Source organism: Dendrobates tinctorius, unplaced genomic scaffold, assembly GCF_039654945.1.
Source record: "Dendrobates tinctorius isolate UK_male_01 unplaced genomic scaffold, ASM3965494v1 ptg000214l, whole genome shotgun sequence".
NCBI lineage: Eukaryota > Metazoa > Chordata > Amphibia > Anura > Dendrobatidae > Dendrobates > Dendrobates tinctorius.
In genome coordinates this window covers 10,364,015-10,424,962 of record NW_027361881.1, presented here as the reverse complement: position 1 = coordinate 10,424,962, position 60,948 = coordinate 10,364,015, and the positions used below count along the sequence as shown (strand labels likewise).

Sequence of the window (60,948 nt, the reverse complement as noted above, 5' to 3'; positions counted from 1 at the left end):
GATGCACATGTGCTTCATGGTTCCCCTGAATAGTCACGTGTTTTATGGTCCTCAGAGAGTCACATGCTCTTTATGGTACTCACAGAGGGGCATATGCGCTTTCTGGTACTTACAGAGAGGCACATGTACTTTATGGTACTCAGAGGGGCACATGTGGTTTATGGTACTCACAGAGCGGAGCACACGCTTTCTGGTACTCACAGAGGGGCACATGTGCTTTATGGTACTCAGAGAGGCACATGCGCTTTATGGTCCTCACAGAGGGGCACATGTGCTTTATGGTCCTCAGAGAGGCTCATGCGCTTTATGGTACTCACAGAGAGGCACATGCGCTTTATGGTCCTCACAGAGATGCACATGTGCTTTATGGTTCTCCTGAATAGTCACATGTGTTTTATGGTCCTCAGAGAGTCACATGCGCTTTATGGTACTCACAGAGGGGCATATGCGCTTTCTGGTACTTACAGAGAGGCACATGTACTTTATGGTACTCAGAGGGGCACATGTGGTTTATGGTACTCACAGAGCGGAGCACACGCTTTCTGGTACTCACAGAGGGGCACATGTGCTTTATGGTCCTCAGAGAGGCACATGCGCTTTGTGTTCCTCACAGAGAGGCTCATGCGCTTTATGGTACTTACAGAAAGGCACATGCGCTTTATAGTCCTCACAGAGATGCACATGTGCTTTATGTTCCTCAGAGAGGGGCACATGCCCTTTATGGTCCTCACAGAGCGGAGCACACGCTTTCCGGTACCTGTACTGATGGAGAGGTCCACACTGGTGCTTGAGGAGAGGCACAATACTTCCTTAGTTGTACTATTGCAAGTTCTGGGCTGGTGGTTTCCACTGTAGGTCTGTCATGGTGCCCTACAAAACAACTCTTTGGGGTACCCACCGTAAGCCTCACTTTCTCCAGATGCGAGGAGCCTGCATTGTCCATGGAGCCCACCCACAGCACCCAGCAGTGCCCCGTCTCTGTACGGTGTGATCAGCATTACTATCCCGGACTGTGCTGACCCGCGCGGTGGCGAGAACGCCTTCGGGTACAATCCTGGTCACTCCCCAGACCTGTAACGTTCTCGGGGGGTGAATAGTGTTGTCTCGGGGCTTGTTTCCAGCGGTTCAGGCTCCAGTCTTATTCTTCACCATTTTGGGGTCTCGATGACTTTCTGATATCTTTACCTTCAAGTTTTTTGTGGGGGAAATTACCGGAAATCAGCATTTCGCCATTTTAATGTATGTTTTCCTTTCAGTGCTCTTCAGATGGGATAAACACTCAGAGTTTTAATAACAAATGTAATTTTTTCATTTATTTTATCTTTTATTAGTTTCTGCAGGGACTTCACCCGTCTCCGGAGAGGCGCACACGCGTGATGGACACGGGGTCTGAGCGTGCGAGCTCTAGGCCATAACCTGTATAAAACCAGGATGACGGGGTGCAGGGTGTCCCGCAGAGAGCGGTGGGCTGCAGTCCCTGGATTATACTTTATTTTGCAGGTTTTTCCATCAGTTGCCCATAGCAACCAGGAATTGTCTAGTTTTCATTCAGTTGCTATGGGCAACAGCTGCTGCTCCACTTCCTGTAGCCGAGAATCCCGGAAGTCACATGACGGCTGAGGAATCACATGGTGTGATTGGTGTTGCCATGGCGATACTGACACCCCCCCACTTCCGTGTGAGAGTTCAGACCTTTCTCCGAGATCGTGACGTCAGCTGTCGCTCTCCACAGACCAATGAGAAGAGCAGGGGCGTGGTCATTGATCCGTAGCATGGACGGGCTGCAGGATGGGGGGCGGCAGCGGCTCCGCGCCCGGGAGGTGACCCGACTGCAGGCGGAGCAGAGCGAGGTAACCACGCGAGAGAGAGGGGTGACGTCACCGGGGGAGGGGGAGCGAGCAACGGGGCAAAGCCTGGAAGCGGCCGCTCCGGTTGTCACGTGCGCTCCCTCCGACAGACATGTGTCACCCCAGTATACCGCGGGGGTCACATGTCCCCGTCACCCCGGTATCCCGCGGCGGTCACATGTCCCCGTCACCCCAGTATACCGCGGGGGTCACATGTCCCCGTCACCCCAGTATACCGCGGGGGTCACATGTCCCCGTCACCCCAGTATACCGCGGGGGTCACATGTCCCCGTCACCCCGGTATACCGCGGGGGTCACATGTCCCCGTCACCCCGGTATACCGCGGGGGTCACATGTCCCCGTCACCCCAGTATACCGCGGGTGTCACATGTCCCCGTCACCCCAGTATCCCGCGGGGGTCACATGTCCCCGTCACCCCGGTATCCCGCGGGGGTCACATGTCCCCGTCACCCCAGTATACCGCGGGTGTCACATGTCCCCGTCACCCCAGTATCCCGCGGGGGTCACATGTCCCCGTCACCCCAGTATCCCGCGGGGGTCACATGTCCCCGTCACCCCAGTATCCCGCGGGGGTCACATGTCCCCGTCACCCCAGTATCCCGCGGGGGTCACATGTCCCCGTCACCCCAGTATCCCGCGGGGGTCACACGTCCCCGTCACCCCAGTATACCGCGGAGGTCGCACCTCCCCGTCACCCCAGTATACCGCGGAGGTCGCACCTCCCCGTCACCCCAGTATACCGCGGAGGTCGCACCTCCCCGTCACCCCAGTATACCGCGGAGGTCGCACGTCCCCGTCACCCCAGTATACAGCAGAGGTCGCATCTCCCCGTCACCCCGGCGTCCCGCGGAGTTCACATCTCCCCGTCACCCCAGTATACAGCAGAGGTCACATCTCCCCGGCGTCCCGCGGAGGTCGCATCTCCCCGGCGTCCCGCGGAGGTCGCATCTCCCCATCTCCCCGGCGTCCCGCGGAGGTCGCATCTCCCCATCTCCCCGGCGTCCCGCGGAGGTCGCATCTCCCCATCTCCCCGGCGTCCCGCGGAGGTCGCATCTCCCCGGCGTCCCGCGGAGGTCGCATCTCCCCGGCGTCCCGCGGAGGTCGCATCTCCCCGGCGTCCCGCGGAGGTCGCATCTCCCCGGCGTCCCGCGGAGGTCGCATCTCCCCGGCGTCCCGCGGAGGTCGCATCTCCCCGGCGTCCCTCGTAGGTCGCATCTCCCCGTCACCCCGGCGTCCCGCGGAGGTCACATCTCCCCGGCTTCCCTCGTAGGTCGCATCTCCCCGTCACCCCGGTATCCCGCGGAGGTCACATCTCCCCGCTGTGATTTCTCACCTTGTTACATTAGGATCTATCACTTTTCTCTCCTGTTTTGCTACAATGTGTCAGTGCAGGATGAAGCAAACCCTCAGCTGTGAGAAGTGTCGGCTCTGTACAGCTTGGGGATGTGAACACTTAGCTTTTTATTCAATGATGGCAAGCAGAGATGTTGGTGGGGAGTCGGAGCATAAAAGCCATTAGGAGATTCCAGTCTGTGCTGGGGTTATTCCCAGTCATCTGGTCTTACTGGTTGCACGTCCTTCTCGGGGGCTGACAAGCGTCCGTGCCCCTATGATAACACTTATTGCCGCTCTGACGTGGCAGTGTCAGATCTGTGATGATGATATGTCTTGGATTTGTATCTATGAGCAGTCGGGTCTCTGGGGCAGTAGGGGTTGTCATAGGGGCACGGCCTATTCTTACAGCTTCACCCTCTGATCACTCTGCACACTGTATCAGGTTTATTTATGAGCACGAGCGCGGAGATCGCAGCTGTCCTCCGGAGCAGTGCCAGCCACACTTAGTATAGCTGCTCGTAAAGGGACGGCAGCGGGCTATGACAACTCTTACTGTCAGTAGGGGAATGGTCTCATGTTTATAGCCAGAGGTGGCATTCATTCACTGGCTCTTGTGATATCGGGGGACCCCCTTCCTTTATTAAAGTGGTTGTACACCTCACACAGTTCCTTTATGGTAGGAAGGTTCTCCTGTAATTGACGGATTTCTGCTGCTGGAAACTGGATTGATCACCTGTGATCTGGCAGCAAGTATTCGGTGTCCTTGCTTGCAGCGCCACCACTGTAGAGATCAGAAGCTCTGCAACTATCTCTAATGCACTGTCTGTCCGTTCCTCTCCACTTCAGATCCGCTTGCTGTCGGTGCGTTCGGGATCCGCTTGCTGTCGGTGCGTTCGGGATCCGCTTGCTGTCGGTGCGTTCGGGATCCGCTTGCTGTCGGTGAGCTCGGGATCCGCTTGCTGTCGGTGAGCTCGGGATCCGCTTGCTGTCGGTGAGCTCGGGATCCGCTTGCTGTCGGTGAGCTCGGGATCCGCTTGCTGTCGGTGAGCTCGGGATCCGCTTGCTGTCGGTGAATAGAAATAGCGGATTTGGATTTAGCAATGGTCTCTTATACACGGGAGCAGCGCAGGGATCGCCGCTTCCCCCTGGTGGCCATCTGTGGTAATACATCTGGCAGGTGTCGGGAGATTTTTCACACTCAGACCCAGGAAACAGTTGATAATTGTGGCTTTAGTCGTCGGCCGCGATGAATGATCACATTATAGACTGCCGCGTTTTAAAGCCTTTTTTGTTTTTCCGCCAGCTTTGTCCAGCTTCATTCTCCGGGGCCACTGACCTGCCAATGCTTCCTAATTCTTCTAATTAACAGGCAATCAATAATCTTTTGCCGCACTTATTGCTCGGGAGTAAGTTTCGTCCTGGAACAAAAATAGACGGTCTCGTCGGGGTCCTTCAGGATCAGATTCGGGCTTCAGGATTAAATTAACCCCTGGCGGCTTGTCCCTTTAATGCAGGGGCTTGCAACCTGTAGCACTGCAGCCGTTGTGGAACTACAACTCCCAGCATTACCGTCTTTTGACTCCAGGGGCCACATATCGCATAGAATTGTTTGCTGGGGCCCTATGTAATATCTGGAGCCAGGGAATGAGAATAAGGGGTGGCGGCGGGCGTCCTCCTCCGCCAGCAGTGGCTTTTAGAGGGAACATATGAACCGGTGGCATTGGCTCTATCTGTCAAAAAATACGCTTCATTTGCATATTTGCTAATTAAAGTAGCTTCTTGGAAACATTAAGTAAAATATCTTCTGTAACCTTTATCACCGCAGTTAATGGATATAGTCGAGCAAATCTCATCGACGGCCCTTTAAATAATGTAAATGATTATGAATATGTAACTAGTTAATATGCAGCCGTGAAAGGATTATCATGTCGGGGTTAATGAATGTGCTGCTCTTAGAGGATGCCAGACGGGAGAGAGCGGCGGCTCCATGCCTGAGCCGACAGACGCTCATTACCGCCGTGTGCAGTGTATGCACTTAATGTGCAACGCATGGCAATGAGGCTCGGACCCGCCCCTAGATCTCACCATGATCTCACCCTGTGCACGTCCGGCCGAGAAGTGAGGGACATGCCGGATCATTGAGGAACTCTCTATTGTGGCCATTTACTAAAGAAATGTTCTTGTAGGGTAAAACACGACCGCCCCCCCCCCCCCACGGTCTCACGTTCCCATCTTTTTTCTTTCTTTCTGTTGTAACTCTCTTCCAGTTCACCTGCAGTCTTTGACCTTCTGCCTGGCCACCACCTCCTGCATGTTCTCTCCTCACACCCCTCCGACCTCCTGCATGTTCTCTCCTCACCCCCCCTCCGACCTCCTGCATGTTCTCTCCTCACCCCCCCCTCCGACCCCCTGCATGTTCTCTCCTCACACCCCTCCGACCTCCTGCATGTTCTCTCCTCACCCCCCCTCCGACCCCCTGCATGTTCTCTCACACCCCTCCGACCTCCTGCATGTTCTCTCCTCACACCCCTCCGACCTCCTGCATGTTCTCTCCTCACACCCCTCCGACCTCCTGCATGTTCTCTCCTCACACCCCTCCGACCTCCTGCATGTTCTCTCCTCACATCTCTCTGACCTCCTGCATGTTCTCTCCTCACACCCCTCCGACCTCCTGCATGTTCTCTCCTCACACCCCTCCGACCGCCTGCATGTTTGTTCCTCACACCCCTCCGACCTCCTGCATGTTTGTTCCTCACACCCCTCCGACCTCCTGCATGTTTGTTCCTCATACCCCTCCGACCTCCTGCATGTTTGTTCCTCACACCCCTCCGACCTCCTGCATGTTTGTTCCTCACACCCCTCCGACCTCCTGCATGTTTGTTCCTTACACCCCTCCGACCTCCTGCATGTTCGTTCCTCACACCCCTCCGACCTCCTGCATGTTCGTTCCTCACACCCCTCCGACCTCCTGCATGTTCGTTCCTCACACCCCTCCGACCTCCTGCATGTTCGTTCCTCACACCCCTGCGACCTCCTGCATGTTCGTTCCTCACACCCCTCCGACCTCCTGCATGTTCGTTCCTCACACCCCTCCGACCTCCTGCATGTTCGTTCCTCACACCCCTCCGACCTCCTGCATGTTCGTTCCTCACACCCCTCCGACCTCCTGCATGTTCGTTCCTCACACCCCTCCGACCTCCTGCATGTTCGTTCCTCACACCCCTCCGACCTCCTGCATGTTCGTTCCTCACACCCCTCCGACCTCCTGCATGTTCGTTCCTCACACCCCTCCGACCTCCTGCATGTTCTCTTCTCACACACCCCTCCGACCTCCTGCATGTTCTCTCCTCACACCCCTCCGACCTCCTGCATGTTCTCTCCTCACCCCCCTCCGACCTCCTGCATGTTCTCTCCTCACCCCCCTCCGACCTCCTGCATGTTCTCTCCTCACCCCCCTCCGACCTCCTGCATGTTCTCTTCTCACACACCCCTCCGAACTCCTGCATATTCTCTCCTCACACCCCTCCGACCTCCTGCATGTTCTCTTCTCACACCCCCCTCCGACCTCCTGCATGTTCTCTCCTCACACCCCTCCGACCTCCTGCATGTTCTCTCCTCACACCCCTCCGACCTCCTGCATGTTCTCTTCTCACACCCCTCCGACCTCCTGCATGTTCTCTCCTCACACCCCTCCGACCTCCTTAATGTTCTCTCCTCACACCCCTCCGACCTCCTGCATGTTCTCTTCTCACACACCCCTCCGACCCCCTGCATGTTCTCTCCTCACACCCCTCCGACCCCCTGCATGTTCTCTCCTCACACCCCTCCGACCCCCTGCATGTTCTCTCCTCACACCCCTCCGACCTCCTGCATGTTCTCTCCTCACACCCCTTCGACCTCCTGCATGTTCTCTCCTCACACCTCTCCGACCTCCTGCATGTTCTCTCCTCACACCCCTCCGACCTCCTGCATGTTCTCTCCTCACACCCCTCCGACCTCCTGCATGTTCTCTCCTCACACCCCTCCGACCTCCTGCATGTTCTCTCCTCACACCCCTCCGACCTCCTGCATGTTCTCTCCTCACACCCCTCCGACCTCCTGCATGTTCTCTCCTCACCCCCCTCCGACCTCCTGCATGTTCTCTCCTCACCCCCCTCCGACCTCCTGCATGTTCTCTCCTCACCCCCCTCCGACCTCCTGCATGTTCTCTTCTCACACCCCCCTCCGCCCTCCTGCATGTTCTCTTCTCACACCCCCCTCCGCCCTCCTGCATGTTCTCTTCTCACACCCCCCTCCGACCTCCTGCATGTTCTCTTCTCACACCCCCCTCCGACCTCCTGCATGTTCTCTTCTCACACCCCCCTCCGACCTCCTGCATGTTCTCTTCTCACACCCCTCTCCGACCTCCTGCATGTTCTCTTCTCACACCCCTCTCCGACCTCCTGCATGTTCTCTCCTCACACCCCCCTCCGACCTCCTGCATGTTCTCTTCTCACACCCCCCTCCGACCTCCTGCATGTTCTCTTCTCACCCCCCCTCCGACCTCCTGCATGTTCTCTTTTCACACCCCCCGCCGACCTCCTGCATGTTCTCTTCTCACACCCCCCTCCGACCTCCTGCATGTTCTCTTCTCACACCCCCCTCCGACCTCCTGCATGTTCTCTCCTCACACCCCGCTCCGACCTCCTGCATGTTCTCTCCTCACACCCCCCTCCGACCTCCTGCATGTTCTCTTCTCACACCCCCCTCCGACCTCCTGCATGTTCTCTTCTCACACCCCCCTCCGACCTCCTGCATGTTCTCTTCTCACACCCCCCTCCGACCTCCTGCATGTTCTCTTCTCACACCCCCCTCCGACCTCCTGCATGTTCTCTTCTCACACCCCCCTCCGACCTCCTGCATGTTCTCTTCTCACACCCCCCTCCGACCTCCTGCATGTTCTCTACACCCTTTCTCTGTATCGCTATCACACCTCATCATTCTCCAACTGTTTCCTCTTTTACCACCTCCTACCACCCATCCCTCTTTTTCATACATCGTGCTTTGCTTTTTGACTTTTCCACTCTATTCTGATGCTCTCTTCTCCCCCTTCCATCTCACTTTCTTTTCCCTTCTCTTCCCTGCCCTCAATCCCTTTCTCTGGCTCTCTTCTCCCTCAATCCCTCCCTCTCTCCGGCTCCCTTTCTCCCTCAATCCCTCCCTCTCTCCGGCTCCCTTTCTCCCTCAATCCCTCCCTCTCTCCGGCTCCCTTTCTCCCTCAATCCCTCCCTCTCTCCGGCTCCCTTTCTCCCTCAATCCCTCCCTCTCTCCGGCTCCCTTTTTCCCTCAATCCCTCCCTCTTTCCGGCTCCCTTTCTCCCTCAATCCCTCCCTCTCTCCGGCTCCCTTTCTCCCTCAATCCCTCCCTCTCTCCGGCTCCCTTTTTCCCTCAATCCCTCCCTCTCTCCGGCTCCCTTACTCCCTCAGTCTCTCCCTCTCTGGCTCTCTTCTCCCTCAATCTCTCTCTCTCTCTCTCTCTCTCTCTCCCTCTGGCTCTCTCCTCCCTCAATCCCTCCCTCCCTCTGGCTCTCTCCTCCCTCAATCCCTCCCTCCCTCTGGCTCTCTCCTCCCTCAATCCCTCCCTCCCTCTGGCTCTCTCCTCCCTCAATCCTTCCCTCCCTCTATCCTTCCCTCCCTCTGGCTCTCTCCTCCCTCAATCTCTCTCTCTCTCCCTCTGGCTCTCTCCTCCCACAATCCCTCCCTCCCTCTGGCTCTCTCCTCCCTCAATCTCTCTCTCCCTCTGGCTCTCTCCTCCCTCAATCTCTCCCTCTGGCTCTCTCCTCCCTCAATCTCTCTCTCTCCCTCTGGCTCTCTCCTCCCTCTGGCTCTCTCCTCCCTCTCTCTGGCTCTCTTCTCCCTCAATCCCTCCCTCTCTCTGGCTCTCTTCTCCCTCAATCCCTCCCTCCCTCTGGCTCTCTCCTCCCTCAATCCCTCCCTCCCTCTGGCTCTCTCCTCCCTCAATCCCTCCCTCCCTCTGGCTCTCTCCTCCCTCTGGCTCTCTCCTCCCTCTCTCTGGCTCTCTTCTCCCTCAATCCCTCCCTCTCTCTGGCTCTCTTCTCCCTCAATCCCTCCCTCTCTCTGGCTCTCTTCTCCCTCAATCCCTCCCTCTCTCTGGCTCTCTCCTCCCTCAATCCCTCCCTCTCTCTGGCTCTCTCCTCCCTCAATCCCTCCCTCTCTCTGGCTCTCTTCTCCCTCAATCCCTCCCTCTCTCTGGCTCTCTTCTCCCTCAATCCCTCCCTCTCTCTGGCTCTCTTCTCCCTCAATCCCTCCCTCTCTCTGGCTCTCTTCTCCCTCAATCCCTCCCTCTCTCTGGCTCTCTTCTCCCTCAATCCCTCCCTCTCTCTGGCTCTCTTCTCCCTCAATCCCTCCCTCTCTCTGGCTCTCTTCTCCCTCAATCCCTCCCTCTCTCTGGCTCTCTTCTCCCTCAATCCCTCCCTCTCTCTGGCTCTCTTCTCCCTCAATCCCTCCCTCTCTCTGGCTCTCTCCTCCCTCAATCCCTCCCTCTCTCTGGCTCTCTCCTCCCTCAATCCCTCCCTCTCTCTGGCTCTCTTCTCCCTCAATCCCTCCCTCTCTTCTCTCTTATGATTATTGTATTTCTCTCTTGCTGCCATGTTCACATTGGAGTTAGCAGCTGATCAATACTTGGCAGGACGCACTGATCTCTGCCGGCCGCCGTCATATGATGGATGAATACGCGGCTGCGCACACAGGTGACCACCCAAGGTTGCATTACCATATCCCCTCATCAGAGCGGAGTGCGCCATATTTCACCACGGGGTGACTCCTAATCATCCTGAAAGAGAGTGACGCCCTATCGCCCCTTACCGCCGCCACCTCGCAGTATTCAGGGAAGCGGGAAAGTGTTTGTTTAGCTGTGGAAGCGTTGTGTACCTTCTCGATTGCAAGTACAAATGTGTCGGCAGATGTTGCGCCAGCCGCCCATAATTCTCTGCTCTGCGACGTGAAATGGGCACCGGAGCATCGTTCTGCGCTGGAGGAAAATGGCAGCTTCAAAGATCAATGCAGATTTATGGCGTGAGTAAGGCACGGCACGCCACTGTCACATATGGATCATTCCCCTGAAGAACGGCGGCTCCCCTCCTCCACCCTGCAGAGGAGAACTTGCAAAGTTTCTGATCTGTTCAGACTTCACTAAAAAGAAGAAATACCAAAAACTTTGTTGGGGAGAAGAAGTGGTGGGACCAGAGGCCGAGACCTCCTGCACCGGGAAGGACGTGTCCATGGTGCTGTCAATAGAAGTGTATGGATCCAGTGTGATGAGCACCTCCGCTCATCAGTAAGTGCTACCTGAGCCTTTAATTTTCATTTGGTTTTCCCTAAATTTAATATTGATGACTTATCCTTAGGTTTCGGTGGGAGTCGGACTCCCAGGACCCCCCATTGATCGGATGATTGAGGCTGTGTCTCGTGATCGTGTCACAGCGCCATTCTTTGTGTAGTGGCTATGAGTGGTACTGCAAGCTCTCTCCCTGTCCCCTAGACAGTGTGTGGATGAGCACCGTGGCCCTTTCATTTTTAAGAGGTTGAGCCCCCATCACAGATTTTGTGCCGCCATAATCATTTCAGAGTAGCCGAGCTGCAATACCACATGTGACCTGAACACAAATGCGGCGCCGTTCTGCCTAAGAGCTGCCATCGGTTCCTGTAACATTTGGAGTCACCCTGGAGTCGCAGCCGGCGGCGGATATTCCGTTCACTTGTGTGGAAGTGTTTATCCGCGATCTCCTCTATAAAGATGTAATTAGGCCGTATGTCACTCTTAATAGTTCAGCGCCGCTCCGTATTTATAGGGTCCCTTTATTTTATATTTTAATAACCGAATTAACCTTTTATGATATTTTACTTCTCCCGATTTTATTTACAAGATCATTAAAAAATCTATTATTATTATTATTCCGGTTGCGTCAGAGAACCGTGAGGCTGCGCTATTTTTACCGTCAAAACAAGTTTCACCCCTGTGGGACCCGGCGGACCCCACTGTTAGTCGGTAGGGGGCTGTCGAGCGCCGCTGGTGTCCGTCCATAACAGCGTTTGTCATAAACGGAAATCTCGATGAAGCAGAGTAAAACGCGACAAATATGTACCGGAATCTACGCCGACTTCTGGGAGACGCAGATTTGCCTTTTAGTTTGTGCCACGTTCCAGGGTTCCGGTGTAAAATTGTTAAATTTATCACCTTGCAAGAGGCCACACCGCCTCCTGAAGAGCCCCACCCATATGTAGAAAATTATGTAAGTGCTAAAGTCAGGAATCTTCGCCAAGAACAAATTTTCTCCAAAAATTTGCATTTTTTTCCCCTCTTAAAGGGACGATTCCCATTTTTTATAGATGCATATTATTGGATAGCTCTTGTCAAAACAAGCACTTTTGTAATTTACCGCTTGTTAAATTTGTCAGCCGTTCTTGAGTTATTAACACTTTTTGTTAACGACCACACAGCAGCGGTGGTCGGTCTCCAAGGCGACGAACGGTAAACGAAAGAAAAATGTTAATATCTCTAGAACGGCTGGAAATGTTAGTAAGCAGTAAATTGGAAAAGTGCTCGTTTCTACAAGCTCTGTCCAACAGTATCCATACATGAAGCTGTAAATGGCCCCTTTAAATTGGAAAATTAGTGCCCCCCTTCCCCTCTTTGTGTACCATTCTTGTTCATACCTACATTTGATTGGCTGGCTAATAATCTGCTGCTGAGTAGCTGTAATAACTTTAGTTTCCTCTATAATATATAGATTTTGAGCCTGTTACTATTTGTGCTGCCGTTCCCTTCTCCTGGCGTTGGACCGCTCTGCAGTGAGGTGGTTGAGTCTGCGCTGCCGCTGGGGAATCGATATCTCTGTCTTCTTGCCTCTTATTTATGTTCCTGTTTTTTCTCACAGGTGATCAGCGGCTGCCAGGAGAAAATCCAGCACTGGTAAGTGTCGTCTCTGTGCCTTATATTTCTCCGGCTTGTGATATTTTTATTTTAAAGGGTTTTTTCCACCTCTGATTTTATATATATATATATATATATATATATATGTGTATCCATATATAAAGCATGCAGGAAACCCATTTCCACAGACTGCACATGCCCCTCACCGACCTCGGCAGCTTTTCTTTTGCTCTCCGGTCAGTGTGGTCGCTCTTCTGCAGGGGGCTGTGCAGCCGCCATTACTGCAGATCAGGAGGAGGCTCCGGACCACTGTGGAGTGACGGGGTCGGGGGGTGAAGATGACGCTCGCTCCTCTTTATTTGGCTTTCTTTGTTTTTACACTTTGCACATTTTCCTAATGCACAAAACCCCCTTGGCTGCCGAGCCTCGTCTAACAACCGCCCCATGAGAAACCGACGGCTGCCGAGACCTGTCTGTCACTGACCCTTTCACTATTACAGGCGAGTGTAGTTCAGAGGGGGCCGGCCTGGGAGAGCCTTGCCCAGAGGGGGACGGGTTAGGGGAGATTTTGTCCAGAGGGTGTCGGTTGGTGGAAGGGGCATGTCCGAAGGGGGTTAGCTAGGTGAAGTGACAGGGGGCCTTTGTCCAGAGGGGGCCGTGCTGGGGGGGCCTTTGTCCAGAGCAGGTCAGACTGGGAGAGGGACCTTGTCCAGAGGGGATCGGCCTGGGGGGGCTTTGTCTAGAGGGGGGCCGGGCTGGGGTGGGGCCTTTGTCCAGAGGGGGGCTGGGCTGGGGAGGGGTCTTTGTCTAGAGGGGGCCAGGGCGAGGGGGGGCTGGGCTGAGGAGGGGCCTTGTCCAGAGAGGGGCCTTTTTCAGAGGGGGACAGGCTGGGGCTTGGGGGGGGCTTTGTCCAGAGGGGGCTGGGAGAGTGCCTATTTCAGAGGGGGACTGGCTGGGGGGGGCCTTTGTCCAGTGGGGGTCCGGGCTGGGGGGGGCCTTTGTCCAGAGGGGTCCGGGCTGGGGGGGGGCCTTTGTCCAGAGGGGATTCGGGCTGGGGGGGGGGCGTTTGTCCAGAGGGGGGCTGGTCGGGGGGGCCTTTGTCTAGAGGGAGCCTGGGTGGGAGGTACCTTTGTCCAGAGGGGGGCTGGACTGGGGAGGAGCCTTGTCCAGAGGGGGCTGGGAGAGTGCCTGTTTCAGAGGGGGACTGGCTGGGGGGGCCTTAGTCAAAAGGGGGTCCGGGCTGGGGGGGGGGCTTTGTCTAGAGGGGGCCTGGACGGGGGGGTACCTTTGTCTAGGGGGGGGCTGGGCTGGGGAGGAGCCTTGTCCAGAGGGGGCTGGGAGAGTGCCTTTTTCAGAGGGGGACAGGCTGGGGCTTGGGGGGAGCTTTGTTCAGAGGGGGCTGGGAGAGTGCCTTTTTCAGAGGGGGACTGGCTGGGGGGCCTTTGTCCAGAGGGGTTCCGGGCTGGGGGGGGGCCTTTGTCCAGTGGAGGTCTGGGCTGGGGGGGGCCTTTGTCCAGTGGAGGTCCGGGCTGGGGGGGGCCTTTGTCCAGAGGAGGTCCGGGCTGGGGGGGGCCTTTGTCCAGAGGGGGTCCGGGCTGGGGGGGGGCCTTTGTCCAGAGGGGGTCCGGGCTGGGGGGGCCTTTGTCCAGAGGGGGTCCGGGCTGGGGGGGGCCTTTGTCCAGAGGGGGTCTGGGCTGGGGGGGGCCTTTGTCTAGAGGGGGTCTGGGCTGGGGGGGGCCTTTGTCTAGAGGGGGTCTGGGCTGGGGGTGGCCTTTGTCTAGAGGGGGTCTGGGCTGGGGGTGGCCTTTGTCTAGAGGGGGTCTGGGCTGGGGGTGGCCTTTGTCCAGATGGGGGTCTGGGCTGGGGAGGAGCCTTGTCCAGAGAGGGGCCTTTTTCAGAAGGGGACAGGCTTGGGCTTGGGGGGGCTTTGTCCAGAGGGGGCTGGGAGAGTGCCTATTTCAGAGGGGGACTGGCTGGGGGGCCTTTGTCCAGTGGGGGTCCGGGCTGGGGGGGGCCTTTGTCCAGAGGGGACTGGGAGAGTGCCTTTTTCAGAGGGGGACTGGCTGGGGGGCCTTGTCCATAGGAGGACTGGCTGGGGAGGTGGGGAGCTTGTCCAGAGCTGGCCTGGCTGGGGTGGGGGGCCATGTTCAGGGGGGCCTGGGTTTGGAAAGGAAATGGGCTTGTCCAGAGGAAAGAGAGGTTCGGTTGGGGGGTTGTTGAGGGGTCTGCACTGGAGAGGCTTGTCCAGAGAGGGTTGCAGGCTTTTTTCGTCGGGAGTCAGGGGTCCTTATCTGAGGGGTGTTGGCCCGGGCCCCCCCCCGTGGTGCAGTTTCTGCAGATTGATGCTTCATGGTCACGGCAGAATACTAATAGAAATTATAGCAATAATAGTAAACTGAGAACAACCTAATAAGATAACGGCAGGCTGTGATGTGTCAGTATAATACCTATCGGAGAAAGCCGGAGTGATGATACAACCGCAGAAGGATAACCAGCGCAAAACAAGGGGAAGAGCAATCCTAAAATAATGAGAGTAAAAATAGCAACAAAAACAAGAGGCGGATTCCACGAACGACGAGAAAATAACAAAGTGTGTAATAATCCCCATAGAGGACGGCGCTAATAGTGACAGCACAGTGGCAGCGCCAATAACCACAAAACGGGCCGTAAACAGAGGGAGAGCCTAATAAAGAGAGCAGCGGCAGACGAGGGGGAAGGTTATCGTAAATCCTCGTGACGACAAGAACGGTGATAATAATGGAAATGATCAGATCGTCACATTCTGATGGAGGGCGGGGGTCTTGGGGGTGAAGGATTTTGGGGAGGCGGCAGCGTCTCGTACGTCATGTGCCGGTCTGTTCTCATCTAGGAAGAAGGTAGACGAGGACTACGATGCTCTTCAGGAACGGCTGGGAACCCTCCCCGACAAGCTGTCCTATGAAATAATGGTGAGCGCTCCAACATACTGTGCAAAGAGCCTGGAAACCGTCAGCAAGCAGGAACATCCCATTATAGGGTTTTCAGTGTGTTCAGGATCTTTAACCCTTCACTTCCCCCCCTTATCCAGAATACCCAAATTAATGTATTTTTTTTGCTGCATGCTGATGGTTTCCACTAATGTTTTTAATTTAATGAAATGGGTAACGTGATATTAGAACTTTTCCTCCTCTTCTGTTTCTCCAAGGTACCTTTTGGCCCTTTGGCTTTTATGCCCGGGTGCCTCGTCCACACCAATGAAGTTACCGTTCTCCTCGGGGACAACTGGTTCGCCAAATGTTCCATCAAACAGGCGATGAGTTTAGTGGATCACAGGAAAAAACGTGAGTGCAAAAAATACAAGAGCCCGTGTTATATAGCGCCACCTCTGTCCACAGGCTGTGCCTGGTATTGCAGCCTGGATCTGTAAGACCACATTGGCCAGGCTCAATGGATCGCTGGAAAGGGTGCGTAAAGTTTTGCAGCTTTTTTTTTTTTGTAATCAGACCCATTTCAATAAAAAAACTAAATTTGGATAGTGTTGGCTGCTCCTATGCAGAATTGTGTGTCTCCATGGTAACAGACAACAAGCCAAGTCCACGCAGTCTGACTTTGAAGTCTTGTGCTACACCTTGATTCTAAGGTCAGCGAGTACCGGTGACTTAACATAATCGACAGGCAATGATTATGGCACAGTCTAATGCATGTGGGGGTCCGACGCGCTCCCTTGGGGGCAGGTCGGATTTTCTATCTTTTGTGGTCACAGGAGATTTGTGATTAAATAGAGATATATATCTATCTATCTATTACACTTTATAGATGAATTGAAGAAGTAAAAAAAAGTTTGCAAAAGTATTAACACTAGAGTTGAGCGATACCGTCCGATACTTCAAAGTATCGTATCGGATGGTATCGGCCGATCTTTAAAAAAAGTATCGGTATCGCCGATTCCGATACCGGAAGTCCCATTCAAGTCTATGGGACTTCCGGTATCGGAATAAGAAAAACCCTTTCCTGCCCTTGTACAGCCTCTCTGGGGTCTGTACGGGCCTTTCGGGGGGCTGTGCCGGCCTGCCAGGGGGTCTGTGCAGGCTCCGGTGGTCTGTGCAGGCTCCGGTGGTCTGTGCCGGCCTGCCGGGGGGCTGTGCCGGCCTGCCGGTGGTCTGTGCAGGCTCCGGTGGGCTGTGCCGGCCTGCCGGGGGGCTGTGCCGGCCTGCCGGGGGGCTGTGCAGGCTCCGGGGGGCTGTGCCGGCCTGCCGGGGGGCTGTGCAGGCTCCGGGGGGCTGTGCCGGCCTGCCGGTGGTCTGTGCAGGCTTCGGGGGTCTGTGCAGGCATCGTCCGATGGGACTACAAGTCCCATCGGGCGATGCCTGCTACCATGACAGTGATTGACACATTAGCCAATGATGGGACAGTAATAGTCCTATCATCCGGCTAATGTGTTGAATGTAAAAAAAAAAAATTACGTGCTACATACATACAACATGCATACTACATACATGCTACATTCATACTACATACTACATACATGCTACATACATGCTACATTCATACTACATAAATACTACATGCAACATACATACTACATATATACTACATACATACTACATATATACTACATGCATGCTACATACATACTGCATGCTACATACATACTACATGCTACATACATACTACATGCTACATACATACCACATATATACTACATACATACTACATACATGCTACATGCATGCTACATACATGCTACATACATAACACATATATACTACATGCATGCTACATACATAGTACATGCTACATGCATGCTACATACATGCTACATATATACTACATGCATGCTACATACATACTACATGCTACATACTACATATATACTACATGCATGCTACATACATACTACATGCTACATACATACTACATATATACTACATGCATGCTACATACATACTACATGCTACATACATACTACATATATACTACATGCATGCTACATACATACTACATGCTACATACATACTACGTATATACTACATGCATGCTACATACATACTACATGCTACATACATACCACATACATACTACATACATGCTACATGCTACATATATACTACATATATACTACATGCATGCTACATACATACTACATGCTACATACATACTACATATATACTACATACATACTACATACATACTACATGCTACATACATACTACATATATACTACATGCATGCTACATACATACTACATGCTACATACATACCACATACATACTACATACATGCTACATGCTACATATATACTACATATATACTACATGCATGCTACATACATACTACATGCTACATACATACTACATATATACTACATACATACTACATACATACTACATGCATGCTACATACATACTACATACATACTACATGCTACATACATACCACATACATACTACATACATGCTACATACATTCATACATATATACTACATGCATGCTACATACATACTACATATATACTACATGCATGCTACATACATACTGCATGCTACATACATACTACATGCTACATACATACCACATATATACTACATACATACAATACATTCATACAATACATACATAGACATACAGTACATATAACATAGAGTAACATACTTACCAATACTTGTCACATTGTTCCCCGAAGCCATTGTCTTTTCCGGAATAAATATTAACATAACAAACCACAAAAATACTCACCCACGATCCGAAGCAGTCCACGAGTGTGTCCCACGACGATCTTGGGTAGAGAACTGCAGCATCAGCTGATGCTGCCGTTCTCTACGGGCTGCAGGAATCCAATGACGGAAGGTAGGTATCCTTCCGCACTGTATTCCTCCGCCACTTAAAAAAAAAAAAAAAGTCCCTAGTCTCACTTTATGCCATTGCTGTGTGGGAAATTCCCACACAGCAATGGCATAAAGTGAGACTAGGGACTTTTTTTTTTTTAAGTGGCGGAGGAATACAGTGCGGAAGGATACCTACCTTCCGTCATTGGATTCCTGCAGCCCGTAGAGAACGGCAGCATCATCTGATGCTGCAGTTCTCTACCCAAGATCGTCGTGGGACACACTCGTGGACTGCTTCGGATCGTGGGTGAGTATTTTTGTGGTTTGTTATGTTAATATTTATTCCGGAAAAGACAATGGCTTCGGGGAACAATGTGACAAGTATTGGTAAGTATGTTACTCTATGTTATATGTACTGTATGTCTATGTATGTATTGTATGAATGTATTGTATGTATGTAGTATATATGTGGTATGTATGTAGCATGTAGTATGTATGTAGTATGTATGTAGCATGCATGTAGTATATATGTAGTATGTATGTAGCATGCATGTAGTATATATGTAGTATGTATGTAGCATGTATGTAGTATGTATGTGGTATGTATGTAGCATGTAGTATGTATGTAGCATGCATGTAGTATATATGTAGTATGTATGTAGCATGTAGTATGTATGTAGTATGTATGTAGCATGCATGTAGTATGTATGTAGCATGCATGTAGTATGTATGTAGTATGTAGCATGTATGTGGTATGTATGTGGTATGTATGTAGCATGTAGTATGTATGTAGCATGCATGTAGTATATATGTAGTATATATGTAGTATGTATGTAGCATGTATGTGGTATGTATGTAGCATGTAGTATGTATGTAGCATGTAGTATGTATGTAGCATGCATGTAGTATATATGTATGTGGTATGTATGTAGCATGTAGTATGTATGTAGCATGCATGTAGTATGTATGTAGCATGCATGTAGTATGTATGTAGCATGCATGTAGTATGTATGTAGTATGTATGTAGTATGTATGTAGTATATATGTAGTATGTATGTAGCATGTATGTGGTATGTAGCATGTAGTATGTATGTAGCATGTATGTGGTATGTATGTAGCATGTAGTATGTATGTAGCATGCATGTAGTATGTATGTAGCATGCATGTAGTATGTATGTAGCATGCATGTAGTATGTATGTAGCATGCATGTAGTATGTATGTAGCATGCATGTAGTATGTATGTAGGATGCATGTAGTATGTATGTAGCATGCATGTAGTATGTATGTAGCATGCATGTAGTATGTATGTAGTATGTATGTAGCATGCATGTAGTATGTATGTAGCATGCATGTAGCATGCATGTAGCATGTATGTAGCATGTATGTAGCATGTATGTAGCATGTAGTATGTATGTAGTATTTTTTTTTTTTTAACATTTAACACATTAGCCGGATGATGGGACTACTACTGTCCCATCATTGGCTAATGTGTCAATCACTGTCATGGTAGCAGGCATCGCCAGATGGGACTTGTAGTCCCATCGGACGATGCTTGCACAGACCCCCGGACATCAGCACAGCCCCCCGGCAGGCCGGCACAGCCCCCCGGCAGGCCGGTACAGACCCCCACAGGGTGCACAGACCACCGGCAGGCCGGCACAGCCCCCCGGCAGGCCGGTACAGACCCCCACAGGGTGCACAGACCACCGGCAGGCCGGCACAGCCCCCCGGCAGGCCGGTACAGACCCCCACAGGGTGCACAGACCACCGGCAGGCCGGCACAGCCCCCCGGCAGGCCGGTACAGACCCCGGGCAGTCCACACAGCCCCCCGGCAGGCCGGCACAGCCCCCCGGCAGGCCGGCAGAGACCCCCGGAAGGCCCGAAATGACGGCGCATCATGATGCGCACACACCGCGCATCATGATGACGTCAGGCTGTCAATCAACTGAACTTCCGATGCCGAATTCCGATATTGAAAAAATATCGGAAGTCGGTATCGGAATTCCGATACAGCAAGTATCGGCCGATACCCGATACTTGCGGTATCGGAATGCTCAACACTAATTAACACCCTTTAAATAAAGAGTAACTACAGGCAGCACAGAGTTGTCTGCTGTTAAAGGGTGTTCCCATCTCCCATATCCTATCCCAATAGGTAGTAGGGGTGATAATATTGGCAAATGCCTCCAATTATTAATGTAGTATAGTTCTTCTGATTAGCCATGTCGCTTAGCACATGTGCAGGGCATTGCCGTAGCTTAAGTAATAACTGTCACTATGAGTGGTGGTAACCATGGATACCTAAGCTACTGCAATGCCCTGCACATGGGGTAAGCGACACGGCTAATCAGAAGAACTATACTAGATTTCTTATTGGAGGTATTTGCTAATATTATTACCCCTTTAACATTACTGTCTTGATGAACGGAGACGCTAATCAGGAGCCCAGTTTCTCTTTATCCTGTGCAGGCGCTGCCAGAGGGGAGTACAGAGCCCAGTGGCCCCGCTCATGGGACTCGCGTGGGTTTTGCTGCTTTTTTAAGGTCTTGACTTTGCAGTAAGACCTGGAGATGTCTTCTCCTGCAGAGAGATCGCCAAAGCCGGGCGTGCAGCCTCATCTCCTGGACGTGGCCGGTGGGCAGCACCCTGCACAGTAGTGGGGCCGGGCTGCCGCTGTGCAGGGGATGCGATGCTACGTCATGGCCGCAGCTCCTTCATTCTCTGGTGTGGGCTGATGGCATGGTGTTGGTATACTGTAGCACAGGCAAGGAGGATGCGGCGCTCCCGCAGCGTGAGGAGGACGTGCGTGCTCAGCACCGCCGCTCTCAGCGCTTCTGACATTTTCACAGCACAATTGATTAGAGCTGCGTTACATTGTAATAGAAAGCGACACTTAGCTGCGTTTTCCGGAGGGATCTGCCGCCGCCGCCTCCGGGGACCCTCAGGTTAGAACGATTGGAGCCGCTCTGCAGCTTGATCCCCCGGCGCCTCCCTCTGCCGTTCACGTGGCTTCTCCGCTGCGATGAACGACTCTCGGCTACAGACCCTCCTGGGGTGGAAATCTCTCCGTCTTGTGCGCCACTTCTCATCCTGCTGTCAGGCGGGAGCAGTTCCACCCCAAACGTACCGCTGCTTGCTGTCAGTGAATGGAACGGTTTGGAAAACCTCATATAAGACCTGACACTTTTCTTTCCGCTGAGGGTTTGGTACAGTTACATCCAATCTTAACAATCCTGGAGCTGTTCTGCTTCAGTCACCCACCCAGCTTTCCTACATTCGGAGGGTTCGGAGACCACATGGCGGCCATATTGGTTGGTTGTTGCCCAGCTTTCCTACAGTCAGAGGGTTCGGAGACCGCATGGGGGCCATATTGGTTGGCTGTCACCCAGCTTTCCTGCAGTCGGAGGGTACGGGGGCCAAATTGGTTGGTTGTCACCCAGCTTTCCTGCAGTCGGAGGGTACGGGGGCCATATTGGTTGGTTTTCACCCAGCTTTCCTACATTCGGAGGGTTCGGAGACCACATGGCGGCCATATTGGTTGGTTGTCGCCCAGCTTTCCTACAGTCAGAGGGTTCGGAGACTGCATGGGGGCCATATTGGTTGGCTGTCACCCAGCTTTCCTGCAGTCGGAGGGTACAGGGGCCATATTGGTTGGTTGTCACCCAGCTTTCCTATCTCCCTGAGCACCCAGTCCCATTCAGAACTTTGGGAAAGTGGCGTGACAACCCCAGTCACATCTGCACTGATCTTATTGGTTGTCATCCAGCTTTCCTACTGCACTTATTAGGAGCATCCGGCCATAGTATCCAGAACCGGATGTTACCGTGTCTGACTTGGAAACTGTCAGCATGGAGGTTCTGTCTTGCAGAGGGGACGCTTCCTTGCGTGAGCAGAGCGAAGGTCCGATGTATCTGGCCGGATCCTGGCGGTGTCAGGACGTCAGATCGGGGTTATTTGCAGCGTTTCCGGTGCGAAGCTCCAACTTCTGGCGTCCTGGCAGCCTCGGGTGTATCTGGAAGACGTGTGCGAATATCTCGACATTGTCTGATTTTTTTTTTTTTCTTTCTTGCCTGGCAATAATAAACTTATGGGGGTGATGAGAAGGGAGGGGGTCCTAATTACCTCCTTTCCATTGTGCTGCTTTCCAAAACGCGTCGCACATATTAAGCCATTAAAGTATAAAGACGTTTGATTTTTTACTCGCCCAAAAATAGCAATAATGCAGCAGAAATATCCCGGCGCAACGGAAAAAAAAGTGTTCAGGGCTGCTTAGCATAAGAAAAGAAATCATTGCAAGAAGAGACGGGGGGAGGGGGCGAACGGGAGCAAATGATCAGGAGTATTGAAGGAAGGGCTGCGCGAGTCATTTGGAAGGGAAATCGGGGACTAGCGCGGTTCAGGTCCTCCGTGAAATCAGCTCAAGGGCAAATCATTCTGTAATTCAGCATCATCTAATAGAAATAATCCCCCGCATGCAAAACATCTCGGTTTCGGATAGGTCTTCGGCCCGCGACCGAAACGCGCGTTCAACAACTTAAGTAAGTTTTACAACTAATTGGTTAAAAAAAGACACAAATACGTAGTTAAATGGAGTCGTAACAAACTGTGCACGAATCAATAGAAGGAGCGAATATCAGAAAAATCAGCTTTTTTTTTTTTTCTTTTTCTCCACTTATGAGCCACAACTTTTCTTGTCCTTGCCTTTTCATCTCCTCACTCGCTCACAAATACAGCTATCATCTGTCCTGGTTAAGGCAAGATGGACTGCTAGCACAGTGAGCGATCAGATTGTAGCTGCCAGAAGAAGTGTATGGAGAAGAGAGGAAGAGAAATGTGCTGCTGCTTTCTTGTGTTTTATCTCGCACTATTGCTGGGTTCCCAGCTGCACTGCTCAGTCCTCCTATGTATTGTCCTCTATGCTGCTGCTGTATAGCAGGTGTGTTATCTCACCCCAATGCTGGATTCACAGCACATTACATAACTACGACTGTATAATGTCTTTCATGTTGCTGATTTAAAGCAAGTGTTTCTCACTCCTGGGCTGGTTTCACAGCTAAACTGCTTGATACTGCTGTATAATGCCTTTCACGCTTCTAATTGAAAAGAAGTGGGTTTTTTTTTGTTTTTTTTTACCCCACTGCTGGATTCACAGCACTCTGCTCTGAACTACTGGATGGTGCTGCTTTGTAGCATGTCTTTTCTCACCTCCAATGCTTTATTCACAGCTATACTGCTCAGTATTGCTGTATAATGTGCTCCATGCTGCTGTGGTATTGCACGTGTTTCTCGCCCTTGGTGCTGGATTCACAGCTACATTGCTTAGTACTGCTACACAATGTACTCCATGCTGCTGCTTTATAGCAAGTGTTTCTCATCCCCCATTGCTGGATTCACAGCTACACTGCTCAGTACTGCTGTATAATGGTGCCCTCATACTACTTCTGAACATGTGATGTACAGAGAAAGGTGAGCAGGAATACCTCATGTCTGTGTGTGCTGTGGATACAAGACGACATAGCAGCTAATCCCTACCCACCAACTCGGAGACAACTGAGAATTAGAGACAGAACCTGCACAGGGGAAAACTGGTGAAAATGAAAAAAGTGGAGTGACCACCAATCTGTGTGCTGTGACATCTCCTCTTGGGGTTGTTACATTTCGTTGTCAACAGCAGATCCTGGGATTATTTGGAAGATGCAGCTTTGCCATTCAGAGCTGTCGAACAGCTGGGTTTTATTCTCGGTAGGAGCTATAATGGTGGTGATGATCTAGGAAGAGAATAAATCCTACTTGGCCTATGCTTCGTTCTGTTTCGGGGAAAGCTAGTTGCAGCTTTCCAAGGCTCCTGAATGGCGATCATATCTCCACACCGTGTGTCAAATACAAACTCTCTTTCTGCAACATCCGACTATGCAGCGCAACTATCACAGACCTCAAAAGTGATCTTCTAAAAGTGGACCGGTTCCACACCTGGGGCGCAGCGTCTCTTCCCTGCCCATAAGTGGCGCCATTTACAAATCGCGCTCCTTGTAATTGATTGGATATTCATGTGAGATCCATGTGCACAGCTGGGAGGGGGTCCACCCTACACGTCAGGACAGCCCCACACCACCAATGTCACATATACACTGTCACATTGCATTTAGGCGGTTAACCCCATCTCGTCCCGCACGGTTTTTCGAGAGGCAGAAGCGCTCCTAGCGGTTTATCCCCCCCCCCCCCCCTTGTTGAGCGCTCTTTTGGACGTCGTCGCACCAAAGCTTCACCGCTCTAATATCCACACTCCGCGCTCATGAGAATTCCCAGCTTCTGCCGCCAGACACTTGTGGTTTGATCTCGAGAATCGCAGATGACTCTTCAGCGGCCTTCGAATGGCGGAGGACGCGCGTCGAGGCGACCTCGCACCGTTCCACAGCTTTCTGCTAATTGGAAACTAAAATACGGGGAACGTGATGATATTACCCTGGGGGTTCATTGCCGACCCTTTCATGGCCGTTTAACCCCTTGTGTATAAATATACACTCCCCCCTCCTCCTGCAGCGAGCCGCTTTAGCAGGGACGGGGTTAAATGGTAAGGCTAACCAGCTGTCAGCTGCAGCGCGCGCGGCCACCAGACGGCCCGGTTAATATCCTCCCGGTTTAGCCAGGCAGAGGCCTCCGCAGCTCGAGTATCGATCCACACGGAAAGGCAGGAGGGGGAGGAACGCGTCAAGGATGCAAAATGTCGGAAATTCTAATTTTATTGATTTTAGGAATTTAAAAAAAAATAAAAAAAATAGGGAAAAGGCGTAATTTGCAGCATTCCGAGTCTTCACAGTAAATGCTCTGCGCATGGCTCGGCCGCACAAATATCGTCACTGCCAAAGTCACTGGCCATCCAATAATCCGGAATATCTGATAATCCGGTATCTATAGAGGGTGAAATAAAAAATGTCATTGTATATGGGGGCTTTATCATCAAAAGTCCCTCGCAAGGACGTCACCGCTCCACCACGGAAGGGAAGTGATGCCCCCTTAACTTGTGATATTGTACTACTGCCCCCATCATCCTCTACATCACAAGCCACATGATCCAGAAGCCTCCGATCAGTGATTTCAATGTCACCATCACCACGCCATCCGCCACACACCCAGACAGTCCTGTGTTATCTACTGTATATAGCGGTGTTATCAGTCATTGTGCAGGAGTAGGAGGTGAGCTGTGACATCACCTATTGTGAATGGTGAATCCCGTGTTATCTACTGTATATAGAGGTGTTATCAGATCAGTCATTGTACAGGAGGAGGGTGTGAGCTGTAACATCAGCTATTGTGAATGGTGGATCCTGTGTTATCTACTCTATATAGAGGTGTTATCAGTCATTGTATAGGAGGAGGAGGTGAGTTGTGACATCACCTATAGTGGATCCTTTATCTGCTGTATGTAGAGGTGTTATTAGTCATTGTACTGGAGGAGGAGGTGAGCTGTGACATCCCCTATTGAGAATAGTAGATCCTGTGTTATCTACTGTATATAGAGGTAATCATAGAATCGTAGAGTTGGAAGGGACCTCCTGGGCCATCTGGTCCAACCCCCTGCTCAAAGCAGGATTCGCTAAATCATCCCAGATAGATGTCTGTCCAGCCTTTCCTTTCCTCATAAGACAGGGTTTGCAGACCGGTCACCATTCTGGTCGCTCTTTTCTGAACTTGCTCCAGTTTGTTGATGTCTTTTTTAAAATGTGGTGCCCAAAACTGGACACATTATTCCAGAAGAGGTCTGACCAAAGAGGAGTAGAGGGAAATAATGACTTCACGTGATCTAGACTGTGTGCTTCTGTTAATACATCCTAGAATTGCATTTGCCTTTTTTGCTGCTGCATCACACTGTTGACTCATATTCAGTCTGTGATCTATTACTATATCCAAGTCTTTTTCACATGTGCTGTTGGTTAGCCCTTGTTACGTGTTACAGAACCACTCAGCACCCAGAATATGTTGTGCAGTTATATGTATGTATAATAGGTTCTATGTGAGATGCATGTCCCTAATGCATCAGCCCACAGGCTGCGCCCCTGGGCAGAGGGGACACGATATTCTCCTTTTGTCCGCCCTCCCCCCACCTTTGTAATTCCCACAAAAAACATCAGCAGGCTCCGTCCACCTGCGGCTTTTGTAATGCATGTCTGGCCTGCCGCTTTTCTATTGGCCTGCCCTCTGTATCTGTGTGATGTATTGTGTCCTGTGAGTAAAGTGTTGTCAGACTGGAGATACATGGAGAAGCAGTGATCTTTTATATGCGCCCATGCACTCAGAGGAATTCCAGCCAGCGTCCTTCATTCAGACTCCAGCAAACGCAGAGCGGACCTCCGAAAACACGGGGTGGTACTGAAAGAGGTACCCCAGCCTGGGTAGACCCCTTACAGCCCTATTCTTCCAATTCTGTATATGCTTTTTTCATTTTTATTGCCCAGATGTAGTATTTTGCATTTTTCCCTATTAAAAACCATTCTGTTAGTTGCTGCCCACTGCTCCAGTTTATTTATATCTTTTTGAATCCTCTCTCTTCTCTAGTATTAGCTATCCCTCCTAGCTTTGTGTCATCAGCAAATTTAATCAGTTTACCCTCAATTCCTTCATCTAAATCGTTGATAAAGATGTTGAACAATACAGGGCCCAGGACAGAGCCCTGTGGTACCCCACTTGAGACATTCTTCCAACTGGATGTGCAGCCATTTACGACCACTCTTTGGGTCCGATCACTAAGCCAGTTATGAATCCACCTAACAGTTGCCTTGTCCTTTCCATACTTAGTCATTTTTTCAATAAAGATTGTGTGAGATACTTTGTCAAATGCTTTGCTGAAGTCAAGATATACTGTATCTACAGCATTTCCCTGATCCACCCAATCAGTGATTCCGTCATAGAAGGAAATTAAGTTAGTCTGACATGACTTATTAGTTACAAACCCATGCTGACTCTGTTTAATCACTTCATTCTTATCCAGGTACTGACATACATGTTGTTTAATAATTTGTTCAAAGGTCTTTCCTGGTATAGAAGTCAGACTCACCGGCCTATAGTTGCCTGGGTCCACCTTCTTCCCCTTTTTGAAGATAGGAACAACATTTGCTCTTCTCCAGTCTTCTGGGACTTCTGTTCTCCAAGAATTTTCAAAGATTATGGAGAGGGGTTCAAAAATTTCTTCTGCTATCTCCTTCAGTACTCTGGGGTGTAATTCATCTGGACCTGGAGACTTTAATTCATTTAGGTTAGCTAAGTGTTTCCTCACTATCTTTCTGTTTATAGATATCCTGGACTCTTCTATTCCCTTAATAGGACAGTGAAGAACAGTTGATGTTACATTTCCTTTCTGAGAGAAAACAGATGCAAAATAGGAATTTAAAAGTTTGGCCTTTTCAACATCCTGTCTTCCCATTTCATCATTTTCATCCTGTAAAAATCCTATAGCATTATCAGTCATTGTATAGGAGGGAGGAGGAGGTGAGCTGGGACATCACCTATTGTGAATGGTGGATCCTTTATCTACTGTATATAGAGGTGTTAACAGTCATTGTACAGAAGGACGAAGAGGTGAGCTGGGACATTACCTAATGTGAGTGGTGGACCCTGTGATATCATCTGTATATAGAGGTGTTATCAGTCATGGTACAGAAGGGGGAGGAGGTGAGCTGGGACATCACCTAATGTGAGTGGTGGACCCTGTGATATCAGCTGTATATAGAGGTATAAGTAATAGTATTCCATCATGTGATAAGAAGCCTGATGAAAGCTGTTCTCCAAAATGACTGGAAGTATGAGTCTACAATAGCCTCAGTAGCCAGTGTGAAAATTGTAAGATTACTAAATTTGTTTTTGTTTGTTTTTTTTTTTATTAATACTGGTGGTGACAGGATAATAAAATTGCCAAAAAAAGGTTTTAAAATTACATGTACCACAAAACAAGATTTAAGCAACATATTCCCATAAATAAATGAAAACCAAATCTCCTCTTGGGAGGGGTGAGTAAACCGCACCGCCCCTTCCCTATGAATAGTCACACCCCCGAGGAAACTTACAAAATAGGAAATAAGCCTATTTTTAGATTGAAATTGGGCTTGTAAAGTAAAGCCAATAAATAATAACAAAATGCTAATGAGTAATCCGCTCACACGCAGTCGTTGCCTTTTCTTTCCCGTTTTAATATTTCACAGTTGTCTTAAGTAAAGGAGGAGGAAGGGGGGGAGAGGAAAGGAGGAAAAAATGAAAAAAAAAGTTATTGATTTGACCTCCTACCTAAAATAATGTTCTTTAGATCTAAAGCTGGTTAGACACATTATCTCGCCGGGTTCAGTGAAGCACAAACATTCCGCAACCTCAACCTTTTCCCTGACCCTCCGCTTTTAACAACTGCCGACACAGTTTTGTGCTGTTATGTGACCATGCACCGATGAAATCTGTCAAACAGCTTCTTGAGTTATTAGGCTGTCTGAGGCTGACCTTTCTGCAATCAAAGATATATGACTTAAGGGCTCAGATTTGCCATGGCAACCGGTCCAATTTGCCGCCGTGAGAAAAGGTCTAATTGTTGCAGAAATTTAATGATCTAGAGCGACATCAGGGCTGTGAGATTTTATGAACTGTTTACACCGTAATTTTCATTTTGTTAATGCCATCTTTTTTTTTTTTTTTTTGTCTTTTTTTTGTAACCCGTTCGGCAACAGCTGGGGTGGAAAAAAGGGGGGGATTAAAGCAAAAAAAAAGGCGGGGATTAAGGAGAAAAAAAAAAATCAGCTGTGACTTGATGGAGATGATTGCAGAGTCGGGTGTATTTTTGGGAGCGCTTTCCGCTGCCAGATATTATTAACGCTTAGGTTTTTTTTTTTTTGCAATGTTAATTAAGGAGAGGCGATACCGAAAAAGCCCCGAGTGCTTTTAACTTTAAAAAAAAAAATAGATAATAAAAATGCCAAAAAATAAAAGATGCCTTTTGACCAGTTTGGATTTTATTTTGCATTAATGCCCCTTAATTAGAAATTTAATGGATAAGGGGTGGAGAGGGGGGGGGCGGCAGATAGGAAGCGCCCAGTGGCGTTTTTAGCAGGTTATCGGCTGTGACATGCCAGGCTCGCAGTGTCCTTAATAGGGTAGAACAATGGGCGGAATTAGTGCACCAGACGGGAAAGAAAACACAGCCCATGAGAAGGTCTCCCTCCCTGAATGCCGACCATCGCCGTCCTGTGCGATGAAGGATCCAATCTTTAGTCAGTGATTTTTTTTTTTCCTTTGGCTGCGGACTGAGCGATTTGGGGGGGGGGTAACCGAGAATTACTTAAATGTGATTTGTTAATCTGCTAAGGGGTCTGATTTTACATGATCACCCCTCCCCCTCCAAAAGTCAGAACATTATCAATTGGGGTTGCTGGGTAGCATGGCACAGGATGAGTGTGATTGACAGCTGGTGCAAGGAGGACATGTTACATAAGTGTGTGAACCCCATGGCTAACTCAGTGACGGGTCCTGGATTTGCGTCCGTCAAAAACAATATTTGGATGTAATTTTCATGCCTATTCCGTGTGTCAAACATCTCTGCATTATCCAGCGTGTGCCCAGCAGCAACATGGAGGACATTATACAGAAGCACTGAGCTGTGCAACTGTGAATCCTGCACAAGTATGAGATACTAATAGACTGCAGCACCCACTAGCTCTGTGTCTCTTTCTACCACTTACTCTTACTCCTGTTTGCAAGGGCTGACACTCATTTCTGGCCATCTAATATATAAAGCTCAAAGTGTGTGTGTGTGTGTGTATGTATGTCCAGGATTGGCATCTGCACCGTCGCAGCTACAGCCACAAAATTTGACACAGTCACACGTCTGGACCCCGAGAGCGTCCTAAGCTATGTTGTGAGGCGAAATTTTAACCCCGCGCGTTCCAATTCACCAAACAATTTTGCCCGATCTACATACTGGGGAAAAAGTGTGTGTGCGTCAAGCCCCGCCCCTCATTATGATGTCACAATGGTTGCCATGGCGACGCTGATGTCATCATAAGTTGCAAGCCCCGCCGCTGATTATAATGTCATAATGGTAATGGTTGACTATGGGATGGAGGATGTGTGATGGGTATATGGGCACGGGACTATGGGATGGAGGATATGTATGATGGGTATATGGGCACGGGACTATGGGATGAAGGATGTGTGATGGGTATATGGGCACGGGACTATGGGATGGAGGATATGTATGATGGATATATGGACATTGGACTATGAGATGAAGGATGTGTGATGGGTATATGGGCACTCGACTATGGGATGGCGAATATGTATGATGGGTATATGGGCACGGGACTATGGGATAGAGGATGTGTAATGGGTATATGGGCACTGGACTATGGGATGGAGGATATGTATGATGGGTATATGGGCACGGGACTATGGTATGGTGGATATGTATGACGGGTATATGGGCATGGGACTATGGGATGGAGGATATGTATGATGGGTATATGGGCACGGGACTATGGGATGAAGGATGTGTGGGTATATGGGCACGGGACTATGGGATGGAGGATATGTATGATGATATATGGGCACGGGACTATGGGATGAAGGATGTCTGATGGGTATATGGGCACGGGACTATGGGATGGAGGATATGTATGATGGATATATGGGCATTGGACTATGAGATGAAGGATGTGTGATGGGTATATGGGCACTCGACTATGGGATGGCGAATATGTATGATGGGTATATGGGCACGGGACTATGGGATAGAGGATGTGTGATGGGTATATGGGCACTGGACTATGGGATGGAGGATATGTATGATGGGTATATGGGCACGGGACTATGGTATGGTGGATATGTATGACGGGTTTATGGGCATGGGACTATGGGATGGAGGATATGTATGATGGGTATATGGGCACGGGACTATGGGATGAAGGATGTGTGATGGGTATATGGGCACGGGACTATTTGATGGAGGATATGTAAGATGGGTATATGGGCATGGGACAATGAGATGAAGGATGTGTGATGGGTATATGGGCACGGGACAATGGGATGGAGGATATGTATGAAGGGTATATGGGCACGGGACTATGGGATCGTGGATATGTATGATGGGTATATGGGCATGGGACTATGGGATGGAGGATATGTATGATGGGTATATGGTCACGGGACTATGGGATGAAGGATGTGTGATGGGTATATGGGCACGGGACTATGGGATGGAGGATATGTAAAATGGGTATATGGGCACGGGACTATGAAATGAAGGATGTGTGATGGGTATATGGGCACCGGACTATGGGATGGAGGATATGTATGATGGGTATATGGGCACGGGACTATGGGATGGAGGATGTGTATGATGGGTATATGGGCACTGGACTATGGGATGGCGAATATGTATGATGGGTATATGGGCACGGGACTATGGGATAGAGGATGTGTGATGGGTATATGGGCACTGGACTATGGGATGGAGGATATGTATGATGGGTATATGGGCACGGGACTATGGGATGGTGGATATGTATGACGGGTATATGGGCACGGGCCTATGGGATGGTGGATATGTATGATGGGTATATGGGCACGGGACTATGGGATGGAGGATAATTATAATTTGCTATAACTAACCACAGTTAGTTACTATGCCCGGGCAGCGCCGGGCTCTTCAGCTAGTTATATATATATATTTCTTATTTTACTCACTTGTATAGCGCCGTTAATTCCACAGTGCTTTACAAACATGATCATGACTGATAATCTGCATTTTCAGCAGACTTTCCCCTCTGTAACCTCTATCTCTAATTTCCAGTTGTCTCTGAGCTGGTAGGTGGAGATACAGCACACACAGACATGAGGGATTCCTGCTCTCCTGTCTCTCTTTAGAACAGTTTTAGCAGCAGTATAGACGACATTAAACAGAAGCACTGAGCGGTGTAACTGTGAATCCAGCTCCGGAGTGGGATTTCAGTAGAAAGCAGCATCCTTCCATCTCTGTGTCTCACTCTGCTTCTCTTCCCCCACCCCTGTCCATAGACTGCATTAGGCAGCTGTAATCTGATCCCTCAGTGATGCGTTCAGAAAGCAGAGGAGAAGCTTCTCATGGGTGGAGGGAGAAGCAGATTTCTCTGATGTGAGATATTCCGGTGTTTTATATTCGCTTGTTCTATTGATCTATGCAACGTTTTATGAAAGAGATAGTGACCGTGTAAGTGATTCTGTCCACTGGGTTTCCCTTCCTCCAGTCTCCGCTGCCTTCACGGTTCTTCAGCAGTGTGCAGTGCATGGTGGGAGCTCAGATGACTCTTGCACAGAATTGTGGGGTCTTATGTCTGGTGATTTCTTATTACTTCATGGTTCACGGCCTGGAGTTTAGTGGTGTTGGGGTATGCATGGATTGGGCGTTCTGAGTCGGGGTTCGTTCGGTGGTCCCATGCCACATTCTACACTTTTCCGTGTATGTAGCAGACAGCGCGCGTCCATTGTCCCGGCATGTGTGCACTTACCGTAACTCTCACAAGGAACTGGTCAATGATTGGGGGACTCAGAGCCCAGCACTTTACTTGACATTTGATGCCTCTGCAAGGTCCTCTGTGCCGCCACCTCGCGCGCCGACCTCTGTGCCGCCACCTCGCGCGCCGACCTCTGTGCCGCCACCTCGCGGCACCGTCTGGGGTCCCGTACATCACATAGAAAGTTACCAGATAAGAGCTAGGAAACTTTCCGTACCGACCCCAATGGCACCAGGGGAAAAACCAGCCACAACAAAATCCAATTGAAGGCCCCGAAACGTGCCGGAGCCACTGACTTATCGGTATGAGAGCGCGGCGTGCGACTGACTAAAGAGATTACCACGAGATTGTGAGAGAAGCGCGGAGATCACACGGAATCTGCAAATCCTCCAGTGAAATGTGTTTGTAACGTGGGGCATTCTCATCCGTCCGGGGAGCAGTCGCGGGAAAACTCCCAACATCCGTCTGATTACGGCGGCCGCTAATCTGGTTTATAGGTTGATTTTCTTGGGTCTTTCCTCCTGATACAGATCAGCAGCGTGGCGGTCCAGGCGCCATTGTTATAGTCACTTAAAGGGGTAGCCCTTTAATTTCCACCCGTCAGTCCAAATCAGTGTCAGACACCGCGTGACACTTGTGACTTTATTCTTGCAGACGTCAGGGAAGCCATGGAGGAATATCAGAAGGTCATGAAGAACTTCGAGTCCCGGGTGGAGCTGACCAAGGACCTGCAGAGGATGAGCAGTGTAAGAGAGTTGCCTGCGGGGCTGATGCGGGCGGTGTGAGACGGCACCTGCGAGGCTAGTTGGGGGCGGTGTAAGGGGTCGCCTGCGGGGCTGGTGGGGGGTGGTGTAAGGTGCCGCCCGCGGGGCTGATGCGGACGGTGTAAGGGGTCGCCCGCGGGGCTGATGCGGGCGGTGTAAGGGGTCGCCCGCGGGGCTGGTGGGGAGTGGTGTAAGAGGGCGCCCGCGAGGTTGATTGGGGGCGGAGTAAGGGGGCGCCCGCGAGGCTGGTTGGGGGCGGTGTAAGTGGGCGCCTGCGAGGCTGGTTGGGGGCGGAGTAAGGGGGCACCTGCGAGGCTGGTTGGGGGCGGTGTAAGGGGGCGCCTGCGAGGCTGGTTGGGGGCGGTGTAAGGGGGCGCCTGCGAGGCTGGTTGGGGGCGGTGTAAGGGGCGACTGCGAGGCTGGTTGGGGGCGGTGTAAGGGGGCGCCTGCGAGGCTGGTTGGGGGCGGTGTAAGGGGGCGCCTGCGAGGCTGGTTGGGGGCGGTGTAAGGGGGCGCCTGCGAGGCTGGTTGGGGGCGGTGTAAGGGGGCGCCTGCGAGGCTGGTTGGGGGCGGTGTAAGGGGGCGCCTGCGAGGCTGGTTGGGGGCGGTGTAAGGGGGCGCCTGCGAGGCTGGTTGGGGGCGGTGTAAGGGGGCGCCTGCGAGGCTGGTTGGGGGCGGTGTAAGGGGGCTCCTGCGAGGCTGGTTGGGGGCGGTGTAAGGGGGCTCCTGCGAGGCTTGGTGGGGGCGGAGTAAGGGGGCGCATGCGAGGCTGTTGGGGGCGGTGTAAGGGGTCACCCGCAGGGCTGGTGGGGGCGGTGTAAGGGGTCACCCGCAGGGCTGGTGGAGGCGGTGTAAGGGGTCACCCGCAGGGCTGGTGAAGGCGGTGTAAGGGGTCACCCGCAGGGCTGGTGGAGGCGGTGTAAGGGGTCACCCGCAGGGCTGGTGGGGGCGGTGTAAGGGGTCACCCGCGGGGCTGGTGGAGGCGGTGTTAGGGGTCACCCGCGGGGCTAGTGGGGGCGGTGTAAGGGGTCACCCGCGGGGCTGGTGGGGGCGGTGTAAGGGGTCACCCGCGGGGCTAGTGGGGGCGGTGTAAGGAGTCACCCGCGGGGCTAGTGGGGGCAGTGTAAGGGGTCACCCGCGGGGCTGGTTTTGGGGGTTGCGGTGTAAAGGGGTGCAAGCAAGGCTGGTGCAGGTGGGGGGAGCAGCTCATGGCTTAGATCCGGTGTTATTCATCTCTTCCTTTCGCTACAGGAAGGCGACTTCTTTGACATCAGGGAAGACATGAATGTGGACACCATGTGCACCAAAGGTAACCCGCCATATTGTGCCACAGCGAGAAACTGCATCACACACAGGTCATCCGCCATATAGTGCCACAGTGCGAAACTGCGTCATATGTTGTATTGACGGGTGTTTGGGGATTAGTCGGCGTCTTCCCCTCTGCTTCAATTAAGTTCTTGTCTTGCACCATATGGCGGTATTTTCCTTGTTTTTTCCCAATTTACTTGTTTGATCCAAACTGCAACCAGCAGAGAGAATATTCAACAAAATGCCGCAGCCATCACTATTGGGGCTCATTCACACTAAAGCATTGCTGATTCATGCTCCCTTCGTGGTTATGGTAATTCCTATCCTGACCCTGCAGCCGTAATCCAGTCGTGTGAATAGGCTCTAACAATCGGCCCCGCAAACGGCTTCTAAAAATAAGGCGAAAATAATGTTTTTGTTTGTTTTTTTTTCTTTTCAAAAAACAGCGCCACCCCTGTCTACAGGTTGTGTCTGGTATTGCAGCTTAGTGTCATTAAAGTTAGTAGTGCACAGCTGCAATACCACGCATGACCTGAGTGCAGGGGTGGTGCTGGTTTTGCGTTTCTCTTTCTGGACAATACCTTTTTTAGACTGGAATATTCAACACTGACTGTAGTTTATGTCCAAGGAGACGCACGGTTTTTCGTACGCAGTTCCTATGCAGACCAATGTGTCTCCATGGATACATGGATGGAGCATTTTGACTCTGTGTTCCCTCCATCTGCTTCTTCACAAGACTTTGCGGTATCTGACTACACAGTGTTTGTTTGTAGTCTGTATCCATGGAAACGCATGGGGCTGCATAGGGGCTGTGTACGCAAAACACTGAGTGCACAAAACGGTAGATTTTGCAATCAAGATGTGATTGAGGCAATGAAGGACCCTTTAGTATTGTGTTGTAACGCAGAGTGCGGGGGTCTCCTGCATGTATCCCACATGATCAGCTGGGGGGCTTCTCTCCCCATCGCCTGCCCTGACCTCAGCCGCCGCTGGTTACTGCATTGATACTCTGCTCTCTGCCATTAAGGCCGATTGTTTGAGGGATTAAAATTCATAGCGGAGAGGAGCGTCTGCGGCATCCTCTGTCAACAGAGCGGAGCCTCGTAATGAGAGCACATGGCAAGAGGAGGAACGAGGGGCATAATCACACCGGGAAGAGGGGAGGAAAACGGCACCAGACTGACAGCGTGCACTGCTGCCATACACTGTCCTAAGGCCAACCAGTGCTGCGTACTCAGACTGCACCAGCAGAATAGCGAGTGCAGCTCTGGAGGATAATACAGGATCAGTAATGTATGTACACAGTGACTGCACCAGCAGAATAGTGAGTGCAGCTCTGGAGGATAATACAGGATGTAACTCCGGATCAGTAATGTAATGTACACAGTGACTGCACCAGCAGAATAGTGAGTGCAGCTCTGGAGTATAATACAGGATGTAACTCAGGATCAGTAATGTAATGTACAGTATGTACACAGTAACTGCACCAGCAGAATAGTGAGTGCAGCTCTGGAGTATAATACAGGGTCAGTAATGTATGTACACAATGACTGCACCAGCAGAATAGTGAGTGCAGCTCTGGAGTATAATACAGGATGTAACTCGGGATCAGTAATGTATGTCCACAGTGACTGCACCAGCAGAATAGTGAGTGCAGCTCTGGAGTATAATACAGGATGTAACTCAGGATCAGTAATGTAATGTATGTACACAGTGACTGCACCAGCAGAATAGTGAGTGCAGCTCTGGAGTATAATACAGGATGTAACTCAGGATCAGTAATGTAATGTATGTACACAGTGACTGCACCAGCAGAATAGTGAGTGCAGCTCTGGAGTATAATACAGGATGTAACTCAGGATCAGTAATGTAATGTATGTACACTGTGATTGCACCAGCAGAATAGTGAGTACAGTATGGTATAAGTAATGTATGTTGTAGGTGGAGAGAGTTTCTGTTAGATTAGATGACAGGGGTGGGCAATTAATTTTCCCGAGGGGCCACATGCGAGACCGTGACTGTTGTGGCGGGCCGAACCAATAGGCTGAAATTAATTGTACCCAATATTAATAGTGATACAATATTATCAGTAATAATTATAATATATCTCTTAATATTGAGCAGAATTAAGTATGCTGACATCCCGTTATATATCACTTGAATCCGAGTACAAGCCCTGCCCATATATACTGCATGAGCCCCACACAGCCTCCCCAGGTGCAGCATGTCTCCCCCATAGAATCCCCATTTGCTGCACGACATCCCCATAGCCTCTCCAACATCCCATACATATGAAAAAAAAAAAAGGCCACCACATTCTCCCTCGGTCCCGTTCCCCGGTGCTCTGCTCCTCTCCCTGCCTCCGGTGTGCTGACTCTCCGCGGTGCACAGCTGACTCTCCGCGGTGCACAGCTGACTCTCCGCGGTGCACAGCTGACTCTCCGCGGTGCACAGCTGGCTCTCCGCGGTGCACAGCTGGCTCTCCGCGGTGCACAGCTGGCTCTCCGCGGTGCACAGCTGGCTCTCCGCGGTGCACAGCTGGCTCTCCGCGGTGCACAGCTGGCTCTCCGCGGTGCACAGCTGGCTCTCCGCGGTGCACAGCTGGCTCTCCACAGTAGACGTCATGGCGTCAGCTGTTTCACTCACTGGTGGAGGAAGAGTCCAGAGGCCTGTCCTCCACCAACGCAGTCAGCGCAGATGGAGACAGCGGGTGGGCACGGTGCGGCCCGCGGACCTCTGGTTTCCAGCCCCTCAGCTGTCTCGCTCCGCCGGCCGCATTTTGCCCAGCTCTGGGTTAGTAGATTCTTTAGTAACGACGGCCATTTCTTCACAGGTAGACAACGTACAGCTCACAAACCTCACTCTAAACCAAAGGCTGCAGACAGCTCCCAGGTGGATTTCCGGGAAGGAGAGAGCAAAGATGGCTTCCTAGACCATGCAGATCTCTGGGCGAGGCTGGAGGAGCTGGAGAAGCAGGAGGAGATGCGGGGAGAGCTGCAGGGGTAGGTGTCCATGAGGCATTATCATCTGCATCCAAAAGTTTGCAACTTTCTAGCGCAGTTTTGTCTTTAATTTCCGCTTAGAGGCTGAAACTACTGTATATAGACCGATTCCTTCTCACAGCTGAGGGTTTTTACCATTGTGACCTCCTCTTGACAATTGTCTGTGTGCCGCACAGATCTCTTCCCTGTCCTGACCGTTCGTGACAATATCTCGGTGCAGAATGAATGTATCTGGATCCGGTTGTAAGAAGCGCTAGTTCAGAATGGTCTCTGAATATAGCCAGTGTCTCCATTTATTGGCAGCAAGCGTAGATCTGCGCGAGGGTGTGGAGGGCGAGTCTAATGATCACTGTGTCCCCATTAGTGATGAAGACAAGGAGAATCTGAAGACTGATCTGAATGTGGAGCGCGACCGTCGAGCTCAGGGCAACCGGACAAAATCTGAGCCGGCCCAAACCCACGGCTCGGTGTTACCCCATCACAGCGACGAGGAGGACGACGATCCGGGCAGCCGGAAAAACTCGCTGGCGACAATCCGATTCTCTCATACGGTTGAACTGAAAAGGGTGAGGACAATTATAAGATCTCTGCTCGCTGTCAGTGAAAAGGCAGGAATTTTATTTTTTTTCTTTTTCATGATCCAAAATGTTATTTTTCTTATGCAGGTGAGAATAAACACTGGAAAAAATACGACTCTGAAATATAGCGAAAAGAAAGAAGAGGCAAAACGGAAAAGGAAAAACAGCAACGGAAATGGACACTCTTCCCCGGAGCTACCAGTGATCAAGACCCCGGCAGATATTTACAGGTACCGTTCCCTATGGGGGGAGATACGCAACAGTCATGGCCAGAGAGAGTACACACTGATCCCATCACTAGACCATATGAATATCATAGAGGGGCTCACTTAGCTGGAGAGCCCCCTGTGTGTGCTGGAGAACAAGAGACACTCTTGTGAATTGAATGGCTGCAATGTAGTATTATGTTTCCCCTGCAATTGCTATTGCCACTAGAGGGAGCTCACCAAAGACTGAGATTTAAGGTTTATTGCACTCTCTGTTTAAATCTGTATGTAGTGAGCTCCCTCTAGTGGTGACTATAAATCTGTATGTAGTGAGCTCCCTCTAGTGGTGGCTGTATAAATCTGTATGTAGTGATCTTCCTCCTAGTGGTGGCTGTATAAATCTGTATGTAGTGATCTTCCTCCTAGTGGTGACTGTATAAATCTGTATATAGTGAGCTCCTCCTAGTGGTGACTGTATAAATCTGTATATAGTGAGCTCCTCCTAGTGGTGACTGTATAAATCTGTATATAGTGAGCTCCTCCTAGTGGTGACTGTATAAATCTGTATATGGTGAGCTCCTCCTAGTGGTGACTGTATAAATCTGTATATAGTGAGCTCCTCCTAGTGGTGACTGTATAAATCTGTATATAGTGAGCTCCCTCTAGTGGTGACTGTATAAATCTGTATGTAGTGAGCTCCCTCTAGTGGTGACTGTATAAATCTGTATGTTGTGAGCTCCCACTAGTGGTGGCTGTATAAATCTGTGTGTTGTGACCTCCCACTAGTGGTGGCTGTATAAATCTGTATGTAGTGAGCTCCCTCTAGTGGTGGCTGTATAAATCTGTATGTTGTGAGCTCCCACTAGTGGTGGCTGTATAAATCTGTATATAGTGAGCTCCTCCTAGTGGTGGCTGTATAAATCTGTATATAATGAGCTCCTCCTAGTGGTGGCTGTATAAATCTGTAGGTAGTGAGCTCCCTCTAGTGGTGACTGTATAAATCTGCATGTAGTGAGCTCCCCCTAGTCGTGGCTGTATAAATCTGTATGTAGTGAGCTCCCCCTAGTGGTGGCTATGGTGATTTGACCACTATAAAGAAATAATTTGGGTCTCTTAGATCCAGAATGTCCATTAAACAATAAGCTTTGTGTCGGGGTCCCACCTTACTGTGTACGTTGCTTTGCAGAGTCTTTGTCGATGTTGTAAATGGAGAATACGTCCCCCGGAAATCCATTATGAAATCTCGAAGCCGCGAGAACAGCGTGTGCAGCGACACCAGCGATCACAGCTCCCACGAATTCGAGGAGAGAAGAGGTTATATAAGAAACCTCAGCCTAGAGGACAACACCTTCAGCGACCACAGCGAGGACGACGACCAGAAGAAAGCATCTCCTGTGTGTGGACCATTACAGGTGGGGCGAGGGTCTGCACAGAGCGAGTCTGCTCTTCTCTATACACATTCTTTTCCTTGTTCTTATTGGAATGTGCACTTGTAGATTCAGACTGAAGGCAGCAAAACCACGAAGGATGACCTAATGAAGCTGCTGAGAGAACAACTGGGGGGTGTAAAGCTGTCATCAGACTAACGGGGAGCTATGTGAGAAATCTGAGGTGTAACACACATGCTGCTTTGTGTTCTGTTTTCCCCTTCGTGGTTTTGCTGCCTTCAGTCTGACTCTACACGTGCACCTTCCAATAAGAAGAAAAGTCATTGCTTGAACCGTCGGATGCAGGGTGTAGGTGATCTCCTGCAAATGCAAACACCCCCACTATGCAATGAAAGCTCATCACATGCTGGGGGTTGTAGTTTTGCAGGAGCTGGAGGGATCAGTTGTCGGGACGTCGCACAGGTCCTCCATTCTCTATGTGACTGCGCAGCAGTGCCGTAGAGTGTGGTTGGAGGGCGCATGCGCGATCTGTGCGCATTTTAGAAAAGGCTCCGCCCAGCCGCACTTTTAGGTTTGTTGGTGGTCCTAGAGATCAAAAAGTTGTATTAGTGATAGAATCCAATAATTAGTAGATCCCCCCCCCCCAAATCTAACAATCAATTTGCAATAGATGAGTCAACCCCTTTAAGGGAAGGTGATGGGATATTGGGGTTTGATTTCTAACGCCTCCAAGCAATCCTAAGAATGAGGGGGACATGGCTGCTCCCATTTCTACTTTAGCTGGCCGTACTGCAAGGTTTTCTGAGGTCGGACCCCCACTTTGAGAAGTGAATACCCCTTTAAGTGGATTCTGACATTTCCAATGTTTTTGCCTCCTGATCTTGATACCTTTTTGGTTATTCCTATTTTTCCAGCCGTTTTCAGGAACAGTAATAGAAAAGGAGCCCTTCTGTATGTCGGTGCCAGTGACGAGCATAGCCCACCCCGGCCTGCCCACCATCCAGGAAAGGAGATCTGAAGAGGTTGGAACAGAGGTGGCCGAGGAGGCGCCAAAAAGAGTCTCCAAGTTCAAAGCAGCCAGAATACAGCAGAACAAATAACTCTTTACCCCCCCACCGGCCGCCGTCAGGTCTGGATCATGTTTACTCGTTCGCTCTGTGCCAGATGATGGGAGTTGTTGTTCTCACCGTTACTTGTCATCGTCCAGGGAAAGTCACAATCAATTTGATCGTTTTCCCCTCTCGTAATAAATATGCAATTTTCACAGTTTATTCGGAGATGACCGCGCTTAAGACAAGCGAGAAGAACCCCCATCACCGCCCCCGTCCTATATCTGATGGGGGTTATAGTAAAACAGGTCGTACACTTAACACCAGCACCTGGAGTTCCTTAAGAGAATCATGTAAGGTGCTGACATTTTAAAGTGGGGGGTCCATAATGGAGAGAAGCAGCGCAGACACTCTGCTCGGCCCTGCAGGCGAGAAGTTGATACTTGTGCATCAGCAACTACTTAAACCCAAAGTTTCTGCAGCTGCGCCCTCTCCCCACTCCGTTGTTGGGGAGACCCCAGCAGAATGGAATCAGGTTCTCCTAGATCACGAACTTTAAAGCGATCTAAAAAATGTGATGTCACATGGGGAATACAGAATTATCGTACCCAGCGCTCACTTTTTTTCAGCCTTCTGCCCTAAATATTCTGAAATCCAGTCCCCTCTGTAGCTGCAGCCGCTGACAAAAGCGCCATGTGCGTGGTTTCATCTAAAAAGTCGGCGGAAGGAATTGGTGGATCTAAAAAAATTTAAAAAATTACTTTATTGGGGCTTTCAGCTAAATTTCTGCACTCTGTAAATTGCTGAATCCTGACAACGTGCACACTGTCAGGATCCGGCTCTATTGGAGCAGACCGCGGAGGGGAAACCTGACAGTGTACAGGGTGCTCAGAGACTGCTGAAATGGATCCCCTTATACCTGTACAATTCCCATGTCATATTACATTTTTCTGGAGAACCTGAGGGTCTCTTTAAAATTTTATGTGCCACTTCCCTTTAAGAAACATGACTCTCTCCCCAGAGTAAGTATAGTAAATGCTTAAATGAGTCAGGTAAACCCCCTCCCCCAATAGTGCCTTAATCTAGGAAGTGTCGAGAATGATCTTCAGGCCCCTAATTATCATTCCAGCGATTCCTTGGAGTCAGATACTGTCCCTTTACGTCACCAGCACCCACGGACCATTGCTGGACAACCCCTTTAATGGCTGTCCCTGTACCATAGTCAGTGTTTATGCCCTTGGGTACAATCACGATCAGCCTGGATGGAGCAGTTAGTGTCATATCCAAGGACAGTGAAAAAAAAAAAAGCAATATGAGCCATCTGGTGGTGGGAGACCCCTTATGGGAATTCCTCCTCGCATTATTACAAGGGTCAGAGGGTCTACAAGCTGCTATGCTGGGACTTGTAGTACCACACCTCATCACCGGAGCTTTCTTTAGCTCTCCGTGACATTTGCTATTATTTTCTAAGAGTTTTGTTTGGAAAAAAAAAAAAGAATTTTTTTTTTTTCTTTCTGTGAATCGTTTCTCCTCTATTTTCACACAATGTGGAAAAGTAAAGAAATAAAAGTTTCTACTGTGACTGAAACTTTTTCGGCTCGTCCCCTGGAGTTCTTCCCATCATGCGGCCATGACAGTAGGCAAAACATTTACAGCATTTCAGGTAAATTCACACCTGCAGGTTTTCACTTGTGGATTTTGATAGTGAGAGAAAAAATAACTGCATCGATTTGTGTTTTAATTCTTCATCCTTTAAGACCTTTGCTTGCTTTCAGTAAATGGGAGTAATCAGTATTTACAGGCAGAGGTCCAAAACCTCAGACAGAACCTGGCACCTTTCACAGCTGAAGAAGTAATATTTACAGGTAGAGGCACAAAACCTCAGACAGAACCTGGCACCTTTCACAGCTGAAGAAGTAATATTTACAGGTAGAGGCACAAAACCTCAGACAGAACCTGGCACCTTTCACAGCTGAAGAGGTAATATTTACAGGTAGAGGCACAAAACCTCAGACAGAACCTGGCACCTTTCACAGCTGAAGAGGTAATATTTACAGGTAGAGGCACAAAACCCCAGACAGAACCTGGCACCTTTCACAGCTGAAGAAGTAATATTTACAGGTAGAGGCACAAAACCCCAGACAGAACCTGGCACCTTTCACAGCTGAAGAGGTAATATTTACAGGTAGAGGCACAAAACCTCAGACAGAACCTGGCACCTTTCACAGCTGAAGAGGTAATATTTACAGGTAGAGGCACAAAACCCCAGACAGAACCTGGCACCTTTCACAGCTGAAGAAGTAATATTTACAGGTAGAGGCACAAAACCTCAGACAGAACCTGGCACCTTTCACAGCTGAAGAGGTAATATTTACAGGTAGAGGCACAAAACCTCAGACAGAACCTGGCACCTTTCACAGCTGAAGAGGTAATATTTACAGGTAGAGGCACAAAACCTCAGACAGAACCTGGCACCTTTCACAGCTGAAGAGGTAATATTTACAGGTAGAGGCACAAAACCCCAGACAGAACCTGGCACCTTTCACAGCTGAAGAAGTAATATTTACAGGTAGAGGCACAAAACCTCAGACAGAACCTGGCACCTTTCACAGCTGAAGAAGTAATATTTACAGGTAGAGGTACAAAACCCCAGACAGAACCTGGCACCTTTCACAGCTGAAGAAGTAATATTTACAGGTAGAGGCACAAAACCTCAGACAGAACCTGGCACCTTTCACAGCTGAAGAAGTAATATTTACAGGTAGAGGCACAAAACCTCAGACAGAACCTGGCACCTTCCACAGCTGAAGAAGTAATATTTACAGGTAGAGGCACAAAACCTCAGACAGAAACTGGCACCTTCCACAGCTGAAGAAGTAATATTTACAGGTAGAGGCACAAAACCTCAGACAGAACCTGGCACCTTTCACAGCTGAAGAAGTAATATTTATGTCAGGAACACCGCACTGCACTTGCTCACTGTGCCAGTGCGGGTGTCCTGAGTACAAAGACAGTACTCACAGATACCTGTGGAGCAGGGCAGCAGCGGTGACGATGCGTGCTTTAGAGTATCAGGACCTGAAGCACATGACTGCTGGGGGCGTGGCCTAAGCTCCACAGATCTAGGAGCTGCAGGGAAACTCCTAGAAAGGTAACTACGGGGCAATGTTACCAAGGGGCATAGACAGACAGAAACCAGACGAAGCCAGGGTCAAAGCACCAGATAGCAATACATTACCACGGGGTTCAGACAGAGCGGATAGTCAGGACGTAGCAATAGGTCAGAAAACTAGAACGGGCAATAGACGGTACAATAGGGACAAACTGTAACGGAGTAACGATAGCCAAGCCAGGAGGTCAGAACCAGAGAAGACAGTAGTACCAAAGCGAGAGACGGAGTTCAGAGTGAGGGGACAGGCCGGGTCATACACGGGAAGCAAACAAGCAACGCAGAATACACGCACACCAGGGGTCAGACACACCAGAACAACAGTATAGCTGACAGAGAACCCTGGTAAAGAGTGAGTATAAATACCCCTCCCAGATCCAGAAAGAGGCCACGAACACTTAACCCTGTGAGTGCAGGGCAAGAACCCTGTTCAAACCATGACAATTTACAGTTAGAGGCACAAAACCTCAGACAGAACCTGGCACCTTTCACAGCTGAAGAAGTAATAGTTACAGGTAGAGGCACAAAACCTCAGACAGAACCTGGCACCTTTCACAGCTGAAGAAGTAATATTTACAGTTAGAGGCACAAAACCTCAGACAGAACCTGGCACCTTTCACAGCTGAAGAATATTTACAGGTAGAGGCACAAAACCTCAGATAGAACCTGGCACCTTTCACAGCTGAAGAAGTAATCAATATTTACAGGTAGAGGCACAAAACCTCAGACAGAACCTGGCACCTTTCACAGCTGAAGAAGTAATATTTACAGGTAGAGGCACAAAACCTCAGACAGAACCTGGCACCTTTCACAGCTGAAGAAGTAATATTTACAGGTAGAGGCACAAAACCTCAGACAGAACCTGGCACCTTTCACAGCTGAAGAAGTAATATTTACAGGTAGAGGCACAAAACCTCAGACAGAACCTGGCACCTTTCACAGCTGAAGAAGTAATATTTACAGGTAGAGGCACAAAACCTCAGACAGAACCTGGCACCTTTCACAGCTGAAGAAGTAATATTTACAGGTAGAGGCACAAAACCTCAGACAGAACCTGGCACCTTTCACAGCTGAAGAAGTAATATTTACAGGTAGAGGCACAAAACCTCAGACAGAACCTGGCACCTTTCACAGCTGAAGAAGTAATATTTACAGGTAGAGGCACAAAACCTCAGACAGAACCTGAAACTGGCCTTAAACACTGATGGTTTGCAACAATGTATCAGCGTAGGGAGTCCTGGATTGGAGCCAATTAACTCTTTCAGATGCTGATTAGACAGATGAAGAGTTTCAATCCTGCTTTTAACTAAGGGTACCGTTACACCTAGCGATGCACCAGCGATCCCAGCTAGCGATATGACGTGGTCAGGATCGCTGGTACATCGCTAGGTGGTCACTAGTGAGCTGCCACACAGGCAAATCTCACTAGCGACATCGCTGGGGACGGGGATCGCTACTTACCTGTCACACCAGGCGATCCTGCGTCCTCCCGCCCGGCTCCACGCGTCGCTCGTCGGCGCCACAGGAAGCCCCAGCAGGAAGTGGCCGACGAGGAATGGTCCAGGAGCTTCTTGCGCGATCAGCGATAACCAGCGGGGGGAGCCGGTCGGAGGTAAGTATCACATGCAGCGATATAGCTAGCTATATCGCTGCAACGTCACAAAATCGGTGACTTTACAGCGATATTGCTAGCGATATCACAGTGTGTAACGGGGGCTTAAGTCAGAATTGCCAAAGAAAAAAGGAGACAAGAGGAATAGTGTGTCCAAAAAACTGAAGAATAGACGTTTTATGACACATTCATTATAAAAGCGTCTTTATGGGGTTAAATCTGTGGCGTGGGTCCGGTTGTCACCTCCCGTCATTGCGACCCGGGGCGGCTGCAGGAAGCGTTTTTGCTTTGGCCACAGTAAGACCAATTAGCCCTCGTCAGGATTCTCGTGGCCGAGCGCTCGCTTCTTCTTGGAGGAAACGACGACCTTTAACACTTCGATAATCTCGACTCCAGCACTTAGCGGATTTTACGTGCAGGTACATTTTGAATATTTGGAGAAATTGAGCGAGAAGCAAAATGCCAGGCGGGACGGATGGCGGGTGATGTATGGATGATTGATGATCGATAATTTTTTTGGAGGGGGCTCTGTTATAATAAACGTGCGCCTGGGTTAACTCCGTTCCTGCCGGATCTTCACAGCAGGCACAGAGAACGGTGCATCAGTAATCTGCCTACATGCAATGTCCTTACAGTAATAAACTACAACCCCCAGTATGCCCTGGCAGCCGCAGACCACGGGGGTCGCATCCACGGCCAATGCCGTCATCCATCCTGCCCAGTCTTAAATCGAAAAGTGTGGACACAACTGCAGCAAACCCTCAGCTGTGAGTAGTGTTCGGTCTGGAAGTTAGGTTTATCTACTCCCTAACAGCAAGCAGAGATCTTGGGAAAAACTGAGACGCGCAAGTTGCAGAACTTTTATTTTATGCACTTTCATTAACTCTTTGTACTCAGGGAGACAGGAGAATGATGCACATAGATAAGCGTGGTGTCAGCGTGCAAGCGCCCGGGTAATTAATGGGACACTCGGCTGTGTGACGGATGACGAGGGGTGAAGCCATCTTTTTTTTTCTTGCCTTTACAAATGGCTGCCCAGTCACCCACATTAACCCTTGATGCGTGAGTGATGGCCGTTCCTGCTGAGCCTCCTCCATCACGGATGCTAAATCATCGCGACTGTCCGAAGTTTCTAAATAAACTGCGGCGGGTGTGAGCGTGCGCACCATGTCCGGGGGGAGATGGATTGAGCGCCTGCCGGGGCTAATTGTTCACATAGGTGGCTCCATCAATCTGGCAGCCGGCGAGGGGCGCACCGGGGATCTCTCGCGTCCGTCACCGACGACTCGCCGTCAAGGTGAGCCGCAATTAGTGCAGACGAGTTCACGTTTCATTTTTAACCAGGTAGATTATCTACGAGGCGCAGTCACCGCAGCGTCAGGAGGGGATGAGAAAGATTTTCTTAAGGGTTTGCATCATGTATCCACTTTTACCCTTATAAAAAAAAAACCTGGACATGTGAACAGCTCCATAGACTACAATGGGTACTTGTTCTATCCATTTTTAGCCCAAAATATATGTATTTAAATAAAAAAAAACAAAGGTGTTGTCCTCCTTTAAGCTGGGATGTGACAATGCAGCCAGGATTATCGCGTTTCAGACCCTTTTTACACTATGAAACCATTTTTAATGTGTCTAGAAAAGGTTGCGGCGCTCTGTGCGTCAGATTTAGTAGCAGGGTGCAGCACAATTTTGGCGCAAGCTTCTGGTATAAAGGAAGGAAGCTGGGAGGGGAAAAACTGAGCATTGCCTGCAAAAATTTAGCAAAGTGGACAAATTACCACAACAGTGGAGCCTTTTCTGCTTCCCTGCTATGTCATAGAATCCTAGAATGTTAGTTTGAAGGGACCTCCTGGGCCATCTGGTCCAACCCCCTGCTCAATGCAGGATTCACTAAATCATCCCAGACAGATGTCTGTCCAGCCTCTGTTTGAAGACTTCTATTGAAGGAGAACTCACCACCTATCGTGGCCGCCTTGTCCACTCATTGATCACTCTGTCAAAAAGTTTTTCCTAATATCTAATCTGTGTCTCCTCCCATTCAGTTTCATCCCATTGCTTCTAGTCTTTCCTTGTGCAAATGAGAATAAAGATGATCCTTCTACAATGTGATAGCTGTTATGAATGAGTCACAGTAGGAGGCAAAAACCGAAATACTAGCTAAGTCCAGAAAACCAGAGAAGTTGGCAGCTATCAGATTGCAGACCCCTGAACCTATCAACAACAACTAGCAGTAGCCGTGGGGGGTTCCTACGGTGCCCTAGACCCCTCGATCACAGCCGGAGAACTAAATAGCCTAAAGACAGAAAGGGAAATCTAAACTGCCCCATAGCAGACCCCAAAGCAATAGGCAGCCCCCAACATATAATGACGGTGAAGCAAGATGAAAAAACACTCACACAGATAGAAAGATAGACTGAGCAAATGATGGGGCCCAAGCTAACTAAATAGGACAGGATAGAAAAGCTGCTGTCAGCAATCCGCCAAAACCCCATCAAAACAAGAGCCAACAGACTGATAGGGAAAAAAGCCCTGAAGACGCTAGGCTTCAAAAAGACTTTATCAGTACTCAGGTATTTTCTGAAGACAGAGCAAAAAGGAATTCAGCTCACCCCAGCAGGGAATGGCAGAAATCCAGAAAAACAAGGCAAAACAAAACAAAAACACAAATGCAAAAAGCAGAGCAGAAAACTTAGCTTTTGAGGAGCAGGAATCAGACTGTTCTCCTAGAATACCTCAGGGAAAAAAAACAGCAAGGCAGAAGGGCGTCGGCTGCCTTATATCCAGTCAGCAATTCCCGTCACCCAGTCATCATCATCCTGCTCAGGTGCTTGGTAATCAGCCTCACTACCTTCCTTCACCAGAAGAGGGAGTTCATCAGACCTCAATGGTGAAGGGGAAAATGAACTCACAACAGTACCTCCCCCTTGAGGAGGGGTCACCGAACCCTCATCCACGCCACCAGGGCGATCCGGGTGAGCCTGATGAAAGGCACACACCAATCTTTTGGCATGAATATCAGAGGCAGAGACCCAGGAATTATCCTCCTGACCATAACCCTTCCACTTAACCAAATACTGGAGTCTCCGTCTAGCCAGACGGGAATCCAGTATCTTCTCTACCTCATATTCCATGTTACCTTCAACCAATACAGGGTCCGGAGGTGCCACCCCAGGAACTACTGGTTCAACAAACCTCTTCAACAAGGACTTATGAAACACATTATGGATTTTAAATGTGACAGGAAGAGCCAAACGAAAAGAGACCGGATTAATAATCTCCAAAATATTGCAGGTCCAATAAATCTAGGCTTAAACTTAGGAGAAGCCACCTTCATAGCGATATTTTTTGATGATAACCAAACCATATCACCAACCTTAAACTGGGGACCAATGATCCTATGTCGGTTGGAAAACCGCTGGGCCTTTTCCTGGGAGAGCGATAACTTATCCACCACTTGGTCCCAGATCTGGTGCATTCTCTCCACCACAGTGTCAACACCTGGGCAGGCAGAAGGCTCCACCTGCCCTGAAGAAAAATCGAGGATGAAACCCAAAGTTACAAAAAAAAGGTGACATCAAAGTGGCAGAACTAGCTCTATTATTTAAAGCAAATTCGGCCAAGGTCAAAAATGAAACCCAATCATCCTGATCAGCGGAAATAAAACATCTCAAATACGACTCCAAGGTCTGGTTTGTTCTCTCTGTCTGCCCATTGGTCTGAGGGTGAAAAGCAGAGGAGAAGGACAACTGAATTCCCAGCTTGGAACAGAAAGTCCTCCAAAATCTAGACACAAACTGAACTCCTCTGTCAGATACAATGTTCTCAGGAATCCCGTGCAAGCGAACCACCTGTTGCAAAAACAGGGGCACCAACTCAGAGGAAGATGGTAACTTAGGGAGTGGTACAAGATGAACCATCTTAGAGAACCTATCACAAATCACCCAAATAACAGTCATTCTCTGAGAGACAGGCATATCAGAGATGAAATCCATTGAAATATGGGTCCATGGCCTCCTGGGGACCGGCAAAGGCATCAACAACCCACTAGAGTGAGAACAAGGTTTAGACCGGGAGCAAGTCCCACAGGACTGCACAAAATTCCTGACATCACGAGACAAGGCGGGCCACCAAAAAGACCGACTCACCAGATCTCAAGTACCAAAAATACCTGGATGACCAGCCAATGCAGAGCAATGAACTTCAGACATCACTCTCTTCTTCCACTGGTCAGAAACATACAACTTTCCACTGGGACAACGCTCAGGTTTGTCCTCCTGGAACTCTTCCAGAGCAAATCGGGCGAGATGGCAGAAAGAACTACCCCTTCGCCTAAGATGTAGCAGGCTTGGTCACCACAGGAGAATCAGCAAAGAAGCTCCTAGAGAGAGCATCAGCCTTGACATTCTTAGTGCCAGGAAGAAAAGAGACCACAAAATCAAAACATGTAAAAAACAAGGCCCACCTATCCTGTCTAGGGTTCAAGCATTTCGCCGACTCCAGGTAAATCAAATTCTTGTGGTCAGTGAGGACCACGACTTGATGTTTAGCTCCCTCCAACCAATGTCTCCACTCCTCAAATGCCCATTTCATGGCTAACCGTTCCCGATTCCCCACATCATAGTTACGTTCAGATGGAGAGAACTTTCGGGAAAAGAAAGCACAGGGATTCATTTTAGATGTTACAGGATCCTTTTGGGACAAAACAGCTCCTGCACTAATCTCAGAAGCGTCCACCTCTACCTGGAACGGGAGTGAGACATCAGGTTGCCGCAAAACCGGGGCAGAAGTGAATCTTCGCTTCAACTCCTGAAAGGAAAAAACAGCCTCCGGAGACCAATTCAGCACATGAGCTCCCTTCTTAGTCAGATCAGTCAATGGCTTGGCAATACTAGAAAATTTTGCTATAAATTTCCGATAAAAATTAGCAAAACCCAAAAACTTCTGGAGGGCCTTCAAAGAAGTGGGCTGAACCCAATCATAAATGGCCTGTACCTTGGCCGGGTCCATTTCAATAGTTGACGGAGACAAAATAAATCCCAAAAATGAAATCCTCTGTACCCAAAAAGGCATTTCGATCCTTTGACATACAGGGAATTCTCCCTCAAGATCCGGAACACAGTCCGAACATGTTCCACATGAGAATCCCAATCCTTGGAGAAGATCAAAATATCATCCAGATAGATAATCAAAAATTTATCCACAAAGTCTCGGAAAATGTCGTTCATGAAGCACTGGAAGACAGAAGGGGCATTAATGAGCCCAAAAGGCATCACCAGGTACTCAAAATGTCCCTCTGGAGTATTAAACGCCGTCTTCCATTCATCCCCATGCTTAATTCGGATATTATACGCCCCCCTGAGGTCAAGCTTGGTAAACCAGCAAGCACCTTTAACTCTGGAGAATATATCCGAAATCAGGGGTAACGGATACTGATATTTAATAGTAATTTTGTTGAGGGCACGATAATCAATACAAGGCCTTAATGAACCATCGTTTTTGGCCACAAAAAAAAAAACCAGCACCTAAGGGTGAAGAGGATGGTCTAATATGACCCTTCTCCAACGCCTCCTTAATATAGGATCGCATAGCCTCGTGCTCGGGTACAGATAAATTGAAGAGCCGACCCTTGGGAAATTTACACCCTGGGCTCACTTCAATTGCACAGTCATAACTCCTATGAGGAGGCAAAGACGCAGACTCATTCTCACTAAATACATCATAAAAGTCCGCCAAAAAGTCAGGAACATCATGCGACTGAGGAGAGGTGGAAAAAAACGGAGCCTCACTAAGGGCACACAGACAACCCCAACTCACCACAGACACAGATTTCCAATCCATAACTGGATTATGAATTTGCAACCAGGGAAACCCCAGAACAATGGTATCATGCAAATTATGCAACACCAAAAATCTGCAATTTTCTTGATGGTCTGGGGCGACCCGCATTACCACCTGGGTCCAAAACTGAGGTTTATTTTTCGCCAAAGGAGTAGCATCAATCCCCCTCAAAGGGATAGGCGTCCGCAGAGGTGTCATCGGAAATCCACGTTTAGCAAAATCCAAGTCCATTAGGTTCAGGGCTGCTCCCGAATCCACAAAAGCCTTGGCGGAAAATGGGGACAGGGAGCAGATCAGAGTAATTGCCAGAAGAAACTTAAGTTGAACACCACCCACAGAAAACGTGTGTGCAAAATGTTTCTCTCGTTTAGGACAGACAGAAATAATATGCGAGGTATCTCCACAAAAAAAACACAGCTTATTACGCCTTCTGAACTCCTGACGTTGCTCCCTGGACAAAGCTCTATCACATTGCATAGGTTCAGACACTTGTTCAACAGGTGGCAACACCTCTCGTGCAGTCCTGCGTTCACGTAAACGCCGATCAACCTAAATGGCTAATGACATAGAATCGTCAAGACCAGAGGGAACAGGAAATCCCACCATAGTATCTTTTACGGCTTCTGACAAACCCTTCCGAAAGAGAGCTGCCAAGGCATTATCATTCCAGGTAGTAAGGACCGCCCACTTTCAGAATTTTTGTCAGTACAATTCTGCAGAATCTCGACCCTGGCTCAATGCCAACAGGGTCTTTTCAGCCTGATCAATAGCATTAGGTTCGTCATACAACAACCCCAAGGCTTGAAAAAATGCATTCACATTAGTCAGAATAGGATCATCTGGTTTCAAAGAAAACGCCCAATCCTGGGGATCGCCACGCAGCAAAGAGATGACAATTTTAACCTGCTGCGCGGAGCTCCCTGACGAGTTAGGCTTCAAGGCAAAAAATAATTTACAATTATTTTTGAAATTCAAAAATTTAGACCGATCCCCAAAAAACACATCAGGAGTAGGGATCTTTGGTTCAGCAGCATGTGAATGAGCAAGGTAGGCGGAAATTCCCCGCACTTCTGCAGCGAGCTGCTCCACACGATCAGACAATTGCTTTATCTCCATTGAGAGAAAAAAAAATTCCCCCTACGGCCTCAGAGATATAGAGGAAAAAATCTACACACTTTTTTTTTTTTTTTTTTTTACAATTCTTTCCTGCTATTGAGTACCCTAGGATCTGCGGTATGGCTGGTGATTCTGTTATGAATGAGTCACCGTAGGAGGCAAAAACAGAAATACTAGCTAAGTCCAGAAAACCAGAGAAGTTGGCAGCTATCGGATTGCAGACCCCTGAACCTATCAACAACAACTAGCAGTAGCCGTGGGGGGTTCCTACGGTGCCCTAGACCCCTCGATCACAGCCGGAGAACTAAATAGCCTAAAGACAGAAAAGGAAATTTAAACTGCCCCAGAGCAGACCCCAAAGCAATAGGCAGCCCCCAACATATAATGACGGTGAAGCAAGATGAAAAATCACTCACACAGATAGAAAGATAGGCTGAGCAAATGATGGGGCCCAAGCTAACTAAATAGGACAGGATAGAAAAGCTGCTGTCTGCAATCCGCCAAAACCCCATCAAAACAAGAGCCAACAGACTGATAGGGAAAAAAGCCCTGAAGATGCTAGGCTTCAAAAAGACTATATCAGGACTCAGGTATTTTCTGAAGACAGAGCAAAAAGAAATTCAGCTCACCCCAGCAGGGAATGGCAGAAATCCAGAAAAACAAGGCAAAACAAAAACACAAATGCAAAAAGCAGAGCAGAAAACTTAGCTTTTGAGGAGCAGGAATCAGACTGGTCTCCTAGAATACCTCAGGAAAAAAGCCAGCAAGGCAGAAGGGCGTCGGCTGCCTTATATCCAGTCATTAATTCCCGTCACCCAGTCATCATCATCCAGCTCAGGTGCTTGGTAATCAGCCTCACTACTACATCTGGGCAATAAAAATGAAAAAAGCATATATAGAATGGGAGGAATAGGGCTAAGTGACAGCACATGTGAAAAAGACTTGGGTATACTAATAGATCACAGACTGAATATGAGTCAACAGTGTGATGCAGCAGCAAAAAAGGCAAATGCAGTTCTAGGATGTATTAACAGAAGCATACAGTCTAGATCACGTGAAGTCATTATTTCCCTCTACTCCTCTTTGGTCAGACCTCATCTGGAATATTGTGTCCAGTTTTGGGCACCACATTTTAAAAAAGACATCAACAAACTGGAGCAAGTTCAGAAAAGAGCGACCAGAATGGTGACCGGTCTGCAAACCCTGTCTTATGAGGAAAGGTTGCAGGATTTGGGAATGTTTAGTTTGCAAAAGAGAAGACTGAGAGGAGACTTAATTGCTGTCTACAAATATCTAAAGGGCAGTCATATTGTAGAAGGATCAACTTTATTCTCATTTGCACAAGGAAAGACTAGAAGCAATGGGATGAAACTGAATGGGAGGAGACACAGATTAGATATTAGAAAAAACTTTTTGACAGTTAGAGTGATCAATGAGTGGAACAGGCTGCCACGAGAAGTGGTGAGTTCTCCTTCAATGGAAGTCTTCAAACAGAGGCTGGACAGACATCTGACTGGGATGATTTAGCGAATCCTGCTTTGAGCAGGGGGTTGGACCAGATGGCCCAGGAGGTCCCTTCCAACTCTACGATTCTATGATTCTCATTTACCTTCTTTTACCAGAAGAGGGAGTTCATCAGACCTCAATGGTGAAGGGGAAAATGAACTCACAACAGACAGCCCTTGAGATATTTTTAGACAGCTATTAAGTCTCCTCTCGGTCTTCTCTTCTGCAAGCTAAACATTCCCAAATCCTGCAACCTTTCCTCATAAGACAGGGTTTGCAGACCGGTCACCATTCTGGTCGCTCTTTTCTGAACTTGCTCCAGTTTGTTGATGTCTTTTTTAAAATGTGGCGCCCAAAACTGGACACAGTATTCCAGATGAGGTCTGACCAAAGAGGAGTAGAGGGCAATAATGACTTCACGTGATCTAGACTGTATGCTTCTGTTAATACATCCTAGAATTGCATTTGCCTTTTTTGCTGCTGCATCACACTGTTGACTCATATTCAGTCTGTGATCTTAGTATACCCAAGTCTTTTTCACATGTGCTGTTGCTTAGCCCTATTCCTCCCATTCTGTATATGCTTTTTTCATTTTTATTGCCCAGATGTAGTACTTTGCTTTTTTTCCCTGTTAAAAACCATTCTGTTAGTTTCTGCCCTCTGCTCCAGTTTATTTATATCTTTTTGAATCCTCTCTCTCTTCTCTAGTATTAGCTATCCCTCCTAGCTTTGTGTCATCAGCAAATTTAATCAGTTTACCCTCAATTCCTTCATCTAAATCATTGATAAAGATGTTGAACAATACAGGGCCCAGGACAGAGCCCTGTGGTGCCCCACTTGAGACATTCTTCCAACTTGATGTGCAGCCATTTACAACCACTCTTTGGGTCTGATCACTAAGCCAGTTATGAATCCACCTAACAGTTGCCTTGTCCATTCCATACCTAGTCCTTTTTTCAATATGGATTGTGTGAGATACTTTGTCAAATGCTTTGCTGAAGTCAAGATATACTATATCTACAGCATTTCCCTGATCTACCCAATCAGTGATTCCGTCAGAGAAGGAAATTAAGTTAGTCTGACATGACTTATTAGTTACAAACCCATGCTGACTCTGTTTAATCACTTCATTCTTATCCAGGTACTGACATACATGTTTAATAATTTGTTCAAAGATCTTTCCTGGTATAGAAGTCAGACTCACCGGCCTATAGTTGCATGGGTCCACCTTCTTCCCCTTTTTGAAGATAGGAGCAACATTTGCTCTTCTCCAGTCTTCTGGGACTTCTCCTGTTCGCCATGAATTTTCAAAGATTATGGAGAGGGGTTCAAAAATTTATTCTGCTATCTTCTTCAGTACTCTGGGGTGTAATTCATCTGGACCTGGAGACTTGAATTCATTTAGGTTAGCTAAGTGTTTCCTCACTATCTTCCAGTTTATAGATATCCTGGATTCCTCTATTCCTTTAATAGGACAGTGAAGAGCAGTTTGTTACATTTTCTTTCTGAGAAAAAACAAATGCAATGTAGTAGAGCTGAGTTTTATTACCTGGTGTAAACGCCGCTGTTCTCCTGAATCCGGCGATGTTTTTCTTTTGTTCCTGCACCTCTCCTTTCCTGAGATATGGCCCTTTCTTCCTCTGGTCTTGTTAGCCAACTGGGTGTCACCCTGAAAGAAGTGTTAAATACCACTCCCACTTGTCCAACAAGACTAGCTTTTCACGCAGGGACAAAGTGGTCGCATCTCTGGAACGGAGTGGCGTAGAAAGAAAAAGAAAACATTCCCGGATTCAGGAGAACAGTGGCCTTTATACCAGGTAACAAAATTACATATTTATGGCAGTGACCGCTTTGTTGGGTTTTTTTGAGGCAGGATTCACACTTTTTTTTCACTGCATTTTTTTAGTCTGATCTTGGTATGGCTTTTTTTTTGCCATCATTCACATAAGTTTCTCATGTTTTAAATAAGAGTAAAAAAAAAAAGAATAGCTCGATCACATTAAGCTCTGAAAATTCCAGATATGGCAAGAGAATGTAGATCATGAATATTATGTTCTGTGTGGGTCTTCTTTGATCCTTGCATGGTATGCTGGGACTTGTAGTGACCCACAGTTTGGAGAGCAGCCCTTTACAGGGCGAGTGACTTCTAGGCTGCAGTACCTGGCTGTTGCCAGTCGGGTGCAGCAGTGAGCACAGTGAGAGCGCAGAAAGCTGCCACTCACTGATTAGAATTTATTATTCATTTCTCTTATAGGTGGGGTGTGCAGACACAGTTACAGTAATAATTACCAAGATTCCAGTGTTTCCAAGGCAACCCCTTTTTTTTTTTTTTTTTTGCTTCATTCATGCTGTTGCAGAGAGTGAGCCTGTAAAGCATGACATTGCTGGATTTGGAGGTCTGCTTGCCTCCGCCGCTCCGGGTCTGAGGTTAGTTACAGCATCATAAGGTGCTGTCATGCATAAAAAAGCCCCGACTGGGATTAAAGGATCCGGTGAGCTCCGACGCAGGGCTTTCCCTACCACCAAAACCAGGTTATAAAAATGCACCAAGTGCGATCACGGCGAGGTATAAAACATTTTATGGGGCGATTCTTTTATATATATATGTATATAGAACCTGAAATATTAGTCTTAGTAATAGGAAAGCGGCCGGGTTTATTAAGAAGCAATGAAGGGTTTTATGTTGTACGGCAAGACCAGACGACTGCCTGGAAAAGTTGTTTAAAAAAATAAAAAAAACTTTTCCATTGTTTAATTCTCTTCGTCATAGTCCGATCGTTGTACAATGAAAAGTTCAGCAGCTTTGTAATACTTTCCATTCACTGACAGCAAGCAGAGAGAGCGCTTTAGTGCATTTTCTCGGCTACATCCATAAACTGATTGCGGGACGGCTTTGATGCTATCCTATCGTCATTTTCAATATCTCTGCATACAGTCAGAGAATGAAAACCTGCACTGACCTAACACACCTGCGTCACAAATCCCGAGTCCCAGGTAATGATTGAGCTGGATTGTTGCAAACTCTCAGCTGTACAGAAGCAGCAGGTCCGAAGCTTTCAGGGTCCAATTCACTGGCAGTAAGCAGAGATATTAAAATAGTTTGAAAAAATAAAGCCCAAAGTTCCAGAACCTACAAGATTACGTCTCACGTGAGTAAATCTGAAACTTTCTTTTCTCTCAGGCTGAATATATAGAAAGTTACCTACCTGATAGTCCAGCACCAATAATCACCAGTTACGGATAATTGGAATTTAATTCTATTTTTATATTTTTTTTTCTTATCTATCTGTATTTTGTCTCTTAAAATATAAAGCTTAAAATTACTTCTCAAGGTTCAGCCATCTGGGATAAAGTTTACTGTATACAGATTTATCATTGAGCCTAATGTGTAACCTGTCTGCAGTGAGCTGCCCGTAGTGGTGGTGGAGAAGCTGAGCCTGCACTGCTGAACTCCCCCTAGTGGTGGTGGTGAAGCTGTGCCTGCACTGGTAAGCTCCCCCTAGTGGTGGTGGTGAAGCTGAGCCTGCACTGGTGAGCTCCCCCTAGTGGTGGTGAAGCTGAGCCTGCACTGGTGAGCTCCCCCTAGGGATGGTGGAGAAGCTGAGCCTGCACTGGTGAGATCCCCCTAATGGTGGCAGAGAAGCTGAGCCTGCACTGGTGAGTTCCCCCTAGTGGTAAAGATGCTGAGCCTACCCTGATAAGCTCCCCCTAGTGGTGATGAAGCTGAGCCTGCACTGGTGAGCTCCCCTTAGTGGTGGCAGAGAAGCTGAGCCTGCACTGGTGAGTTCCCCCTAGTGGTGGCAGAGAAGCTAAGCCTGCACTGGTGAGCTCCCCCTAGTGGTGGTGGAGAAGCTGAGTCTGCACTGGTGAGTTCCCCCTAGTGGTGGTGAAGCTGAGCCTGCACTGGTGAGTTCCCCCTAGTGGTGGTGAAGCTGAGACTGCACTAGTGAGTTCCCCCTAGTGGTGGCAGAGAAGCCGAGCCTGCACTGGTAAGTTCCCCCAGTGGTGGTGGAGAAGCTGAGCCTGCACTGGTAAGTTCCCCCTAGTGGTGGTAGAGAAGCTGAGACTGCACTGGTGAGTTCCCCCTAGTGGTGGTGAAGCTGAGACTGCACTAGTGAGTTCCCCCTAGTGGTGGCAGAGAAGCCGAGCCTGCACTGGTAAGTTCCCCCAGTGGTGGTGGAGAAGCTGAGCCTGCACTGGTAAGTTCCCCCTAGTGGTGGTAGAGAAGCTGAGACTGCACTGGTAGGTTCCCCCTAGTGGTTGTAGAGAAGCTGAGACTGCACTGGTAAGTTCCCCCTAGTGGTGGTGAAGCTGAGCCTGCACTGGTGAGTTCCCCCTAGTGGTGGCAGAGAAGCTGAGCCTGCACTGGTAAGATCTCCTAGTGGTGGTGGATAAGCTGAGCCTGCACTAGTGAGTTCCCCCTAGTGGTGGCAGAGAAGCTGAGCCTGCACTGGTAAGATCTCCTAGTGGTGGTGGATAAGCTGAGCCTGCACTAGTGAGTTCCCCCTAGTGGTGGTAGAGAAGCTGAGACTGCACTGGTAAGCTCCCCCTAGTGGTGGTGAAGCTGAGCCTGCACTGGTAAGTTCCCCCTAGTGGTGGCAGAGAAGCTGAGCCTGCACTGGTAAGCTCTCCTAGTGGTGGTGGATAAGCTGAGCCTGCACTGGTGAGTTCCCCCTAGTGGTGGCAGAGAAGCTGAGCCTGCACTGGTAAGATCTCCTAGTGGTGGTGGATAAGCTGAGCCTGCACTAGTGAGTTCCCCCTAGTGGTCGCAAAGTAGCTGAGTCTGCACTGGTAAGTTCCCCCTAGTGGTGGCAGAGAAGCTGAGCCTGCACTGGTGAGCTTCCCCTAGTGGTGGCAGGGAAGCTGAACTTCCACTGATGCGCTCTTCCCTAGTGGTGTCAGAGAAGCTGAGCCTGCACTGGTGAGTTCCCCCTAGTGGTGGCAGAGAAGCTGAGCCTGCACTGGTAAGATCCCCTAGTGGTGGTGGATAAGCTGAGCCTGCACTAGTGAGTTCCCCCTAGTGGTCGCAGAGTAGCTGAGTCTGCACTGGTAAGTTCCCCCTAGTGGTGGCAGAGAAGCTGAGCCTGCACTGGTGAGCTTCCCCTAGTGGTGGCAGGGAAGCTGAACTTCCACTGGTGAGCTCCCCCTAGTGGTGACAGGGAAGCTGAACTTCCACTGATGCGCTCTTCCCTAGTGGTGTCAGAGAAGCTGAGCTTGCTCTGGTGAGCTCCCCCTAGTGGTGGCAGAGAAGCTGAGCCTGCACTGGTGAGCTCCCCCTAGTGGTAACAGAAAAGCTGAGTTTCCACTGGTGAGCTTGTTCTAGTGATGGTTGCAAGGGGTGAAGAAGAAAAGCTGAGGCTCTACCGGTAGAAAGATAAATGATGGAAGTAATCAGCACAGTAGATAGACATTTAGGCTGCGTTCACACGTCGCTTTTTTTTTTGCATTTTCGTGGCTTTTTTTAACGCGCAATTTTGCCGCGAAAATGCAAAAAAACCAGCATCCCGTGCAATCCTATGGCATTCCGCACATGCTGTGCTAATGCTGCAGATTTTCCTGCAGCGGAATCGCATCATGGAAAAATCTGCAGCATGCTCGTTATTTTGTGGAATCGCGGCGATCCCTCACACATAGGAATGCATTGTTCTGCTTACTTTCCACATGTGGCTGTGCACACCATGCGAAAAGTAAGCAGAACATTTGCGAATGGTACCCAGAGGGTGGAGGAGAGGAGACTGTCCTCCGGGCTCTGGGTACCATATCCCTGTAAAAAAGAGAATAAAAAATGGTGTTATATTCGCCTTCCGGCGTCCCACGCAGCCTTCTCGGGCCTCAGTGATGCTCCCGTACCCAGTAATGTCTTGCGAGACCTTTGATGATGTCACGGTGTTTCAATAATGTAGCGGTCCCTAATCCTCGCGAGACCGCAACGTCATCAAAGGTCTCGCAAGGCATTACTGGGTACGGGAGCATCACTGAGGCCCGGGAAGGCTGTGCGGTACGCTGGAAGGTGAATATAACAGCATTTTTTTATTATTATTTGTAACATTAGATCTTTTTACTACTGATGCCGCATAGGCGGCCTCAATAGTAAAAAGTTGGTCTCACTCGTCAAACACTATGATAAGTGTGACCAACCTGTCAATCAGGTCTTCAAGCGATGCTACAGATCACTTGGAAAACGCTAGCATTCTGCAAGCTAATTACGCTTGCAAATCGCTAGTTTTTCCGCGGGAATTTAAAATGCGATTTTCCCGCGAAATGGAATTCTAGAATTCTCGCGGTAACTTCCACCTTAAGCTTTTCTTCATGCAAAGCAAAGAAAAACTGCAAACTCCCTGCACTGCATCTCTTGTGACATCGCGCCGGGCCCACTAATGAGAAGATGCGCCGGAGATGCCGCTGGTGCTTCACAGGACGCCATGGCTGGGCCTTCTGAAACTTTTTGCTCAACCCCATATATAATGTTGCAGCTGCTGATCCCTCAGGCTGCATTCACACATCCACATTTCATGCCCCATGCGTGCCCCAGGAGATAAGTGAGATAGTATGGGTCCCATGAGACAACACCAGTCCTATTTCCCCATTTCCGCCCCCCAACCACAGGATCCTCTTCTAGGAGAAACTGAATCGAGCTCTGCATTAAGTGTATTGCACGAATATAGCAACGCGACGGATGGAGACAACCACAAAAGTTTTGAAGATGTCTAAAAACTAAAAGGCAAGCCAGGATTGGCATCAAGACTGGTTCCCAACCCTAAAAGCAATAGAAAATTAATTGCTAAACTAAAAAAGAAAAGCAAAAAGTTATTAAAATAAAAATGTATATAAAAAGTAACAAAGATCAGCCTGTTAAACATCTACAGTGGGGAAAGTATTTGATGCACTGCCAAGTTTTCACCCTACATAGAATGGTGTGGTGTGTAATTTTTTTCGCAGGTACACTTCAC

General features: G+C 49.1%; 1 protein-coding gene across 2 annotated transcripts; it reads left to right on the top strand.

The window, feature by feature from the left end:
• Nucleotides 1-1,699: 1,699 nt before the first annotated feature.
• URI1 (URI1 prefoldin like chaperone) lies at nt 1,700-40,974 on the top strand. Of its 2 annotated transcripts, none has more exons than XM_073555026.1 (11): nt 1,700-1,850; nt 12,139-12,173; nt 15,004-15,082; nt 15,319-15,454; nt 33,114-33,205; nt 34,475-34,532; nt 37,365-37,533; nt 37,898-38,099; nt 38,199-38,341; nt 39,504-39,729; nt 40,620-40,974. In XM_073555026.1, exons 1-11 carry the CDS (start codon nt 1,737-1,739, stop codon nt 40,803-40,805), a joined length of 1,440 nt encoding a protein of 479 aa, XP_073411127.1. In that variant the 5' UTR covers nt 1,700-1,736; the 3' UTR covers nt 40,806-40,974. The 2 variants fall into 2 exon arrangements, with proteins under 2 accessions (XP_073411127.1, XP_073411128.1); XM_073555027.1 differs by having other exon boundaries at nt 1,702-1,850; nt 15,008-15,082.
• Nucleotides 40,975-60,948: the final 19,974 nt, after the last annotated feature.

Bases quoted from the DNA above. Each gene is read 5' to 3' on its own strand.
- URI1 (XM_073555026.1), top strand. From the start codon at position 1,737: ATGAGAAGAGCAGGGGCGTGGTCATTGATCCGTAGCATGGACGGGCTG. The intron at 37,534-37,897 runs GTAGGTGTCCAT...TGTCCCCATTAG, and splicing joins ATGCGGGGAGAGCTGCAGGG to TGATGAAGACAAGGAGAATC. The intron at 39,730-40,619 runs GTGGGGCGAGGG...CTATTTTTCCAG, and splicing joins CTGTGTGTGGACCATTACAG to CCGTTTTCAGGAACAGTAAT.